This window comes from Arvicola amphibius, chromosome 4, assembly GCF_903992535.2.
Source record: "Arvicola amphibius chromosome 4, mArvAmp1.2, whole genome shotgun sequence".
Classification (NCBI taxonomy): domain Eukaryota; kingdom Metazoa; phylum Chordata; class Mammalia; order Rodentia; family Cricetidae; genus Arvicola; species Arvicola amphibius.
In genome coordinates this window covers 111570623-111640756 of record NC_052050.1, presented here as the reverse complement: position 1 = coordinate 111640756, position 70134 = coordinate 111570623, and the positions used below count along the sequence as shown (strand labels likewise).

At 44.9% G+C, this 70134-nt stretch overlaps 4 protein-coding genes across 4 annotated transcripts; 2 read left to right on the top strand and 2 right to left on the bottom strand.

The window, feature by feature from the left end:
* Positions 1–18022: 18022 nt before the first annotated feature.
* On the top strand, positions 18023–35661 carry Tmem192 (transmembrane protein 192). Its single transcript, XM_038328905.1, has 6 exons — positions 18023–18101; positions 25969–26115; positions 28243–28507; positions 31564–31698; positions 32935–33037; positions 35296–35661. The coding sequence occupies exons 1-6, from the start codon at positions 18075–18077 to the stop codon at positions 35417–35419; spliced, it is 801 nt and encodes a 266-aa protein (XP_038184833.1). The 5' UTR covers positions 18023–18074; the 3' UTR covers positions 35420–35661.
* A 7-nt stretch (positions 35662–35668) lies between these two features.
* On the bottom strand, positions 35669–43455 carry LOC119811594 (tripartite motif-containing protein 75-like). Its single transcript, XM_038325500.2, has 4 exons — positions 42051–43455; positions 38958–39055; positions 36464–36624; positions 35669–35828 (listed from the first exon to the last, which is right to left on the bottom strand). The coding sequence occupies exons 1-4, from the start codon at positions 43453–43455 to the stop codon at positions 35669–35671; spliced, it is 1824 nt and encodes a 607-aa protein (XP_038181428.2).
* A 5320-nt stretch (positions 43456–48775) lies between these two features.
* LOC119811593 (transmembrane protein 192-like) lies at positions 48776–55048 on the top strand. Its single transcript, XM_042054916.1, has 4 exons — positions 48776–48887; positions 50874–51089; positions 52325–52427; positions 54683–55048. The coding sequence occupies exons 1-4, from the start codon at positions 48776–48778 to the stop codon at positions 54804–54806; spliced, it is 555 nt and encodes a 184-aa protein (XP_041910850.1). The 3' UTR covers positions 54807–55048.
* Positions 55049–55055: 7 nt separating this feature from the next.
* On the bottom strand, positions 55056–63334 carry LOC119811592 (tripartite motif-containing protein 75-like). The gene is made up of 6 exons (XM_038325498.2): positions 63274–63334; positions 61933–62020; positions 60290–60431; positions 58389–59859; positions 57023–57077; positions 55056–55215 (listed from the first exon to the last, which is right to left on the bottom strand). Exons 1-6 carry the CDS (start codon positions 63332–63334, stop codon positions 55056–55058), a joined length of 1977 nt encoding a protein of 658 aa, XP_038181426.2.
* Positions 63335–70134: the final 6800 nt, after the last annotated feature.

Here is a 70134-nt window from a genome sequence, read left to right as displayed (position 1 = left end):
TCCTACAATCCTTCCTCCACCTCTTCCAGAGGATTCCCATAGCTCCGCCTAATGTTTGACTTTGGGTCTCTGCATCTGTTCCCCTCAGTTGATGAGTGAATCCTTTCTGATGATGATTATGCTGGGCAGCAATCTATGAGTATAGCAGAGTATCACTAAGAATTATTTTATTGACTTTTTTCAGGTCATGTTTGGTTTTACCTTAGGTCTCTGACTCTCACAGCAGGCGTCTGGCACCCCAGGCAGTGCTCAGGCATGGACTCCCTCTCACGGCAGGGGTCTCAAAAGTCGAACCAGTCATTGGTTAGTGACTCTCACAATTTCTGTGCCATCTGTGTATCCAGGACAAATCGTATGTCGAACATTTTGTGTCTGTGTTAGTGCCCTACTGCCTCCACTAGAAGACCTGTCTAGGTACAGAAGACGGCCACTTCAGGCTCAGTATCCCCCACTACTAGGAGGAGTCCTTGCTAGGGCCACTCTCGTGAATTCCTGGGAGTTTCCATTACACTACGTTTTCTACCTCAATCCTAAAATGCCCCCCAGTTCCAGTCATCTCTCTCAGTACTCTCCCTTCTCCAACCCCACCTGATCCCATTCTACCTGCCCAACTCCACCTGCAAAATTCTATTCTAGTTCCCGTTCCCAGAGAGATCCATGCCGACCCCTTGAGTCGTCCTTGTTACTTAGCCTCTCTGGGTCAGTGGATTATAGTATGTTTATCCTTTACTTTACAGCTAATATCCACTTAACAATGAGTACATACTATGTTTGTCTTTCTGGGTCTGAGTTACCTTACTCAGGATGATGTTTTTTTCTAGTTCCCTGCATTTACCTGTAAATTTCCTGATGTCATTGTTTTTAACAGATGAGTAATACTCCATTGTGTAAATGTACCACATTTTATTTATCCATTGTTCAGTTGAGGGGCATCTAGGTTGTTTCCAGTTTCTGGCTATTATAAATAAAGCTGAAATGAATGGAGTTGAGCAAGTGTCCTTGTGGTATGATTGAGCATCCTTTGGGTATATGCCCAAGAATGATATTGATGGGTTTTGAAGTAGATGGAGTCCCAGTTTTCTACAAACTTCCATATTCATTTCCAAAGTGGTTTTCCAAGTTTGCACTCTCACCAATAACTGAGAAGTGTTCCCCTTCCTCCATAGTCTGGCCAGCATGAACTGTCATTTGTGGTCTTGATCCGAGTCATTCTGACATGTGTAAGATGGAATCTCAGTGTTATTTTGATTTGTATTTATTTGCCTGATAGCTAAGGATGTTGAATATTTCTCTAAGTGTTTCTCAGCCATTTGAGATTCCTCTGTTGAGAATTCTCTCCTCAGATCTGTACCCCATTTTTAACTGGATTATTCCATTTGTTGATGTCTAGTTTTTTGAGTTCTTTATATATTTTGGATATTAGCCCTCTGTCAGATGTGGAATTGGTGAAAATCTTTCCCCATTCTGTGGGCTGCTGTTTTGTTTTATTGACTGTGTCTTACAGAAGCTTTTCAGTTTCCTGAGGTTCCATTTATTAACTGTCAGTCCTAGTGTTTACACTATCGGTGTTCTGTTCAGGAAGTTGTCTCCTGGTTCCATGCATCCAAGGCTTCTTTACTTTCTCTTCTATGAGGTTCAGTCTATCTAGTTTTATTTTGATGTCTTTGATCCACTTGGACTTGGCTTTTGTGCAGGGTGATAGATATGTATTGTGTTTCTCCGTCTTTCTTGGAATCATTGGCTACCGGTCCATCAGGGGGGAGGAAGTAGAAGCAAATGAATAGAGTTGGTCCGGCGACTTGAGGGTCAACAGAGACAGCTCTCTGGAGAGACAGCTTAAGTGTCATATCTAGAGAGGGAGATAAAACGGCTGGGAGTGGCTGGGTAATCACCTAATTTGCATTATCAAGTTCCTGGTATGTCTCAGTTACCGTATGGGCAGCAGAGGGAAAGCTTCTAGCAGGGAACTGTGCCAAGGGTCACACTAGAGATAAATTGGCTTAGGGACAACTATCAGATATGGTCAGGCCTCCAAACCTAGAGACATTCTCCAAATAAGGGTAGGAAGAGAGCAGAAAGTCTTCTCTGGGGAGGGAGTCATCCATGTTGCTGTGCTTGAAGAAAGCTGTCAGGCCATGGTAAGCTGTGACCTCTTACCAGCATGGCCTCCCAACATTCAATATCAAGTATCAAACTCCCTGTTTGCATTCTTCTACATGCCAACATCCAGTCAGACCAGCACCATTTGTTAAAGATGCTTTTTTTTTCCATTGTGTATTTCTGGCTTCTTGACCAAAACTCAGTTGTCCACAGATGTGTCAATTTATGTCTGGGTCATAGGTTTTATTCCATTGATCAACCTATCTGTTTTTGTCAATACCATGCTGTTTTTATTACTATAACCCTGTAGTAGAGTTTGAAGTCAGGGATGGTGAGTCCTCCAGAAGTCCCTATATTGTACAGGATTGTTTTTAGCTGTCCTGTGTTCTTTGTTTTCCCATATGAAGTTGAGTATTTTTCTTCCTAGGTCTGTAAAGAATTGTTTTGAAATTTTGATGGGGATTGCATTGAATCCATATGTTGCTTTTGGTCAGATGGCCATTTTTACTATGTTAATCCTGTCAATCAATGAGCATGAGAGCTCTTTCCAGAAATTACCTTCTTTAATTTCTTTCTCCAAGGATTTGAAGTTATTGTCAAACAGGTCCTTCACTTGCTTGGTTAGAGTTACACCAATATGCTTTATGTTTTATGCTATTTGTGGCTATTGTGAAGGGTGTTGTTTTCCTTTTTTTTCCTTAGCCCACTTGTCATTGGTATATATAAGGACTATTGATTTTCTTGAGTTAATTTTGTATTCAGTCACCTTAAGGAAGGTGTATATCAGTTGTTGGAGCTCCGTGGTTGGGGTCACTTATGTATACTCCATGTCATCTACAAGTAGTGATACTTTAACTTCTTCCTTTTCAATTTGTATCTACTTGATCTCCTTTAGTTGACATATTGCTCTAGCTAGAACTTCAAGTACTACATTGAATAGATATGGAGAAAGTGTACAGCTATGTCTTGTTCCTAATTTTAGTGTGTTTGCTTTGAGTTTCTCTCCATTTAATTTGATGTTGATTGTTGGCTTGCTGTAAATTGCCTTTATTATGTCTAGGCAGGTACCTTGTATCCATGATCTCTCCAAGACTTTTATTATGAAGGGGTGTTGGATTTTGCCAAAGTTTTTTTTAGTGTCTAATGAGATGACCACGTGGTTTTTTCTTTCAATTTGTTTATATGATGGATTACCTTGACAAGTTTTTGTAAGTTGAAACATCCCTGCATCTCTGAGATGAAGTTTGCTTGGTGATGGTGAATGATTTTTTTGATGTGTTCTTGGATTTGGTTTGACAATATTTTATTGAGTATTTTTTTATCAGCATTCATGGGGGAATTTGTTCTGCTTACTTTCTTTCTTTGTGTTGTTTGGGTATCAAGGTGACTGTGACTTCATAAAATGAATTTGTCAATGTTCCTTCTGATTCTATTTTGTGGAATAATTTGAGGAGTATTTGTATTAGTTCTTTTTTGAAAGTGTGATAGAATTCTGCACTAAAACTTTCTGACCCTGAACTTTTTTGGTTGGGAGACTTTTAATGACAGCCTCCGTTTCCTTAGGGGTTATAAGTTTATTTAAATTGTTTTCCTGATCTTGATTTAACTTTGATGTGTGGTATCTACCAATAAAATTGTCCATTTCTTTTAGATTTTCCAATTTTGTGGAGTACAGGTTTTTGAAATTTGACCTAATGATTCTTTGAATTTCTTCTGTGTTGGTATGTTTCCCCATTTCACGTCTGATTTTGTTAATTTGAATAGTCTCTCTCTGTTCTCTAGTTTGAATAAAGGTTTGCCTATCTTGTATATTTTCTCAAAGAATCAACTCTTTGTTTCATTGATTATTTGTATTGCTCTCTTAGTTACTGTGTTAATGATTTCATCCCTCAGTTTGATTATTTCCTACAGTCTACTCCTCTTGAGTGTTTGTTTTCAGGTGTGTTGTTAAGTCGCTAGTGTGAGATTTCTCCATATTCTTTATGAAGGCACTTAGTGCTGTGAACTTTCCTCTTAGCACTGTTTTCATAGAGTCCCATCAGTTTGAGCATGTTGTGCATTCATTTTCATTAAATTCTAGGAAGTCTTTAATTTCTTTCTTTATTTCTTCCTTGACCAGTGGTAATTCAACAGAGAGTTGTTTGGTTTCCATGAATGTGTTGGTTTTCTGTTGTTTCTGTTAAAATGCACCTTTAATCTGTGGTGGTCTGATAGGATACAGGGGATAGTTTTAATTTTCTTGTATCTATTGAGACTGGCATTGTAGCTGCATGTGTGGTCAGTTTTTGGAGAAAGTACAGTGAGGTGCTCAGAAGAAGGTGTTTTTTTGTGTTTCGGTGAAATGTTCTATAGATGTCTGTTAGGTACTTTACTTCTCTGTTAAGTTTCTGTTAGGATGACCTGTCTACTGGTGAGAGTGAGGTACTGAAGTCTCCCACTATTAATGTATGAGGTTTGATGTGTGATTTGGTAATGTTTCTTTTACAAATATAGGTTCCCTTGCATTTGGGAGCACAGATGTTACATGTTGAGAAGTCATCCTGGTGGATTTGGGCTTTGATGAGTATAAACTGTTCTTTCTCATCTCTTTGATTAATTTTGGTTGAAAGTCTATTTTGTTAGATATTAGAATAGCTACACAAGCTTGCTTCTTGGGTCCATTTGCTTGCAAAATCTTTTTCCAACACTCTACTCTGAGGTAATATCTATCTTTGATGTTGAAGTGTGTTTTCTGTATGCAGCAGAAGGCTGGGATCCTATTTTGAATCCATTCTGTTAACATGCGTCCTTTTATTGGCAAATTGAGCCCACTGATACTGAAAAATATTAGTGACCAATTATTGTTAATTCCTATTATTTTGTTGTTGAAGGTGTGCTGCTACTGATAGTGGTGGTGGTAGTGTATGTGTGTGTGTGTGTACACCTTGCTTTGTCTTTTTTGGTGTAAGATGAATTATTTTCTGTGTTCTCATGGGTGTAGTTAACCTCCTTAGGTTGCAGTTTTCCTTCTAGTAGCTTCTGTAAGTCTGGATTTGTAGATATTGTTTAAATTTGGCTTTGTCATGGAATATCTTGTTTTTCTCCTGCAGCTTTTAGTATTCCTTCTTTTTTCTAATGTTTTGTGCTTTGATTATTATGTAGCGAGGGGACTTTCTTTTCTGGTCCAATCTATTTGGTGTTCTGTAACTTCTTATACCTTTATAGCCATGTCCTTCTTAAGGTTGGGAAAATTTTTTTCAATGATTTTGTTAAAAATATTTTCTGGAGTCAAGTAGTGGCAGTGCACAACTTTAGCCCCAGCACTTGGGAGGCAGAGGCAGGTGGATCTCTGACTTTGAGGCCAGCCTGGTCTACAGAGCGGGCTCCAGAACAAGCTCCAAAGCTTTAGAGAAACCCTGTATCACAAAAACAAAACAAAAAATATTTCCTGAGACCTTGAGCTGGAATTCTCCTTCTTCTGCTCTTATTATTTTTGTTTGGTCTTTTTATGATGTTCCAGGCTTCCTGGATGTTTTGTGTTAGGAATGTTTTCGATTTAACATTTTCTTTGACTGGTGATCAATTTCTTCTATTGTATCTTCTATCCCTGAAATTCTCTCTTTCATCTCTTGTATTCTGTTGGTAAAGCTTACCTCTGTAGTGCCTGTTTGCTTACCCAGATTTTCCATCTCCAGGATTCCCTCAGTTTGTTTTCTTATTGCTTCTATTTCCAGTTTCAGGTCTTGAACAGTTTTATTCATTTCCTTCACTTGTTTGTTTTTCTTGGCTTTCTTTAGAGGATTTATTCATTTCCTCTTTAAGGACCTCTGTTATCTTCATAAAGTTGTTTTTAAGGTTGTTTTCTTGGGCCTCAGCTATGTTGGAATATTCCCGTGTTGCTGTACTAGGATAGCTGGGTTCTGATGGTGTCCAATGGCCCTGGCTGTTGTTGGTTATGTCCTTACATTGGTGTCTACACATCTGGGTTTAGGATGAATATAGGTCGAGGTGCTGATTTCTGAGTTTGCGTTTATTGAATGGGCATTTTGTTCCTTGGTTTCTGTTTTCTCTTTTGTCCTTTGGTCTTTGTGGTCTGTATTTCTGGTGGCCCAGTATGACCTCTGGTCTAACAGTGAGTCTCTGTGAGAGTTGGAGGCTGGACTTCTGGCAGCTAGTATGCCTTTTGGCTCAGCAGGTGGGGGTGTCTCTGTTCTTCTGACTGGCTTATCCTGCACCTGAGTCATGGACATCTGCCCATGTAGGAATGGGGGCATGGTAGCAGGTCCAGCCTACTTCTTTACCTTCCTATAACAGGATTAAGACAGCTTGAGACCAAGCCTCATAAAATCATTGCTCCATTTTTATTATGTAGGTATGTTCACATGTAAAGAGCAAAACATGAAACTCCTGAAAATTTGCAATTATTTGGATATATCAGTTGGAAAATGGGAAGAAAGGGCCAGTACTTCATTGAACCTGTTTTCCATTGCTTCTTATTCTTCTTAGATATTGTAGTCATGAGGAGCTGGAGTGGTGGCTCAGAGGTTCAGAGAACTTGTTGCTCTCTCAGAGGTCCTGGGTTGGATTCCCAGTACCCACAGGGTGGTTCAGCTATCAATAACTCCAGTCCCAAGAGATCCAGTGCACCCTCTGACGTCCATAAGTACCAAGCACAAACATGGTGCACCTACATATATGCAGGCAAAACACTCACACATAAAATAAACAGAATAAATCTAATGAAACATGTCATGATGGCACTGAATCGGCAGCATAGGACACAGATGGCTCTCCCAGACTTCTTGGGGGTGGGGCACAATCAAGTGGGAGCCTGCCGGATGACTCTGGCACCAAGGGTTCTGATACCATCACACAAAGCAGAACCTTATAGGCCGCGGACACAACAGAAAGAAAAGGCGACAGCTCCGTGCCATGCCTTGTGACTGGGGCAGGCAGTACTTAACCAAGTGCCACCCATGACCAAACCAAGAGCCCTGGTCCTGGGTGGTCAGGCACCATTGTAGTAAGGAAGCACAGGGTGGGGAGGTAGAAGAGAAGCAGAGGCAAGATTCTTCATGGGCTGAGGAGAGAGGAAGACCTAGAGAGTCGAGGGTGGTGAGGAGTGATCTGACGTGAATGACCAGCCGACCACCTGAGTCCAGAGTGATTTCTGTCCCTGGGCCCTAGAGCAGTGGAGGGCACCTGTGTTGATGTCAGTGGCTCCAGTCCCAGCTGAGAGCCATGAAAGGGCCTGTGATCTGGGCCACCAGCTTGGGCCATCAAAAGAATACATAGATGCGGGCCATCAAAAGACTACACAGATGCTCAGGTTCTGGCCTGCAACCCATGGCCATGAGGGTGTCCAAGGACAATGATCTGAGTGGCCTGTGCTGTCTGTCACCCCTGGCCATAGTGTCAGCTGGGCCAAGGCTGCTGCCAAAGGCCACGTCTGAGGCCGTAGTCCTATAGCATCCAGAGTCTGAGTAGATGTCTGGGGCCACCGAGGGCCCTGCAGATCATCAGGGTCTGGTCAGCCACCTCAGAACACACTGGTGTCCAAGGACCATGCCATTGCTGGAGCCCATACTGATCTGGTTGGCCTGTGCTACCCCTGAGCTGTGATGACATCTGGCCCAAGCTCTGACAAGGGCCATGTCTGGGTCCATAGTCCTGCTGCAGCTGGCGTCTGGGAGGATGTCCATAACCCACATTAACACAAGGGGTCATTGGAACCACACTGTGCCTAGCCACCTGTCCTTTACTGGCCCTGGGATAGCTGGACCTGCCTCTCGCAGGATATAGTAGCAGGAGAGCTGGTCCTGTCCCTCAGGAGAGCCTGAGAACAGGAAAACTGGCCCTGCTCCTTGCTGTACGTTGGATGAGCTAGAAGAGGCAGTGCTGAAGAGCTCGCCCTGTAGTGACGGTGAGGAAAAGCTGGTGGGCTGGCCAACCCAGCTACCACCACTCAGGCCCAGAAACAGGGCTGTGAGTTGGTCCACCCCATCGACAATCTGCTGGAGCTCGCGAAAGACCAGGTCCTGCTGACACAAAACAGCAGGCTCTCCATGGATATCCAAAAGGAGCCCCATTGAGAACACGTTGTTGCTAAGGTAGGAGTAACCAGAGGCCCCAGCCAGACCAATGACTCGTGACAATGAATAATTGTGGGAAGAGATGGACGAACTAAAGAGCAAACTGTGACTCATTGAGCCACACTGCAACCTCCAGGACCAGATTCTAATTAACCTTCCTCCTCCTCTTCTTCTTCATTTTGTTTGGCGGTTTGGTTTGGCTTTTTATTTTTCTTTTAAGATTGGCTCTGATTTGGGGGGAGGGTGCAATGGCAGGAGGGCCGATGTGAGGGGACAGGAAGATGAGTGGGATCAGGAGACACGATGTGAACTCCACAAAGAATCAATAATTTTTTTTTTTAAAAAAAAGCTATCTAAGATTTCTCTATAAAGGCAATATTGAAGAAAATATTCTAAAAGAATGTATGAATAAAACCAACCCTTCAACATCGCAACCTTATTCTGTTGTCTCAATCTTGCAATTTTGAAATAAACAGGAAGGGCTGACAAGATGGCTCAGCCGTTCAGAGAAGGTTCTGCTCTTCCAGATGGCCCAAGATTGCTCCCAGCCCACGTTGGGTGATTTACAGCTGCCTGTAACCCCAGCTCCAGGGGGTGTAATGCCCTCATTTGGCCTTTGGGCACCTGTGAGCACACATTGCATAGAAGTACATACCCATACACATTAATAAAAAATAATAAAATATTGCTAAAAAATCATTTCAGAAGGCTGAAAATACTTTCTTCCATCAGAAACAACTTCCTGTGTTCAAAAACACTGTACAGAAGAGAATGACAAGTGGCCACACACCCTCAGTCACAGCACTCAGGAGGCAGCAGGCAGATCTCTGTGAGCACAAACGCAGCCTAGTCTATATAATGAGCTCCAGTACAGCCAGGGCTATGTTGAGAGACCCTGTCTCAAAAGCAAACAAAATTTTGTCTGTGTCAAAATTAAACCCATTATTTTGCCTGGCATAGTGGCATACACCTGTAATTTTTACACCCGGGAGGCTGAAAGAGGAGCCTTGGCACAAGTTTGAGGCCAGTCTGCATCATACAATAAGGTTTTTTTTTCCAACTTGAGTTACATAGTGAGACTATGTCTCAGAAAAACAAAGCAGAGGGCTAGAGAGATGGGTAGTGGTTAAGAGCACTGGCTGCTCTTGCAGAGGATTGGGGTTTGGTACCCAGCATCCCTATGCTATACACAAATGGTCCAGAACTCCAGTTTGAGGAGACCCAAACTCCTCTTCTGATCTCCATGAGCACCAGGCAAACACACAGTGCATGGATATACATACAGACAAACCCACTCACATACATACAATTAAATAATTAAAAAATAAACTAATGGGCATGGTGATACACACCATTAGTCCCACACTAGGAAGGCAGAGGCAGGAGGATTTCTGTGAGTTTGAGGCCAACCTGGTCTACAGAGTGAGTTCCAAGACAACCCAGCCCTACCTGTCTCAATAAACAAACAAAAAGATTAAAAATAAATCAAATAGCAATTAAACTTTATACTTTATACAGTTCATATATGCTAATAACACCACAAAGTCTGGGAGGATAGCTCTGTCAATAAAGGGGCTAAACTGGATCCCCAGAACCCATGTAAAAATGTTGGATTATTTTGCTGGTATGCATGATAAATTCAATACTTGGGGACACAGAGACAGGAAGATCGTGGGCCTCGTGTGCCAGCCAGTCTAGACTAAATGGTAAGCATCAGTCCAATGGGACATCCTGCTTCAAGAGGAATAGACAGTATTTATGGAGATGCTACCCAAAGTTGTCCTCTGGGTACATACACACAGACAGACACACAGACAGAGAGAGGAGTAGGGGAGAGAGACATATACACACACTCATAGACATTAAAAATGAAGAAAAAGTCACCTTTCCTTTTGGTGTGATGAAACAGTATGACCAGGACAGTTTATAGGAGGAAGGGTTTCTATGGGGCTTACAGTGCCAGAGGGGTGGCAGCAAGCAGGCAGGCAAGACCTTGGAGCAGCTGCTGAGAGCTCCCATGCAGATCCACAAACAGGAGAGAGAGAGAGAGAGAGAGAGAGAGAGAGAGAGAGAGAGAGAGAGAGAGAGAGAGAGAGAGAGACAGAGAGAGAGAGACAGAGAGAGACAGAGACAGAGAGACAGACAGAGAGACAGAGAGAGAGAGACAGAGACAGACAGACAGACAGACAGAGGCAGAGAGAGGCAGAGAGAGACAGACAGAGAGAGGCAGAGAGCACGGAATAGTGCTAGTCTTCAGTAACCTCAGAGTGAGGAGGGTAGAGACACACCTCCTCCAACAAGGCCACACCCCAGCCCATCACCACACCTTTTTAGAGGCAGCGAAAAACCTAGGATGCGGCTTTCACAGGAACTTACACTTCGGTAGGGCTCTGAGTGATCAAAGTGTCTACCTTATCTAAGTCTGGCTTAAGCTTTTCTACATAATGAGTGTAATGCCCCTTACTTTATGGGCACTTGGTATTAGCGCGTACGCGATGAACATCGGTTCTCTTATAGGGTTCTTCTTGTTAAAGGGACAGTAAGAGACCTGGACTGTGTTTCCTCAAAGCCACAGTTAAAGTATTCTGCTTGTTCTCCCTGGCTCCAGACTTCTGCCCCCCTCACAGTAACACTACACAGATGTAGGGACTGCTATCTGGGCCAATGGTTGAAGTCTCCTCCTCTAAGGGGTGTGATGTACAGCTCACTATAGTGCACGGATTGGCCTGTAGCTTTTAGACTCAAATGATCCTCTTGCCTGGTGCCTGGGCTTTGGAGTCTTTGTTACTCTGTCCCATGGAACGCTAACATTTTTTTTTTTTTTTTTTTTTTTGTCTCCGGGTGTGGTAGTGAGGCTGCAGTTCCAGCATTTGGCAGGCAGAGAGGCAGGAGAATCACCCAAGTCTGAGGCCACCTTGGTTTACACAGAGAGTTCTACCACTCAGGGCTACATACAGAAAGATCAAATTAATTGAATTCTGTTGTTGGACTTTGGATCTATCTATCTATCTATCTATCTATCTATCTATCTATCTATCTATCTATCACCAAGTGTGACACTAAGTTCTTTTCGAAGCCTGGCTCGCTTTGCTTTCTTAGGAGTCACTCAGAATCCTCTTCAAATATACCACCAAAGGGAAGCATGAACATCCATCGCAAGGGCTCAGCCAGAAACCGAGATTTTGAGTTTATAGCTGACATGACTAAAGGGGAACAGCGCCTCTCAGTGGAAAGATTGGAAACTGCACCTCTAAACGTCTGCTGGCTTTGGGAAAATTTAGTACTGTCACCTCCCCAAAGCTTACCAGGTAGCTCTCAGTCCCAAAGGGCACAATGTAAATCACAGCTTTCCCGACTCCATTGCTTGAATGTAGGGAGCAGCTGCTGGTGGGGGGGCACAGCTCTCAGTAGGGGTTAATGTAAAGAGGTGGAGAAGCTGTATCGTCACAGGGTGTGGGAGATAGTTCAGCTGGGAAGGGTGCCAGTTCGGTCTGGCGACCCACATGGTGAAGGGCAAGAACGGATCCCAGAGGTTTCCTCTAATCTCCACATGTGCACCGTGATACACCTGTGACTCTTCCACTCCACCCCACCCGTGCGCCATAATAAAGAAAAATGTTTTGTTTTGTTTTTCTGTGTAGAATCCCTGGTTGTCCCAGAGCTTGCTTTGTAGACCAGGTTGGCTTTGAACTCACCTGCCTGTGTCTCCTGAGTACTGGGGCATTAAAGGCATGCGCCACCAGGCTGAGCAAGAAAATGTTTTTTGAAATACAAAGAGGAAGGAAAAGAGGAATGTGTGTGAGTACATGTGGGTGTGCACGCGTGTGCGCACCCACACACACACCCCCATGAAAGTAAAAGGGAACCAGGTGGGGAAAGTAAGGACACAGGAGAGGTAGGAGGAGAGCTAGTGGGAGGGTGCTATCTAATATGTTCCTTTTGTGCATGAAGATGTCATAATGAAACACTATTATACAATTAATATATAATAATAAAAAAGAGTTCCTCATCTGTAGAGAAGAAATACCCGGGGTTGGGAGGGTCTGGAGGGTTGATGACACACACCTGCAATCCCACAGCTTACTGGGGAAGTGGAGGCAGGAGAATCAGAAGTTCAATGCTTTTCTTGGCTACACAGTTGGAGTCCAACTTGAGCTACATGAGACCCTGTCTCAATAAATATATTATATATATATATAGAGAGAGAGAGTTAATATACATATATATGTACACACACACACACACACATATATAGATAACCTCTTTGGGGAAGGGTTAGGGCACCGAAGAACTGCTCAGACAAGAAAATGTGAGCTACACACCTTCACTGAGAACGAGGAGAAATGTTCCTTTGGGTTTTTAGCAAATGAGAGAAATATGGAGGAGAGAAAAGGGCAGAGCCAGTGAGACAGAAGCAAGAGAAGGCCCTGTGCTCCCTCCCCAGCCCCTCCGGAAATTCTGCAGAATTGACAAACATCTGGTATAGACTGGCTTCTTGCAGGAGAGCGGTGGCAGGAGGGAAATGTGGGTTACTTCTGAAAGCCTTTCCCCCAGATCTGTGTTCATCCTCTGTTGTGAGGTGGCTGGTGACAATGATGAGCCACAAGAACTCAGCAGTCTCGCCCATGAGCCTCAGCTTCTCAGCCTCCTTGGCTCTAGGTTGCATAACTGTAGGGCTGTGATGATTAATCTCGAGTGTCAACTTGATGGGATTTAGAATCACCATGGAAACAAACCTCTGGGGTTGTATAGTGAGAGCTTTTAGATAAGATTGAGAAAGAAAAACACACCATAAATATGGGCAGCACCATTTCATGGGCTGGAATCCTGAGCTGAATAAAAAGAGCAAAGGACCTGAGCACATCACTCACCCCCACAGAGATGAGCACCAGATGCATCCCTGTGACCTGAGCACCTGCTCCATCCCTGTGACCTGAGCACCTGCTCCATCCCTGTGACCTGAACACCAGGTGCATTCCTGTGACCTCAGCACCAGCTGCATCTCTGTGACCTGAGCACCTGCTCCATCCCTGTGACCTGAGCATCTGCTCCACCCACTGTGGTTTCTTACCCATTGTAACAGACTGTCTGTAACTCCTGCTGTCTGAGTATCCTGTTATACTGGACTTTACATATGAACCATGAGCCTTCCTTCTTTAAGTTACTATTGTTTGATAGTCTATCTGCAAAACAAGAGAAGTAACTGATACATTGACCAAAAGGTTGAGTCTCAGATCCCAGACAGGCGACTGTCCGAAAGCATAGAGGTGGGGCTGCAAGACAGGCGTGTGGGTGACCATCCCATCTCAAGGAAGGTGAACTGAAGCTTCGTTATGCCATTGGCTAAGGCAGTGCACTGAATTTAGCACTGGCAGCATCTGGACTTCTGCTAGGGAAATCATCTAATCATGGAGATTGAGCAGAGTGGTTTTTGCCTGCTCAGGATGATGCTGAACTTAATCAAAAGGCATTTATTAAGTACTTAATTGCGCTCAGTGCAGTGCCGGATGCCTAGGAAAAGCACTGCGTGCACCTGGCCCCTCCTCCCCAGCCATACATAATATGGAGAAGTGCAGAGACTGGGTGCCGGGGACAGGAAGGAAGCCAGCATTACATGAGTTCCTCAAGTGTAACAATCTTACGCAAAGAAAGAGATTTCTTTGTCAGTGTTGGAGATTGAAGCTGCTCTCCCTCAAGCTGTGAGGCACACATTAACACGTCAGCCCTCACCCTCCCTTTATAAAGATGATTTTATCTTTTACAGATAAGAAAGGTGCTGGATTGCAAATCCCAGCTGAGTTTGGTGATTCCAAGGTTCTTCGCTCACCCTTGCCTTGCCTGGAAGGAGGCAGATTGACAAGAAAACATGTACTCAGAATAACATGATTCCTTGAAACTGTGAGACATGGCTGATGAGATGGCTAGGCCAGAAAAAGCACTTGTCATCCAAGCCGATGACCTGAATTTTATCACTGGAACCCATGGTGGAAGAAGAAAAACCACTGTAAGTTGTTGTCTGACCCCCACACACCATGGATCGTGCATACACCCATGCGTTCACACATCCAATAATAACAAATATGAATTACAATAAACTAGACAATCAGCTAGCACAGTGGCTCATGCCTGTAGTCCCAGTGCTTGGGTGACAGAAATAGACACTGGAGAACAAGGTCGTCCTCCAAGTCAAGGTCAACTTGGATTTCATGAGACTCCGTTTGGAAAAGAAGAGAAATGGAAATAGAGAACAAGATAAAGAAAGAGAAAAATGCCACACAGTGATGTTGCATGCCAGGCAGGCAGATCTCTAAGTTTGAGGCCAGCCTGGTCTACAGGGCAAGGACAGCCAAGGCTACACAGCGAAACCCTGTTTCAAAAAATAAAAGCCAAAAATGAAAAGAAAAGAGAGAGGAAGGAAAGAAGGAAGAAAGGAAGGAAGGAAGGAAGGAAGGAAGGAAGGAAGGAAGGAAGGAAGGGAAGGATACAGAGAATGACGTGTGTCGCGGGCGGTTGTCCCTCAGCCTTTCCTGTTCTTTCACACGGAGAATATTCTCAACCTGCATGAGTGCCCTGCTCTGTCCCTTGCCACTTACTCCTCTCTGTTTGCCCTTCTCGTAGCTCTCTAACCATTCTTCTGCCTCCCAAGCACCCCACACCCGATCTTCCGGTAGTATCTAATGTCTGTAACTTTGCCCTCATTCCTCATTGAGCCCAGCCACTATTGATTGTAAGTTGACGGCTGGGCTGTGTGGTACAAGATGCACCCTTCAGTCATGAGAACAAGACATAACCACGATACTCTTAGTGACTGCAGGAAGCAATCATTACTGGGATCCAAGTCAAAAAGAAAAAGAAAAAAGTTAAAAGTTAGCATCTAAGCTGGAGGTGGTGGCCCAGGTCTGTAATCTTAGCTCTTGGAGATGTAAGTAGGAGGATCAGGAGGCCAAGGTCATCTCTGGCTACACATTGAATTGGAGGCTTGTTGTAAGGAGGTCCGTTGTTTGTTTTCTGGCTGCCCAGACTCCCAAAATAATCACACAGAAACCATTTTGTTTAAATCACTGCTTGGCCCATTATCTCTAACTTCTTATTGGCTAGCTTTTGCACCTTAATTTAACCAATTTCCATTATTTTATATTTTACCATGAGGTTCATGGCCTACCGGCAAGATTCTGACATGTCTGTCTCCAGTGGAGGCTCCATGGCTTTTCCTTGACTCTGCCGCCTTTCTCCCAGCATTCAGTTTAGTTTTCCCCACCTAGCTTTATTCTACCCTATTAGAGGCCTAAGACAGCATACAGAGAGGAATCCCACATCAGAGGCCAGCCTTAGCTACACAAGACTCTGCCTCTCCAAAAGCAAAAGAAAAAAGTCCAACAGCTAAACTACATCTCTGAATTTAAGCTTTCTGATTTTTCAAATGTATTTAGATTTTTATCTTTTTTGCTATTTTGTGGGGTAGGAGTACCCAAAGCATGGTCCTACGTGGAGTCAGAGGATAACATTGTGGAGTAGGTTCCCTCCTGCTACCCTTTACATGAGTTTTGGGAATTGAACTCAAGTCACCAGACCAGGCTAGCAAAGCAGGCACCTTTACCTGCTAAGACACTCTAGGGCCTAACTTTTTTTATTCTTACTCAATAAAGAAGAAAAGTCAAATATGGGTGGTAGTGGCGCACTCCTTTAGTACCTGCACTAGGTGCAGAGGCAGGTGGATCACTGTGAGTTTAAGGCCAGCCTAGTCTACAGAGTGATTGCGGACAGCCAGTGATACACAAAGAAACCCTGTCTTGAAAACAAGACAAAGCAAAACAAAGGAATAAATGCAAAGGAGAGAGAAAGATTCTTCAGGAGTGGAGGGATTGGTAAGTGACACATGTTCCTGTAAGTATGTAATCCTAAACTCATAGCATCACACACACATGCACTCATCACACACATATCACACACACACATACATTACACACACATCACATACACCAAACACACATATATCACACACACACATCACACATTACACACAAACATCACACACATATCACACACATCAAACACACATACATCACACACACTACACATATGCATCACATACACCACACATGCACATCACACACACACATATCACACACAGACACACACACATATCACATCACGGACATGAAACCAGAAATGGGACTTCTTGGAGGAAAGGCAGGAAATCAGTGGTAGGGTACAGGAGAAGGCATGGGTGCTGAATATGATCAGACACAGGTATGAAAATTAAACCTATCATTACATATAATTAAAAGACGCCAGTAGAAGCTTTTTTTAAAAAAAAGAATAAAGGCCAATTAAAACTGTATAGGAATAAGGGAAAATGCTTTGAGGTTTTCAGGGTTATTCCTTCCCAGTGGCTGCAGAGAGGCTTCCGAGGGACAGAAGGAAGCGACGAGCTTCGTCTAGCTGTTCCAGGACAGGAGAGCAGGCATTCTTTCCGATGGACAAGTCTAGTCATTGTCTTGAGGTCCAGAGTGCTCGGTGTCAGTGACACCTTTGTTCCCCCCATTCATCGTCACTCACAGTCCTTGAGGACTTTTCCCCACATCCCTGTTTATTTCTTCATGAGACAGTCTCAGGTAGCCCAGGTTTGCCTCAAACTCATCATAAAGCAAAGCATGCCTTGAACTCAATCCTCCTGCCTCCACTAAGTCTTAGGACTAAAGATGTGTACCACCACACCCGGCTCCCCAGTTTGGCTCCATATATCTAATGAAAACTCAAATGCACTAACCCAGAGGACCTGGCTTTGATTCCCAGCACCCACATGGTAATTCATGACTGTCTCTCACTGCAGCGCCAGAGGATCCAACGACCTCTTCTGGCCTCCCTGGACAACAGGCATGCACATAGTGCACAGATACACATGCAAGCAAAACACTCACACACATAAAAACAATTTTAAAAGAATACTTTGTATATAAAACAAAACTCATGGGGTTGATGTGTACACTAGTAATGTCAGGTGTCAATGGGTAAAGGCCAGAGGACCAGGAATTCAAGGCCGGTTTCAACGTACATCAAGTTCTAGGTCAGCATGAATAACATGAGACCTTGTTTTAATTAAAAACAAAATTCAGGCTGGCAAATGGCCCCTGCTACCAAGCCACATGGTAAAAGGAAAGAAGTGACAGAATCTTGGGCAAGGGTGGTGGCACACGTCTTTAATCAGAGCACTCAGGAGACAGAGACAGGAGAATCTCCGAGAGTTCAAGTCCAGCCTGGTCTACATAGTGAGTTCCAGGACAGCCAGAACTCTTTAGAGAGACCTTGTCTCAAAAAGAGAGAGGAGAAGGGGGCAACAGAAATAAAACCCCTAAAACACCTAACGTCTTTGCTCCTCTGTGGAGACATCTATCAAACGTGCTATAGAAACTGGAATCTTTATTCTAGTCCAGTCTGTCTACAGGTGGAGCTAGGATTTTACTGCATCTTTTTCCAAAGATAGAGCTATTGCTGCAAACAAAAAACTGTGCAACAGAAATAAGCTAATGTTTTAAAGAGAAGTGTTTGCCGAAAATGTTCAAACGGTCGCACTAGAAATTCGTCCTTCAATTAGCAAATCTCTGATAAACAGATGAAGCAACGGTTTAAGGACTATGCGCGTTCCCCCCCCCCCCCCCCCGCCCGGCAAGAATCGCCTGGGCTGGTACGCGGCCGCTTGGGGTGTCGTGCGGGAGGGCCACGCCCCTGGCTGCTGCTCGGCCGATCCTGGTAGGGGGCGTGGCCTTGGGCAGGAGGGGCGTGGCGGGCGCAGGAGTGGGTGTGTCCGGGGCGGGGGCGCGCAGGTCGGCGAAGGTGCGACGGTCCGGGGCCGCGGCGCCCGAGAGGTCAGGCTGGCGGGGCGCAGGCGTGCAACGGCGGGACATGGCGGCGGGCGGCAGGCTGGAGGACGTGAGTGAGGCGCCGAGCCCTGTCCCCGCCATCCTCGCTTCCTGTGCCGGGCTCAGGGGGCGGAGACTGCGGGCTGGGCGCTACCCCGAACCGCCGCGGCCTGGACCCGAGGGGACGCTGGGGGACGGGGTGACCTCCGGGCGGGGACGGCAGCCCGGACGCCTTTCCGGGTGGAAGTCGGAGGGACGCGGCAGGGTGGGCGCGAGGGTCCCCTCAGTCGGCGGCTCACGTGCGGCGCGCGTCGCTGGTTCCGGAACTGGGAGCTTCACGTGACGCGCGCTGGCCTGATAGGCCTTCCTGCGAGGGAGTGACAGGCCGAGCGCGGCTCGCCGTTCCCCCGGTGAGCCCGACTCCCGTGGGCCCTCTGCGGTGGCAGGAGAGGGCCGGGGAGCTGGAGTGGCTGCGGTGCGGGGGAGCCGAACTCCAGCATCCCTCGGGATGACCGGTAGCTCTCATCTCCCCCAAACCCAGATTGGAGAACAACAGTGTCACGTGCTGTTTTGAATGTAGGCATGGTAGGAACAGAAAGATGTTTTAATCTTAGATGCAGATTTAACTTTTTTTTAAGTATCCGGTGGCCCAGTTCATGGTGTAGCCAGTGTAGAATGATAATACAATTGCAAAAATCTTGTTTGAAAGCTTATTAAGACAGTGTGATTAAATGTTTATTTGAAACTGGGAGCCGGGAGATACTTTGGGAGGGAACACGCGCTTAAAAATCCCAGCCCTTGAGAAAGACAAGGCTGACATTATGTTAGCACACTGCCCTGAGCTAACAACTAATAAGAACATTACCGTAGTCTTAGTCCTAAAGTACATCAAGAAAAGCAAGGTTCCAGAAGTATCTATCAGAGCTTAGATTCTGTGTACTGGTTCCTGGAGTCATTTATTTTAGACTTGCTATGTAGCCCTAGCCGGCCTGGTCTCATTAGCCTAGCCTGTCCTCAAATTTGCCGAACTATTCCCTGACTTGACCTCTTTAGTGCTGGGATAACGGGTATACCCCATCACACCTAACTAAATTTTCTTGATGAAATAAATATGTGTTTAACATTAAGACTACAAAATAAATCTAGTTTTATTTCTTTTAAGTGAGAAAATGGAAAACTGATTAATACATAAAAACTTCAGAGGGCAGCTCAGAGTGTCTTCAGTGACAGGAGTCCTTTTCGAGTCTACACTGGGGTGACTGCAGCTGTCACCTTACCTAGTGTCCATCTTTCCTTTGCCTTTCTCGTGGAAAGCAGACTGGACAAAGCATCTTTTGTTCTCTGACTATTCTCAGACCAAGAGAGGGAGAGGAAGAATATTTAAAGATATTGCCACAGAGTTTTTGGTTTTTTACAGGTTCATACTATGTAACTCAGGCTCACAGTGATCCTTCTGCTGAGGCTTCCCATATGCTGGGATTATAAACAAGCATGGCCACGATACTTGGGTCCCAGTAAGGCTTAATGCAACATTGTCATCGGGTCCCCAAAGGAAGCAGTTACTGAAAAAACAAAAGTCAAGAAATAGTATCTGAGCTAAAACAATAGGTAGTAATTCACCTTGTGTAAGTAGTGGAAATGGGTTGGGCCTACTTGGTAGAGTTCTTACTTGCCTAGCTTGCTCACAGCCCTGAACTCAGTCCTTAGCACCACCACATAAGCCAGGCATGGCCCTACACATCTGTAAGCCCAGCTCTGAGGAGGTAAGGGCAGGAGAGTCATAAGTTCAAGGCCACCCTTGGCCTTAGAGAGTTGTAGGCCAAGATCGAGGAGATGAAGGAATAATTTGGGGTTATGAGGATGTAGCTCAGTGTCAGAGCATTTGCTTCACATGCAGGAGGTCCTAGGTTTGGGGAAAAAAATTTAAAAAGCAGACTTGTAAGAAGAAAGAAAAATATGGGACTAATGATAGTAGATGGAAAGTGACTCAGAAACAACACAGAAATAGCTGGAAATGGCAAAGAGAAAATCAGACTTTTCTACATGTCCAAAAGCTTGAAGTTGACCCAGCTCCACCGTCAGATGATGAGCTGGGACTGAGTTGGGGAGACCGTGATGGTTTGTTGTGGCAGGTGTGGTGGGGGAACAACTGGAACAGAGACGGCAGGGTTCCCTGGGCCTGAGGAAGAGGAGTGCTGACAGATAAGGCCAGGAGAGTAGAACCCGGCTCTTCCCTAGCACAGCTAGCCGGGTGAATTTGGGCTCCGTCCTGAGGGTAATGGGGAGACACAGGTTTGGGGAGGATAAGCTCTGGACAGCAGTGAGAAAAATTCCTGAGGCCAGGATACCGAAAGGTGCTTAAGAGAAATGCTAAGAGCCTGGGTTAAGACACAGTAGGATGGATGTTAGAAATACCAGACAGGCGATCTATAAAGAACAGGAATAACAAGAGTTAGTAGAAGGCTGGAATGTATCTCAAAGACAGAGCCCTGGTCTAACGTGGAAGGCTTAGTTCCATCCTCAGTGCCACAAAATAACTAGCTGGTTAAATAATAATCAAATCCCAGAGCCCAGGAGGTGAAGGTGGGAAGATCTTGAACTCAAAACTAGTCTTCAGTACATTTTGAGATCCTGTCTTGAGACCCAAAAATATGAGCCTATTTCTTCCTTGTCTGAAGGTCAGAGAGTTTGAAGTTGCTCAGTTGTTAACAATCAGGGCTACACATTCTGAATCAGGATGTGGTTACTTGGTTCTTTTGACATGAAGATGGGAGATCTATTCCATCCTGACAGATGGTCAGGACGTGCAAGTGTACTTCTGCTCCTTTTGTAATATGAGGTTTCCTGGGGAGTGACTGCCTCCATTTCTTCACTTTCTAAACAACAGAATGCTAATGATTTGATGTCTCAAAGTGTTAAAGCAATTAACTGTTCTCCGTCCTTTGTATCGTGTTAAAGCAGTCTTTTGTTGCTTTCTTCCCCTTTTGTATTAGGGTATAAAAGCATATGGAAAATTAACTGCAGACAATTTCAGTATTCACTGGAATGCCCTCCTGGTACTATTCTGTTTTTCTGTTTGATTATTTTTAAATGTGTATTCATATTCTTTACTAATATTTCTGATCCCCACATCCCTGCCCTGGCAAGAGGTGTTTTCATCTAGGCTGGTCTCTGACTCTGTCTCCAAAAAGGGGGAAAAAAAAGCTGATAGAGGCCAGACACAGTGGTACCTGTCTTTAGTCCCAGCATTGGGAGGCAGAAGGAGGTGGGTCTATGAGAGCTTAAAGCAAGTCTGGCTACCTAGTGAGTTTCAGACAAACAGGGTTACCTTGATTTTTTTTTTTAATATAATGACTCTGGGTGGTGGTGGCACATACCTGTAATCCCACCACTTCTATAGCAGAGGCAGGCAGATTTCTGAGTTTGAGGTCAGCCTGGTCTACAGAATGAGTTCTGGGACAGCCAGGGCTTCAAAGAGAAATCCTATTTCAAAGAACCAAAACTAAAACAAAATAAAGGCTCACTTATTGACTGCTCAGTCAGTGCCTGTTCTTAGTGCAGTACTAAATGGTTTCTGTGTAGTAATCCATTTAATTTTCCTACTCAAGATTGGGCACAGGTGCTATTATTAGTGCTTTTTTAATGAGGAGGAAACAGGCTGGAGAGGTTGCTTGTTGGTTAAAAATGCATGTAGTTTTGCAGAGGCACCAGGTTCAGTTCCCAACACCCACATCCCCTGTATCACCATGTTTTGTAACTCCAGCTCCAGGGATTCTGGTGCCTTCTGCTGACCTCATTTGCCACTCATATGTATGTGGTATGCATACAAACCTACACATGAAATGAAAAGTCAATCTCAAAAGGAAAGCAAAAAACCAAAGATGAGGAAACTGAGAGAGAGAGATGCGATGCAGCTCACCCACAGCCGACACGCATAGGACTTGAATTCTATCTCAGTTTAACTTTTAGCCCAGAGTCACAGCTCTTACCCCTCTAGTCAGCATTGGTCCTGCTTCCCTGTGTCCTTATTGCTTTTCCCCATGAGCTTGAGTTGTGAAAACCTTGATGGGGCAGCTGACCGATCCCTTGTCTGAGGGGCGTGACCCCTACGGGGCTCCAAATACCTTTAAAAGATCCGTGTTTGTTTGTTTTCCTGTGCTCCTCGCTGGAACCTTGGCTTTTGTAAGTTCCCTTTTCTTTCTTTTATTAAAGCTGAATATTATATATTAAAGCTAGTCTGGTTAATCATAATTGCCAATTGACCATACCCCTTCAAAAACCCACAAAGACAGATGTGGAACATATATTGATTCATGCACTAGTGTTTGCTGAGTATACCCCTAAGACAGACAAGCAAGAGGTGGGGAACTGGTAAATCCCATAGTCTGCCAGGAAAGGTAGATAAATAGGAAGGCCTTGGAAAAAATAACAAAGGAGAAGCAAAGACTGGTCATTATTGGATAGTATGACAGGGAAGCTACACATGAGGCTTTGGAAACCAAGACATGACATGCTCCAGATCTCAGGTGTCCAGGAAGGCTCTCTGGGGGAATTTCCCCATCGGAGCCTATAGGCGTGCTCAGAGGTGAGGGGCAAGTTGCCAAGGTTCCACGTCCTTCAGCTAGAGAACATGCTTGAGGAGAGTGTTGAGAACAGAAACAACCAGCATTGTAAGCCAGCCTGGTGATGCGTGCTTGCTATCCCATTACTCAGAGGCAAAGGCAAGATGCTCACCACAAGTCGAGTTGAAGCCAGCAAGTTCCTGGCCAGCCAGACCTCCCGAGAGAGACCCCCTCTCAAGAGACAGAATCATCAGAATTATACCACAGATTGTGGCAAATAAATTGGGAGCTTCCAAGTAATGTTAGTTGTACGATACAAAGGGTACCAAAGTGAGCAACACCCCAAATCTGGGTTATACTTTAGATTTCCACATTTAAATTTAGTTCTGCATATTGAACCCAGGAACTCACACATGCTAGGCAAGAGGTCTACTATTGAACTGTTTTCATCCCTCATATTCCTTTACTCTGTAAAATGAAGTGTGTGTGTGTGTGTGTGTGTGTTAATTTATTGTGTCTCTATGAGTATTTGGACTGTATGCTTGTATGTGTACCATGTACATGCCTGAGGAAGTCAGAGGAAAGTACTAGGTCCCCTGGAACTCAGGATCAGGGATTACACTTGGTTGTGACCTCCCATATGGGTGCTGGGAACCAAACTCAGGTCCTCTAGAAAAGCAACACGTGCTCTTAACTGCTGAGCTATGGCTCCACCCTTCTTTATTCTTCTTGAGACAGGATCTCACTAACTTGCCAGCCTTGAGCTCATTATGTAGTTCAGGCTAGCCTTCGATGGCCTCTGCTCCAAGTGCTGAGATTATAGCAGGGTCTACTAAGGGTTTGAGACTGAGATGTGCTTCGTTTGTGTGCAGAAGAAAACGGGAAGTGATGTGACTGCAGAAACAGCACCTTTAAACATGACTGACATTTTTAGGTTACCACAGGACTCAGCTTCTGTTCGCTGCTTCAGTGACTGACAGCTAGACGTTTTTGTGGAGACTGATTCCTACAACTGATGTCTCCTTAGGTTCCACTGGCTGATGATTCTGCTGGTACTTGGAATATTTCTGTTAAAATCAAAAGCTTGTTTTAGTCACTTTTGGGGGGATGGGGTGGTGCTGGGGACAGACCCCAGTGTCTCACACAGGCTAGGTGAACGCTGACCACTAAGTTCCCCCCCCCCTCCCCAGGTCAGGCTTTCTATAAGGCATTCTTCATAAGGCCAATTTCCAAAGTACTGTGGAATAGCAGGCAGTTTAATAGCATCTGTGGCCTAGCGTGGTGGTGTGTGCCTATATTTCCAGTGGGTAGAGGCAGGATAATCAGGAGTTCAAATCTACCTTCAGCCGCATAGTGAGTTTGAGGCCAGCCTATGTATGCAATGTATGACTTGATCACATCCACCCCTCATCCTCCCTATGATTTCACTCTTCCCCCTGCATGGTTCCCTTACCACCTTTATGTCCTCCTCCTTCTCCTCTCATTTTTTAATATAATTTTTATATTAAGATGAGCCTTTAATCTGCTGCCTGCCTGAACATGGGTGTGATACCATCTACTTGAGCATGGTCAATCTGGCAGCAGCCAAACTCCTGAAAAAAATTACTTTTCCTCCCTCAGCAGCCACCAATTGCTCCTTGGCTCGGGCAAGGCTTCCTAACTGTACATTTTGAAGGTTTAATGAAATTGGTTGAAACTGGACATGGTGGCATATACCTGTAACCTCAGTACTTGAAGTGTTTGGAGACAAGAGGATTGCCTTAGCACAGGAGTTTGAGACCAGCTTGAGCAAAACAGGGAGGAAACCTTATTGCAATTAAAACAAAAAAGTGGGTTGCTTAAATTACAGCATGTATTACTTTGTTCTTGAGTTATCGAGATAATGGAATAGTTGAGCATGGTGCTGTACATTCTTAATTCTGGATTCCAGAGGCAGAGGCACATGGATCTCTGAGCTTCAGGCTAGCCTGGTCTACATAATGAGTTTTAGGACATAGAGGGCTATACAGAGAGACCCTATCTCAAAAAAAAAAGGAAAGAAAAAAAGAAAAAAGAAAAAAATGAATAAACTACTTCTAAGTGTGGTGACACACCTTTAAATCCCAGCACTTGGGATGTAGAAGTAGGTGGATTTCTTTGAGTTAGAGGCCGTCTTGTCTATAGAGCAAGTTCATTCTAGCCAGGACTAAATAGGGAAACCCTGTCTTTAAAGAAAAAAAAAAGTTCTTCCATTACTTGGAAAGCATGAGTAGGAAGCCAATCTGGCCTACATTGTGAGTTCAGAGTCAGCATGGGGTATAGTAAGTGGAAGGCCCTGTCTCAAGCCAGGCTTGGTTGTACACAACTTTAGTGCCTACACTCAGGAGCCAGACACACCTCTGTGAAAGATTCTGTTTTATAAAAGTTTTACCAGCTGGGCAGTGGTGGCACACACCTTTAATTCCAGGCAGAGACAGGCAGATCTATGTGAGTTCAATATCAGCCTGGTCTACAGAGTAAGTTCTAGGACAGCCAGGGCTACACAGAGAAACCCTGTCTCCAAAAACAACAAACAAAAGAAACAAGACAAAATTTTGACAAGTCATAGGGAATTAACCTAAAGGTAGGTAATTTTTCAAAGTTGAGTTTAGGTGGGGTCTGTTCTGCCTCTGATGTGTACGGTATTTTCTCTTGTTGTGTGTGGTGCTAAGGCATAGGAGCCAGGACCTCATTCGTGTTGTGTGTTGTGGAAGATCTCCACTACTAAGCTATTCCCCAGAATCCAGGGGGGGGGGGTTGTTTTGTTTTTGCGGTGCTGGGAACCAAACCTATGGTGTTACATATGCAAGGTGAGCACTCAATTTCTGCACTATAGCCCCAGCTGATTTTGTTGTGCTCAGTATCCTAGGCTGCTACCAGCTTCACATTCTTGATTACTCTGTCTTACCCCAAATACTGAGATTACAGTTGTGTGACACAAACAATACAAAATCATCCAGGGTTAAAAAGTTCCAGGTGTGACGGCTCCTGCCTGGAACCCAGCATTCATGAGGCTAGGACAGGGGGACTGCCGTAAGTTGAAAGCTACCGTGTGCTACACAAAGCTTCTATGGCAGCATTTACAGTAGAAGATCTCAAATAACCTAAAATGTTCATTGAAAATAAGCTGTATCAGTTGTGTCTTAGAAACATGATCCAGAACCAGTCATGGTGTTTCATACCATTAATCCCAGTACTCAGGAGGCAGAGGTTCGAGGCCAGCATGATCTACTGAGTGAGTTCTAGGATAGCTAAGGCTAAACAGAAAAATTCTTTATTGTAAAAACAAAAGAAAGGAAAGAGAAATAGAAACATAGCCCAGAAAGTGTTGGCTGTAATGTGTGTGTTGCCTTACAGGGTTCCTTGGATGTCCTTCAAAGTATGGATGATGACCCCCTTCTGGACACCCAGCCTCTCGCACACCACTCCTTACATGCTCACTTTAGACCCAGATTCCATCCTCTTCCCACGGTCATCATAGCGAATCTTCTGTTGTTTATACATGTGAGTTCACTGCAGAGCTAGTGTTCCTAAATCACACGAGCGTGCAGGGGGAGAGATGGTCTAGTCATAAGATGCTTGAGGACTCGGGTTCATCTCCAAAAGCCATGTGAAAACCTGGGGGTGGAGAGCATTCTCGCAACAATGGGGAGGTGGAGAAAGGAGGAACCCTGAGGCTCTGTGGCCAGCCTAATCTGCTAGGAGGTGACCCCAGACTATCCTGAGAGACTTCATCTCCTGATCAAAACAACAAGGTAGACGTCTCCCAAAGAACAGCGCGTGCACTGTTCTCTGACCCCAGGTGCATGCACATGTGTGCACACATGTACAGTGTATGAGCTTTGTGGGGGCATTTGGGCTGCGTCTGTCAGTTTTTAAAATGTAAATATTTTCATACAGACGCAAAGAATTTACTGTAGAGATATTTGCACATGTGTAAGAGCATTCTTAGTGGCAGTGGGATTGTCACACTAAGAAATCACGAGATACCCGGTGTTTCTAGGACCACTGCTTTCTCCTCGTGCATTCCGGGCTAGCTGGTCCTTGAACAGAAACATCGACTGCCTATAACAGGGTGAAGGAGAGAAATTGTCCTCTGGTGTTTACATTCCTGCTTGAGCACAGTGCTCAAACACAAGATCAGTAAATTTATGAGTAAAGCCAGGCTTGGTGGCACACGCCTATAATTTCAAGCACATGGAAGGCAGAGGCAGGCAATCTCTGAGTTTAAGGCCAGCCTGAGCTACAAATCAAGTTCAGGCAGGTCAGAGCTGTATAGTGAGACCCTGTCTCAAAAAACAAACCTGTCGGTAATGTTGATAATTAGCAGGCAGAGGCCAGAAAATCAAAGTTAGAAGTCAATCTGGCCTTCATGGGAAGGCCATAGTATTTGCTAATTTTATATACTAGCTCATTCATTAGCACGTGTGCAGATCCATATTAATGTTAATTAATTGAATCTATATTTAATGCTCTGTCCCTCCCTTTCTAAGTTTCCTGTTCATCAGGCTACACTAGAAGTAGACTGCCCCAGAGACCGGCCCCAGGAGACTGGTGGGGTTCAGGAGAGCACATCCAGCCAGCTCTGCATTCACTGACTGCTCTCCCTGTCACCTCTGAGACCCCTGCTCCACAGCTTCTTCACCTTACAGGGTCGTGGCCTCTGTCCAGCGTCTGGGCCAGTCAGTGATAATGTCTTCAAGGTCTTGGACTTGCACATGGAATACTTTCTTTCCCTTAAATCAAGGTCTCAATTTGTAGAACTCTGAGGCCTACCTGCTTCTGCACATACTTTCATTAGTTGTTAACATTTTATTTAATCCTGTGGTGAGGGAGGAGGAGTGCAGATGTCCTTGGAGGCTAGAAGAGAGGTTCTGACCCCTGGGGCTTGGGTCAGAATCCTCAGTGGTGCAGGGGACTGAACCCTTGTTCTCTGCCAGAGCTGTTTGCACTCTTAGTGCTGAGTCAGCTCTCCAGTCCGTACCTGCTTTTGAGATGACAGGCACTTTAAAACCTGACATTTGATCTCCCTATATCGCCCAGGCTGACATCGAATTTTCCATCCTCCTTAGTGCTAGGGTGGCAAGCATGTGTCTCTGTGTGCAGCTTCCCCAGTTTTTCAGAATGCTTTCGGTAAAACATGTTTTCTTTTCGGTTTTTAAAGGCAGGGTTAATGTGAATCTCTGACTATTCTGTAACTCACTTTGTATGCCTGCCTAGCCTCAAACTCACAGATAGCCACCTGCCTCTGCCTCCCTGAGTGCTGAGATTAGAGGCGTGCAATCACCCACTGTAATAAGTTTTCTAATCATTTGTAGAGTAGGGTGGCATAAGTCTAGGACATGGCACGTGCTATTTCCTAATGCAGGCGTTTATGCTAATTTCTTTATTACATTGATGTGTGAGTGTGCACACTCATACCTGGTGTGCATGCAGGGATGTGTGCCACAGCACACAGAGAAGTCAGGAGAACACACAGGGCTCAGTTCTCTCCTTCCACCATGGAGATCCTGGGAGTCAAACTCAGGTTGTCAGTCTTGGTGACAAGTGCCTTTACCCCCTGAGTCCTCTCACTGGCCCTGATGGCGACCTACGTATTTAACGGGAATCCTACTGCTTTTCCTTCCACAGGTTGTGTTTGTTATTTTAGCATTTTTAACAGGGGTGCTGTGTTCGTTCCCTGATCCCAATGAAGACAAGTGCCCAGAAAACTACACCAACCCACTGAAAGTTCAGACAGTCATAATCCTTGGAAAAGTCATCCTGTGGATTCTGCATTTGCTTCTTGAACGCTACATTCAGTATCACCACAGCAAAGTCCGAAGTCGCGGCTATTCCCAGATCTACAGGTCTACGAGGCATCTCAAAAACCTGGCTCTCATGATCCATTCTTCTGGTAAGCCCTGCATCTCGCAGCTCCTCTTCGGCCTGAGTACCAAAGGCGATAAAAGAAAAACATGTGAAATTAGATTTTATAATCAAACACATTCTCTCTCTTTAAATTAACTTACTTATTAAACATGCATTGGTGTGAAGGTGTCAGATTCCCTGGGCCAGTACTTCCAGAATGGTGATTTGACTTGTGGGTGCTGGGAATTGATCCTGGTCCTCTGGAAGAATAGCCAGTGTTATTAGCCGCTGAACTACCTCTCCAGTCCCCAAATATATTCTCTTTTTGAGAGTGATCTATATTGTAGCTCCTATTCTGAATTTTTCTTTTGGTGGGAAGAATGATTGAAACCAAAACTTTGGGTATGCTCGGCAAGCTTCTGCCACTGAGCTGTGGCTCACCTACCTTTTGAAACTTTTTACAGTCTTTGTGGTCTTGCGATAGGATCTCACTTTGTCTTGTGTGGGATTTTTCAGCTTCTTTATGTAGGCATTTAGTGCTATGAACTTTTCTCTTAACACTGCTTTCATTGTGTCCCATAAATTTGGGTATGTTGTGTGTTCATTTTCATTTTTTTAAGGAAGTCTTTAATTTCTCCCTTTATTTCTTTTTTGACCCATTGATAAATCAAGTGAGCATTGTTTAATTTCGATGTGTTTGTGGGCTTTCTGGAATTAGTATTGCTGTTGAATTCTAGTTTTAAGCCATGGTGATCTGATAAGATACATGGGGTTATTCCATTTTTTTTGTATTTGTTGAGGTTTGTTTCATTACCGTGTATGTGGTCATTTTTGAGAAGAATACATGAGGTTCTGAGAAGAAGGTATATTCTTTTATGTTTGGATGGAATATTCTATAGATGTCTGTTAAGTCCATTTGAGTCATAACATCTCTTAGTTCCTTTATTTCTCTGTTAATCTTTTGTCTGACTGACCTGTCCAGTGGCGAGAGTGGAGTGTTGAAGTCTCCACTATTAGTGTGTGGAGTTTAATGGATGATTTAAGCTTTAGAAGTGTTTCTTTTATATATGAGGCTACCCTTGTATTTGGAGCATAGATGTTCAGTATTGAAATTTTTTCTGGATACATTTTTCCTGTGACTAATATGAAATGTTCTTCTTTGTCTCTTTTGGTTGATTTTAGTTTGAAGTCTATTTTGTTAGATATTAGGATAGCTATACCTGCTTGTTTCTTAGGTCCATTTGATTGGAATTTTTTTTTCCAACACTTTACTCTGAGACGATATCTGTCTTTGAGTTTGAGGTGTGTTTCTTGTATGCAGAAGGATGGATTCTGTTTTCGTATCCAATTGGCTAGACTGTGCCTTTTTATAGGTGAGTTGAGTCCATTTATATTAAGGGATGTTAATGACTAGTGATTGCTATCTCCTGTTAATTTAGTTTTCATTGTTGATGATGTTAATTTGTGAGTTTTTTCCTTTATTGGCATTTGCTGCTATGAGACCCTCAATTGTCTGTGCTTTTAGATGTAGCCAACTTCCTTGGGTTGGAGGTTTTTTTCTAGTATTTTGTGTAGGGCTGGGTTAGTGGCTAGGTATTTGTTAAATCTGTTTTTGTCATGGAATATCTTGTTTTGTCCTTCTATGGTGATTGAAAGTTTTGCTGGGTATAGTAGTCTGGGCTGGCATCCATGATCTCTTAATGTCTGCATAATGCTTGACTATGACCTTCTGGCTTTCATTGTCTCCAATGAAAAGTCAGGTGTAATTCTGATAGGTCTGGCTTCATATGTTACTTGGCCTTTTTCCTTTGAAGCTCTTAATATTTTTTTTATTCTGTATGTTTAGTGTTTTGATTATTATGTGTCAGGGGGACTTTTTTTCTTTTTCTTTTTTTTATTTAGTCTGTTTGGTGTTCTGTAAGCTTCTTGTATCTTCATAAGCATATCTTTCTTTAGGTTGGCAAAGTTTTCTATGATTTTGTTAAATATATTTTCTGTGCTTTTGAGTTGAATGTCTTCTTTTATACCTATTATTCTTAGGCTTGGTCTTTTCATGGTGTCCCATATTGCCTAAATATTTTGGGTTAAGCTTTCATTAGATTTAATGTTTTCTTTGGTCGATGAGTCTATTTCCTCTATTGTATCTTCAGCGCTTGAGATTCTTTCTTCCATCTCTTGTATTCTGCTGTTCATGCTTGCATTTTTGTTCCTGATTGTTTTCTCATGATTTCAATTTTATAATTCCCTCGGCTTGTGTTTTCTTTATTGTCTCTATTTCAGTTTTCAAGTCTTGAAAGTTTCTCTTTCATATGTTTAATTGCTTTTTCTTTGTTTTCTTTAAGGGATTTGCTGATGTCTTCCAATTTTTTTTGTTTTTTTTTTTTTCCTACATTTCTTTGAGGGAATTTCTCATTTCCTCTTTAAGAGTTTCAAACATTCTCCTGAAGTTATTTTTCAGGCTATTTTCTTCTGCTTCATCTATATTTAGTTGTTCATGTCTTGCTGTTGTAGAGTATTTAGGTTTTACTGGTGTCATATTGCTCTTTGTAGTGTTTCATGTATTCTTACCTTGTCTACTCATGTTTTCCTGTAATTGGTGTGGTTGGGGCTGTTTGTGATTCTGGTTATTAATCTACTAGGTGTCAGTAAATCTAAGGCTCAGATGGTTGTTCCTCATGGTACAGTCAGTGCCACAGTTCTAGTTACCCCATTGGTCACTTCTTGTTTCTGGAGGTTGCTCAGTGCTCGTGGACTTTGCTCTGCTCTTGTGGAGTTTGCTGTCTCAGGCCTTCTCTTGCCTAGGTTGTCAACTCAGACCTGTTCCTGTAAATGTCACTGGTCTGCATCTGTCTTGACCTTCAGGGTGTGTTACATATAACAACACAGTTCTTTCCTTTAGAAAGTCACAAGGGCTTTAGGATATTGTATAAGTACGTACATAAGTAAGCAAACAAATAAATAAATAATAAGGGCCTTAGGAAATTGGATCAGTAAGTACCTAAGTAAACAAATAAATAAATAAATTGTGGAGATCAAACCAAAAGGAATTTGCACTGAGAGGACTCCAGCATCCCATCCCTGCTGTTTCCCTTCCTTCCTCAGGCAACACAGCCCTCCTGCTCCTCCTGTGCATGCAGCATTCCTTCCCTGAGCCCAGCAGCCTGTACCTGGAGCTGATTCTGGCTGTCCTGGCCCTGGAGCTGATCTGCTCCCTGAGCTGTCTGCTGCTCTATGCAGGTGAGAGTGGAAGCCTCCGTCCTGTGACCTCTGCCTGCCTCTCCTGTCACTGCAGACACAGCTGTCACTATTTAGATAGCAGCCTTCAATCGCTGAGGACTCCTTCAGCTCCTCTGTCTTTGACATCTGACCACTTCCGGTCTGCTGTCCTTCAGAGTAAAAGAAGAGACAACAGCTCCCATTGAGTTCATTTTCTCCCCTCCTGTCAGTCACAGATGTTGGGAACTTTGAGCTGCAGAGGTGGCTCAGCAGTTGAGAACACAGACTGCTTCTAATCAGGTCAGGTGCTCACAACTGCCAGTAAAGCCATCCCAGGGGACCCGGTGCCTCTGTCTTCCAGAAAGCACAGGCACACAGCCTTATACCCACAATTTTAAAAGCTTTAAATAGGGAAGTATTTTAGTTTCCTGTAGTAAACCTTTTGCAGAAAACAAACAACAAACTTCTTTCCTGTAAGGTGGTGGTTCTTAGCTTTCCCAATGCTGTGACTCTTTAATACAGTGCCTCATGTTGTGCTGACCCTCAACATGAAATTACTTTTCTTACTGCTTCATAAGTGTAATTTTGCTACTGTTGTGAGTTGTAATGTAAATATCCAGGATATCTGATGGGTGATCCCGTGAAAGGTCATGACCCACACTTTGAGAACTAATGCTATAGGGTAACCAGTGTGACTCTGAACTTGTAGCCAAGTCTCTGCCTCTGCCTTCCAAGCTCTGGGATTATAGCTGAGTCAGCAAGTTAGGCCCTGCGTGTGTCTAAATTTGGCATCTTAATTAAAAAGAATGACCAGGCCTAATGGCACACACATTTAATCCCAATACTTGGACGCAGAGCCACATGGGTCTCTTGAGTTTCAGGCCAGCCTGGTCTACATAGTGAGACCCTGTGTCAAAAAAAATGAGTAGTCACTTCATGATGTGGTCGAGAGAATGGAATGACGTCATCCATCTAGGACAGTCAAGCTTGTGCCCCACGTGTTGTAGATGTCAGCTTAATGTTGTTGTTATCTTGTTACTAATGATAATCTCAATATTCCCTGAGACTAGCCCTTGCTTAGTAGACTTTGATATGTGTAACTGTGTTGATAAAACATCGTTTTAAAAAATATACTCATTATGCAATCTCTATATATTTTCTATTCAGAAAGAGTAACCACATAGTATTATTTGATAAATAAACATAGAAATGTCTTCAGAACTAGGTAATCTGATTAAAATAATTTTATTATTTCAGTGAAAATTAGGAGATTCAATAGATCCAAACCACAGCCTGATGTCCTTGAAGAAGAAAGAATGTATGCTCACCCCAGCAATATAGCCTCAGAGACTGGCTTCAGGTAAGGCTTGAAGAGGCAGCACAAATCAGAAAGCAGTAACTTTCCCTTCAGTCACCTGATGGTCCGTGTCTGTCATTCTGTCTACTTGGGATATCCTCAAGTGGGCATGGTGGATCCCTTGCTAGGACAATTTAGGAAGATCTTGACCCCAAATAATTTTTAGTAAGTTTTTATAAAGTCAGAGGCCCTACGTATGAGTGTCCCAGTGCATCCCTAGTGTCTCTCTCTCTCTCTCTCTCTCTCTCTCTCTCTCTCTCTCTCTCTCTCTCTCTCTCTCTCCCTCTCTCTCCCAGACAGACAGACACACACAAAGAAACATAGGAGACTCAGGTGGGAGGACCCCAAGTTTGAGGCCAGGAGATAGAATTTTATCTCAGAAAAAGAAGCATTTTTTACTATATAACATTACACATTACTGTAATATTTTTACAGTCATAGTAGTTTTTGTTTGGAAACAGGATCTCACTATGTAGTCCTGGCTGGCCTTGAACTCACAGAGATCCCTTTCCTTTATCCCTTAAGAGCACAGGCATGGAAACTTCTAGATCTACCATGCTTTAAGGAGCCTTCAGTCCTGAACAATCAGATTGTTTGCAATCTTTTTGTTATAAATAATATTCATTCAAGAACAAAACCCATATAAAATTCAAAACCAGCAAATATTGTTCCCATGAAAATGGAACTTAGTATATGAACTGTAATGGGTGACCTTAGCTTAGTTGTGAAAACTAATTGTAAGATGATCATGTAGGTTCTGAATGTGGATTTAACATAAAACTGTAATATCATTCACTGAATTGAGAGGATAGATATGTGGTGTGAATATGGAATGGGAAAAAGTAGGAACTAAATCCTGATCTTTGTCGTTTGTTTTCCTGGGGCTTGGGATCCTATCTCACTACAGGTTTGAGACTGGGCTCTTGCTTGTTGTATTGCTATGTAGCCCAGAGTAGACTTAGCTTCCTTAGTACTAGAACTCACTATGTAGAGCAGGCTGGACTGCAGTTCACAGAGATCCACCTACCTCTTGCTGTGTTCAGTGTAACCCAGGGTGTGAGTTCAAGAACAGCCAGAGTCACTTACAAGAGATCTTGTATGATTGTATATATGTATGTATCTGTGTATGTGTGTGTATGTATGACCTAGAAGTTGCTAGCTATACCAGGCTGGCCATGATGTCACAGAGATCTGCCTGCCTCTGCTTCCAGAGTGCTGGGATTAAAGGTGTGCACCAATTGTTGACTTTACGTGATTTTTTAAAAGTTCTTCCTTCTTTCCTTCCTTGCATCCTCCCTTTCTCTCTTCTCCTCTCCCCCTTCCTCTCTTCTTTCCTTCGTTTTTGGTTTTTGTAGGCAGTGTTTCTCTGTGTAGCCCTAGTTCTCCTGGACAGCTGCTTCAGAGCAGTGAATTAAAGACTGTGCTACCATCACCTGGCTCACTTCGTGGTGGCTTTAAATTGTAAAAACTTTTTTTGTTTATGTTTGTTTTCAAGAGAGTATTTCTCTGTGTATCCCTGGCTGTCCTCAAACTCGCTCTGTAGACCATTCTGACTTCAAACTCATAGAGATCCCTACCTGCCTCTGCCTCCCGAGTGCTGTGATTAAAAGTGTCTGCCACAACCACCCACTTTAAATTATAAAACTTTAAACAGCCGGGCGGTGGTGGCGCACACCTTTAATCCCAGCACTCGGGAGGCAGAGGCAGGCGGATCTCTGAGTTCGAGGCCAGCCTGGTCTACAAGAGCTAGTTCCAGGACAGGCTCTAGAAACTACAGGGAAACCCTGTCTCGAAAAACCAAAAAAAAAAAAAAAACTTTAAACAAAGCCGGACGGTGGTGGCACACGCCTTTAATCCCAGCACTCGGGAGGCAGAGGTAGGCAGATCTCTGTGAGTTCAAGACCAACCTGGTCTACAAGAGCTAGCTCCAGGACAGGTTCTAAAGCTGCAGAGAAATCCTGTCTCGAAAAACAAACAAACAAAAAAAACAAACAAAAAAAACTTTAAACAATTTTACAGGCCAAAAACTAGCCTAAAAATAAATAAAAATGAAGACAGTATGTACAAAACACATTGATTTTCAGAGCAGAAGTCACTAATTTTATTCCTCAAAGACTGGTCTTGCAATATTCCTGATGTGTGAACCTGAGGGAAAACTCTGGGCAGCTGTGGCTTACTGAGCACTGCTGAGGACTCAGTTGAAATGAAATAAAATCATGTTGATGAATCCGGGTAACCTGTTTCTATCCTGATTTCTGCAGGACTATTTCAAGCCTAGAAGAAATTGTTGAAAAGCAGGGAGACATAATCGTATATCTGAAGAGACACAACGCCCTGCTCAGTAAGCGGTTGTTGGACTTGGCCTCTCAGCCATCTAGGACATAGAGGCTCTGGGTATGACAGCTATCAAATCCTCAGTGACTCCAGACTGCCCGAAGTTACCTTCATGGTGTATGCTGGGAACATGAGCCCTGGGTGGTTACAAACATTTGGGAAACTTGAGAATATTTTGTATGGTTTGAAATAATTTAACTCCTTGACTTTTCTGGAATCTAAGCTGTAGTTGAAGAACTCTGGAATAATGTGGCTCTTTGTAAAGCAATTGTGCCATGACAGTCTGCTGTAAACAGTGTTTCAAACCAGTCCGTTCTTGCCACAGTCAGCTGCTGAGAGAAGACATCGTTCCTGGTGCTCCCTGTTTTCTTCTAGAGTCTCATGGGCATTTGGTATGAGTGAGGGCAGATCAGGTGAGGGAAAATCTGTTGTGGTTTGTTTGCTGGTTTGTTCTCCAGAGCTGGGGGCAAACCCAGTGCCTCACACAGAATGAGCAAACACTCTGCCTGTGAGTCAGTTGTACCAGGATTTCCTTCTGCTGCTCATGGTGAGTCACACCTGTAGTCCCAGCTCCTGAAAAGCTGAGGCAGGAGGATCACCACCAGCTCAGCCCACAGATGAGACCTTGCTCCAAAAGCACAGAGCACTTTCCTCAGTATAGGACCGATCTCACCAGGACATATGCAGTGCCCGTTCTGCAGTGTATTGTTGAGAAATACAGTGTGAAGAATCCTGGGGCAGCAGGAGACCCAGTGGAGAGGGGGTGACACCTGCTATGTGGGGAGAGCTACGACTGGCAAGAGATTTAGGAAATCATCTGTCATTTACTGTACCATTGCCCTTCTTCAGGGAGTTGCCATAGATCCCTCTGCTACACTTTGATTTACAGCAAGTTCAGTTAGTTGAGCATGGTGGCCCACAGCTGTCATCCTAGTACTTGGGAGGCAGACACAGGAAGTTCAAGACTAACCTGGTCCAAATAGTGAGTTTCAGGCCCGCCAGAGCTACAAAGAGACCCTTCTCCCCTTTGCTTTTCCCAAAACACAAATATATATATATATATAAAATAAGGGTGTCTTTGAGTTAAAATTTGACCACATAGTGGTAGTATGATGGTTCAGTTTGAAAAGTGCTTGTTCAATAAGGCTGATGACCTGATTTTGAGCCTGGGAACCAACCCATGGTGGAGGAGAAACCAACTCCTGAAATTTGTCTTCTGACCTTGAAACTTTCAACATGTTAATCTTGTATGTGCACTGACACATATCACACACATGTCACAGAATACTACATTTTTTCATTGTCTAAATAGGAAAAAGACACTTTTTGGTCTTGCATTGTAGCTCCAAATTGTGATGGGTTTAACATGTCAAGTCCATGTATGTATAGGTATTATCAAACAGATAATTCTTACGATGAAATGAAAATTTTTTATGTGGCATTGTTTCTGGTTTTATCCTAGAGCTCCTTTTAATCAATTGGTACCTTCGTGTGTCACCTTAGGAAGTCTTTGGATTTTGAGATAGGACCTAATGTGGCTGTCGCTGGCCTTGGATTCTCTTGCTTCCTCCCTCAGTTGCTGAGATCATGGATGTCAGGTCTCTATACCTAACGTAGACTTTTCACAGAGGGCGTTTGAGTGAGATCTTTGTTCTGAAGCCTGCTGTGTTTAGCCTAATACTCAACACTTTATTTGCAGAGCCAAACATAATTATATAGTGAAAAGACGGATACCACCTGACAGGCCAGGACTGTTCATTTGATCCTATGAACTCTTGCTTGTGGACAGTAAGTTCCTGTTTCCTTTAGATACAGCCATTGCTAGACAGTCTCAAGATTTTCCTCCCCCAAGATAAAAACACACATGTCTTCTGCTGGTAACACGGTTGGGTCTCCAAAAAGTAATAACATTCACATATTGAACTTACACAATTTCCAGGGGCTGGAAGGATGGCTCAGTAGGTAGGTGCACATATGGAGCTTGCAGAAGGTAGAGTTCAGTTTCCATACCCAGGTTGCCGTTTCTTTGAATATGAATGAAATTGGTTCCTATTCCAATCTGTGACCTTTCATGACTCTCTTGTGACATGCATCCCAAATCCTTTGTTCATCTTTCTCCTGGGATATTCTTGTGTGATGTTTTGGTTCTTGTTTCTTGAGGCAAAGTATCAGATAGCCCAGGCTGGCCTCAAAGCCTGTGTACCCAAGAATGATACGGAATTTCTGATCTTTGCACCTCCACCTGTAAGTGCTGGGTATATAGGCATCCCCTTCTTCAACCCCTTCATGGAACAGGAATTGAGCTCAGTGCTTCCTTCACACATGCTCCCAACTGAGCTTCACTTTCAGCCTCTTTATTCTTTCTTTTTTCTTTTTTTGGTAAATCTTTAACATGCTTATTTTTAATTTAATGTCTTTAATACAATTAGTGTTTAATTTTGTGCCTCTGCACAGAATAAAATTTCTTAATATATATATTCCTTATTTTATTAAATTTTAATTTAATAAACATTTTTATTTTAAATAGGTTTCAATTTTACTATGTTTGCATGTATGTTTTACCTGCTTATATGCCTGTGCAGTGTGTAGGCCTGGTGCCCATGGAGACCAAAAGAGAGCATCAGATCACTGAGAACTAGAATTACAGGTTGGGAGCCATCATTGAGTGCTGGGGATGAATCCCAGGTCCTTTGGAGAAGCATCAAGGCTCTAACCACTGAGCCATCACTCTGGCCTCAGGACACTGATTCTTATCTCAACTCTACTGCTCCAAACATTTATGTTTTACCCTGGCAGTCAGAGACCTTTCTTTATGTAAATTATTGTTATATGTCATGTGTATGGTATTTTGCCTGCATGTGTGTCTATGCAGCATGTGCTTATCTACTGCCTGAGACGGCCAGAAAGGGCATTTAATGCACTGGAACTGGAGATACCGAGGGTTGGGTCATCATGGCATTGCAAGGAATTGAACCTGGGTCCTTTAGAAAAGCAGCCAGTGCCTTTTAACCACCAAGTCAGCTGTCAGCCCCAGAGATCTAAACCACACATTAGGTCATGTTCCTGTACACATGATTCCTTGTCAGATAGAGGCCTGACAGAGAAGGGCCTTAGAAAATCAACTCCTCTTCCCTCTCCACAAGTTCTCCGGGTTCTCTGCTGGCTCTGCTTTGATCTCCTTTGTGTTCTCACTGTTTTCACCTCAGGGCCTGCGCACCTGTTTCTCCCTGTGCCAGCATGGTCAACTCTCACATATTCTTTCCTTCCTGTGTGTCGCTTACTGAGGAAGCCCCTCTAAAACTGCAGCCATGTATCATGAAGCGGTGGCCATGCCCATAATCCCAGCATTGGGAAGTGAAGGTAGGAGGGTCAAGTTCAGGGCTATCTTGGTTACACATGGAATTCAGTCAGCTGGGACTTCACGACACCTCATCCCTACTAATAACCAGCTGCAGCCTTGGTGTTGGTCCACAGCTCAGGGCAAGTGTTTGCCTAGAGCATTAAACCTTGAAGTTGGTCTCTACCCAGCACTGCCCAGTCAGCCTTCAGTCCAGACCACAGCCTCCTGGAAATGTTGGTGCATGCTCACCCTCCAGGCTGCGGCCGTCCCCAGGACCTGTGTCAGGTGGCTCACACTGCCTGCTCTACCTCCAGCTCCTGACAGGGAATCTGACAGCCGCTCCTGTCCTGGCACGTGCAGACACCTAAATACAGATATGCGTGCGTGCGCGAACGCGTGCGCACACACACACACAAACACACACACACACACACACGGAAATCAAAAGAAATCATTTATAACAAAAGAAATCCACAGGGAACTGGGCATAGTGTCTCAGTAATTCCAGTACCCAGGAAGCTAAAGGACTGCTGTGGATCTGAGGGAAACCCTGTCGCAAAAACATCCTACCAAATCATCTGCTAGCCCTGCCTGTTCCCATGCCTGTAATGTCAACATACAGCAAGTCCAGAGCTGGCATCCTGCTCTACTGTAGAGTGAGTCAGAGGACAGCTTGCAACAACAGAAGACGCTTCTAAATGCTAACTTAAAATGGGACTTTTTCACCTGTGCCCAGCTCCTGAGAGCTAAGTTGGAGACAGAGCCTTTGGAGCAAAAAAGAGCTAGAGACTAGGGCCTTAGGGGCAAAGAAAAAATGCAGAACACCTGTGTGCATGAGTATTGCTACTCATGGCCTCAGCAGGGGTGCTCTGTGGGCATTTACTGCATGAGGAATAGTACACATTTCTACATTATTTTTATGTGTGTGAGTGTTTTGCCTGCATCATATATGTTTATGTATCTACTTGGGAATGTCTAATCCCTACACTGGCCAGAAGGAGGCATCTTATTCCCTGGAACTAGAATAGATTCCTGGAACTCAAAGTTTAGGGAGAGAACCATTCCCAGCAAGTTCTCCTGTGGCCGTTACTTGACTGTCATGGCACAGGGCCACCAGTAAACACACACATAAATGTAATTTTAATGAAAGGAAGTTGACTTCTGGACCCGAGCGACAGCTCAGTTGGTAGACAGCCTGCTTGCCTAGTAAACATGAGGCCCTGGGCTCTCTCCACAGTGCCTACAGCTCAGGATGGTAGCACAGGCCTATAATCCTAGCACTCAGGAGATGGGACCAGGAAGTGCAAAAATCCACTACCACCCCTAACCCCCCAAAGCAAGAAAACAGATTCTCCTAATTCTGCCTCCTAAGGACAGAAATGAGCCATGAGCCACCAAGCTGGACATTGAAGAATTAAGTAGAGGGGGATGGAGAGAGAGCTCAACGGTAAGGAGCACATGGGCTGCTCCCCTGAGGTGCTGAGTTCAATTCCCATCACCCTCATGGTGGCTGACAACCATCTATAGTTGGATCTGTTTTTTTCTGGCATGAAGGCATACATGCAGATAGAGAACTCATATACATAGACATAATAAAGGAATACATATTTAAATAAAAGAATGAAGTAGCCGGGCGGTGATGACGCACGCCTTTAATCCCAGCACTTGGGAGGCAGAGGCAGGCGGATCTCTGTGAGTTCGAGACCAGCCTGGTCTACAAGAGCTAGCTCCAAGACAGGCTCTAAAGCTGCAGAGAAACCCTGTCTCGAAAAACAAAGAAAAAGAAAAAAAAGAATGAAGTAAAAACTATGAGAAGAGTAATAGCAACAAGCCCCGAGGATAGAGTCATTTTCATTTTATTAAAACTTCATGGATAAAATCAGTACATTCATGGGAACCTTGTCACATTTCAACCTGTAGTTTTCAACCATCAGGTGACAACGACCTTTTCAACAGTTTGTCTCCCCTTCTGGTGACAACATCTCAGATTCTCTCACCCAGCATTTTCCTCCTCTCCCTTCTTTCCCTCCTCTACCATGAACCAATCAGGGGCTGAAAAGGCTCACAGGGTAAAAGTGCTTCCCTTTGCAAACCTGATGACCTCACTGCTAAATGCAATCCCAGGCCATGTGATAGAGGAAGAGAAGTGACCTCCACACCCTCAACTATAGTCAGTTAGCATGTCTGTCTGTCTCTGTCACATATACAAACACACAAATTTTTAAAATATATAGATACACAGAGGCATTAGCCTGCAGTGCCAGCTACTGGGGAATGGGTGTGAAGGGCGAGAATAACAAACTCAAGGGTAGCCTGGACACACTGACAAGACAACAACAAGGTAAAGCAGGGTCGATGCTGTGAGGTCAGTGTGGAGAACATGCACAGAAGCTCAAGGCCCTGGACCTAATCCCTAGTGCTGGATCTGAAGGACGAGGGAAGGGGGAAATGGGGAAAGGAGGGAAGAATGGAGCCAGGGCAAGGGAGGGAGAGACGGAGGTTAACATTGATGATCTGATTACTAAAACAAAAACTCGGGAAGGTTTAAAGCTTTTAGAATTCTGCAACTGTTAATCCAGTTGCTTATGAATATTTCAGGAGTTTCTGAGATTCTGAGGAAACTGGGGTATCTTCAAGAACAAATTTGAAAAGCTGGGCATTTGTGACTCAGGATAGCCGAGCACGAATCCAAAGTCAGCCTCTGCTTTGTACCAAGATTAAGGCCATCCTAGACTGCATAAGACCCTCTCAGATATAAAATAAATATACTCTTAAAACTCCCATCACATTCTGAGGTGCGATTGGCCTGTGATACAGGGCTGTGATTCGAGCCACCTGGATGTGCTGAGCCAGGAGGGACAGCAGAGTTAATTAAGGCTAGCCTGGATGACTCCCCAGGACAGTCTCTAAGATGACAAAGATGTGTGTGGCTCTGTGGTCCATCATTTGCTAGGCATGGGATTTAATAACAAAACTTCAGATGTGAGACACAGAAATTAAAAAATACACCTGTTGCCCGATGGGTTGATCCATGGCTGTAACCCAGAGCACAGGAAGCTGAGATAGGCATGCTGACAGGGGTCGGCCTGGACAGCCTAGCAAGTTCCAGACCAAACTGGGCAACACGGGAAGAACTTGCCTTGAAAAAAGATAAATGAATAAAAGAGAATGTGGGTACAGCACTCACACCCATAATGCTATCAATGATGTATAGTTTGGAGGAGCACAAATTCAGAGTCGTCCTCAGCTGTACAACCCTAGGGACCACCTGGGATGGGAGCAAGGGAGTATGGAGTCTGAACTAAATGTCAGAGTTAAGACCACCTGTGGATTTTTGCTCACCATCTGAGGCAGAGCACAGCCTAAGTGGTTCTGAATGAAGTTTCAGGTGGAAATAAGGGCAAACGGGCTCAGTGAAAGTGTCCCTGAAAGTGTAGATGTGAGATTTCTCAGGCATGCTGTAGAAGGAGACCTCTCCCAGCTCATAGTCCAGGAAAACGCCAATGGTTCTGGGTGTTGTGACCTTCAGCTTAGAGTTTGGGTCAGCAGCTCCTGAGACCACAAAGCAGTCACCCTGCCAGAGGATCCTCCAGCATTCCAGAGGGGCAGAGGAGGACCATCTTGCTCCAGGGGGCAGATTGGCTTGGCAGATACCAATAGCCCACTCGGGCTTCTTTCCCACCTTCACCTCCCAGTAATGTCTCCCGGAATTAAAATTTGGAATCCCCAACACAACACGACTCCTGGTAAACCTTTTTGAAGATCGTGGAAGACCTTGTCTTTTCTTTAACAATGTGACACATTTTCTATCCTCAGACACAAGCAGGTTTGGATGGGCTGTTTCTGGGTCTAGAGTTACCTGAACTGTAAATTGCTGTATCAGTTTCTGCAGAGCTGAATACTGAGGAGGAAAGTTGTAGGCTTCTCTTCCTATCTGAGCTGGGACAATGTCGGGGCTGCAAAGACTCTCAGATTTCTGGTAGAAGTCCTTGACTGTCGACAGCATTTCTACATCCGAGAGCTTCCTGTTCTTCTCCGCATTGCTCCTGAGACTGCTGGCTGTGGAAATATAGTGTTCTAATGCTGCTATGTTTTCACTAAGTTTCTGCTTGAGATCCCTCTCCTCTTGCTTTAACCTGGAGAAAGCTTTCTGCTGTTCTCCATCTAAAAACCGGCTGAGCCTCTCAAATTCAGATGTCAGTTCTTGCTTCTGGGCTTCTGTCTTCTTTCTCAAGGCCTTGATTCTTTCACTTTGAAGGTCTTTTAAGTCTTGAATCTCTATTATGTTCCTCTTGATGGACTTAATAAAACCGCAAAACTTTTCGCTGTTCTGAGAGGCAGCCTCTGCAACGGGGGTCACCTGATGGCTGCTGTGGCTCCCAGGCCCGATGCACTGGTCACACAGCAGCTGCAGGTCCTCCTCACAGAAGAAGGTCAGAACCTGGTTGTGCTGCTCACATCGAGTGCTGGTCTCCTGACTGTTGTTCCTGTTCGTCTCGCTGTGGTGCTGCTGGGCCATTTCAACCATGCTCCCAAGCTGGACATTGGATGTGAGATTCCTCACTTGGCATGGCTGTCGACAGACAGGACAGGAGAACCCACCTTGTGGATCTTCACTGAAGGACGTGAGGCAGGTATGACAGAAGTTGTGTCCGCATTCTGTGGTGACAGGGTCTTGCAGGTCATCATGACAGATGTTACATTTGGTCTCTGCCTGGAGTTTGGTCAAGTTCGATGCCTGTGACATCAGGCTGGGAATAAAGGTCTGGACCTGGGTGGGCTTACTTCTGACCCTTGGCTCTGGGGTGCCCTGCAGGGACAAGCTGACTCAATTGTCCTGCAGTTTTCACAGTCCCTCCTTGAAACAGCTGTCGCCCAACCGTTGTGGCCTGGGTTACCCTATAGTGGTGGAAGCCTTGAATCCTTTCAAGGATTTAGAGGTTTTAGCCTCTAATTCCAGCTTCCAACGAGGTCCTTACCATGGGCTTGCAGCCCGTAACAGCTCAAGTGGACAGCTGCTCTTCTGGACTCCGGCAGCTCACAGTTGCTTTGAATAAAAAGAAATTCCTTTAAAATAATAAAAGTAACACTAGGTTACTTCAGATGGTCCCAGGTCCCACTCAATACCTGGCTCCCTTTAAACTCTGACTGATGTCACACATCCCAGTCATTCCCAAGCCTAGAACAGTGAGCCCTGCCTCCTCTGCCCACGTGGCCACACAGCCCACGTGTTCACCAGTCCCCTCCAACCTGTGGGAAGGGCAGAGCCCTGGGTGTAGACAGACAAGAAACAAGAGGTGTCACAGCCTTGATGAAGTATCCTGTAACCCATGATCCTCTCTGCTCCTCACCTCCCAAGTGCTGACATGATAGGGCTGAGACCCTAGGAGTCCTGATGGAATCACACCCAGGGCCTCAAGCAGGCTAAGCAGGTGCTCTACACACTGAGCTATGTCCCTAGGCCATGATATTTGTTGCTTTGCTTGTTGTTATTGTTTTGATATGATTATGTTTGCTTGTTTTCTTTTTTCATGAGAAGTTTTCACTAGTAGCTCAGCTGGACTGAAATTCACGACGTAGGCCACACTGACCTCCAATTCACAGATATTCACCAACCTCTGCCTCCAGGTGCTGGACATAAAGGCTGTGTTCCATTTGGATCTTTTAATACAGTCTCTACAATAGCAGGGTGGCCTGGGACTCCCCTCGGCACATTCAGCCTGGGCTTGCCTTGCAATGGAAGCAATGCTGTTTGTCTCAGCCTCCTAAATGCAGGGATTACATCCAAGTAGCACAGGGTAGGCCGGTTGTTTTATGTGACATCTAGGAAGCAGCTACATCCCAACCACCAGCCAAACTCTTGGAATCAGGTAAATAAGGACAATCTTGCGCTAAACTTTCTCCTCTCTCTGCCTTCTTAAAAGAAATCATGCCACATTTGGTTTTCATTTTTATTATGTGCCACAGAAGACCTTAGGAAGTAAAAACCCAGAACCCAGATAACCTTAGTATGCAAACAAATGAAATAAAAGTAAACCCTGCAGGGTGATGAGACACACCTTTAATGTTAGGTAACAGTGGAGACAAACTCATCCTGTTCAAGGTCCTCTTCCAAAATACAGAGGAATCTGAGGTCAGTCTGTCTCAAAACACAAACTGCTCAAGGGGAAAAGATGCTTGCTGTCATGCCTGATGACCTGAGTTTGTCCCCAGGGACCACATTTTGTCCTGTGACCAACACACACCCTAGTACAAGGGCACACTTAAACATGCTTGGTCAATAAATGTTATTAAAAAATTTATAGCCGGGCGGTGGTGGCGCACGCCTTTAATCCCAGCACTCGGGCAGTAGAGGCAGGCGGATCTCTGAGTTCGAGGCCAGCCTGGTCTACAAGAGCTAGTTCCAGGACAGGCTCTAAAAAAGCTGCAGAGAAACCCTGTCTCGAAAAACCAAAAAAAAAAAAAAAAAAAAAAAAAAAAAAAGAAGAAGAAAGAAAAAAAATTATGAAACTGAACAAGCAAGCCTACAAAATTTTCAGTGTTCACTCTTTTTTTTTCTTCTTGTATATAGGTTTTCATTAAGCCTTGTTTGCTTGCCTAAAACTTACAATGCAGACCAGGTTGGCCTTTGCCTTCACAGCGCTGCTTAGTAAAGATAAGTCACCTGGGCTGGAGGGAAGGTTTAATAGTCTAAGAGCATTAGCTGCTCATCCAGAGGACCCGGCTTCAGTTCCCACGACCCATATGGCAGCTCACAACTGTCTGCAACTCTACTCCTAGGCGATCCAAGACCATCAAACAGATATATAAGGAAGTGACATACCGATGCACATAAAAAGTAAAATGAAATCTTCAAAAAATTTTAAAGTATATGTCCCATGCCCATCCTGAGGGTTCACTATTAAACTATTACTACGTCGACAATAATGCTTTATGAGGAGGGAATTGCAAGGGTAACCATGGCGAATTACTGAAGTTGAGGCCAACCTCGACTGCTTGAGACGCTGTCCCCCAAAGCAAAAAGTGATGGTGCACAAATGTACTATTGGGACTTCAGAGGCAGAAGCAGGAGGATGGAAGCAAGTTCAACCTAGTGTTCACATAGAGTTCCTGACCAGTCAGGCCTACATAGGAGACCTTGTCCCCAACACCAAACAACAAAAGACGTAATGCATGAAAAAAGCTTCAGAACTTAATGAAGTCTCTTCAATCCCTAGGACCCACAAATGAAAAAAAAAATGACTCTCACAGTTGCTCTCTGATTTCCATATGTCAGCAAGCATGTAGAACAGGATCCTGGGGATGTAGTCAGTGGTAGAGACTTGGCCTAGCATATACAAAACTCTGGGCTCCATCCTGGCACCTCAGCAAATCATCCTCTATGAGGAGACAGAATCCCTCTATGTTGTCCTGGTCTCCTCAACTCCCTGGGTAGACCAGGCTTGTCTGCATGCTGGGATTACTGCATGTGGCACCTAGTCAGCTTGATCTATTATTTTACAATCCCTAGAAGAGTCTGGGGAGGACTTCCTCCCCACACAGAAGCACTAACAGCAGATAGCAGGTACACTGCTTTAGCTGCAGGGGTTAAATCCTGCAGGACCTGGCTCCAGCAGCTGCTTTCTGTTCTCCCCCAGTTCTGGGTTCCCTTTTAATCCAGTTAAGGTGGAACCATCACTGTGCCTGCTAGTTTTCTGTCAACAGAACTCAAGCAACTCAACTCAGCCCACTGTGGGCAGTGCCATCCCTGGACAACTGTTCCTGGAGTCTGTATGCAAGCAGGCTGAGTAAGCCATGAGGTGGTCGATAAGTAGCACCCCTCCATGACCTCTGCATCACCTCCTGCCTCCGGGTTCTGGCTATCTGAATTCCTGTCCTGACCCCTTTAATGATGAATTGTGAAATGGAAGTATAAGCCAAATCAGCCATTTCCTCAGCAGGTTGATTTTAGTCATCGTGTTTATCACAGCAACAGACACCCTAAGATAATCAGACACTCACTGAAAAACCAATACAAAACAAGCAGAACCATAGATCTGTTACTTCGCCAAGGGTCCAAACAGTAGCAGTCCATCCCGTCTCTTAGTCGGATTCATGAGTAGTCAGTTCAAGGCCTGACTTCTGCTAGGCACTAGTTCAACTTTTCTTAACCTGGCAGGGTTACCATGGTAACACATCCCCGAAATGCCAGCACTTGGGATGCTGAGGCAGCAGGATCATAAGCTTGAACACAGCATGTCCATATACCAAAAGATATTCTGAAAAGTACGTGGTTGGATTCAGATTTGTTGAATTTGACTTGGGTAAATTCTGATTTTGGCGTCCTATGGTTTGTGTGACCTTGGACAAGCTGCTAACTTCTACAGCCTTAGTCTGCCCTTTGGAGGTGACCAGAACAGTTATACCCGGGATCACTCAAACACTGCAGACATTTGCACCACATCAATAAACAGTATGTTAGGACTCTGATCTACCCCAACGGGGTTTGAACAGAGATCTCCCGGCTTTGAAGACAAATTAGGCCTGTCTGTAATATCCTTGAAGAGGGCTGGAGTCTCAAACACAGCAACCCCCAAGTGAGGTTGCCAAGCACACTCAGTAGTCCTTCTAGACTCCCCAGGGATGTCCTTTAAGCATTGTGGTGCCAAAAGCCACAATGATCATCCTAAGATTTAAATAGCCTGGTCTGTTCAGATTGCCTCGGGAGGCAGATCTCCCCCTTGACACGGAGGAATCTCAGGAAAGCCCAGTTCTTACTCCACCCTGCCTCCAACTCCTGCTTCATCTCAGCCCCTGCTTACTTTGAGCAGTTGGCTCTGGGCAGTCCTCTGGGCAGCTGAAGCTTTGCCCTGGGCATCCACACACATTTGTGTACGAGATGCAGACGGGGACTCCACCCAGACAAAAGCAGTGTTTCCTGGGACTGGGAGGATTTGGAGGCAGGAAAGAGAGGTGTTGGTGAGATTTCTTCTAAGAGCTCTTGTAGCTCAGTCTAACCTAGAAGTTATGTTCTTCTAGCCCCAACTGGGATTACAGGCAGGTTCATTCAATGCCAGGAATCAAAACGTGGGCTTCTTCTATATAGGGACACGCTGCTAGTCAAACCCTTCACCAAAGGAGCTACCTCCCTACTCCCCTCTAAGAAATGGAAGGCAGCATGTGTTTAATCCAGCTGAGGGATTCCTGAGTCCCAGGACATCCAGAGCTACACAGACAAACCTATGTTGAGGTAGAGGTGGGGTGTAGTGTACATGCTAAAGCCAGGCATGGTGGCCTACACATTTAAACCCAGCCCTCGGGAGGCAGAGTCGGGAGGATCTCTGTGAGTTCAAGGCTCTGGGCCATCTTGGGACCCTCTCTCAAAACAAACAAGAAATATAAGTATTCATAGTAAAACCAGGAATTGAGAGCTGCTTTTGTGGAGGGGCCTGGATCCTCCCTGAGAGCACAAATAGGCAAATGAAGAAAGGCAGCTGCCTTCTCTGTCTTTGTTTGGTATCTGTTTGTCCCATTTTGGGGAGGCTCAGAGCATAAATACACATCTTTGGCCTAAACTTGTAGTGAGCTTGGATTCCAGGAACAACAAAACCTCCCAGGACAGAAGCCCCTCCCCTACACACAGCAGATGAGGTAATTACCTTCCATGATAAGGCTGCGCCCTGGAGTTTGAGGGATCACCTTCCAGGATCCAGATTTGATTCTCTCCACAGCGGCAATGAGGAGGGCCTGAGACCACATCACAGAATCAAAGCTGAGCTTGACCAGTAAGAGAAACTTTGACCAGGGCCAATTAATAAGGATCGCCTGTGCCCCACCCTAATTTTGTCTGTACTTAAACCTGGAGCACACACCAGTAGCCCAGGGCTCCCTGCATGAGGAGGAAGCATTTTGACAACTCAGTTGCATGCTCAGGCCCACGTAATTGAGTTAATTTATTGAATCTCATAGCAGGAGTGGCAGGAGTCTACAGGTGCATCCAGTCCAGGAAGTAGTCAGGGAGACTGAGGCTGTCGATCTCACTCAACTATTTCACACCGTCCTCTGGGTCTGTTGCAGGCACAGGCATCATGGCTCATGGATGGGGATGCGTGTCAGGGGACAAAGTTTTTGAAATTGGTTCTCTCCTTGTACCTTCACCTGGAGTCCTGATATCAAACTCAGGTCTTCTGGCTTGGACTGGCATGGCCAGCATCTTCTCCTGCTAAACCCTCACTGGCCCATTATTATCCTCTAAAAGAGTCCCTATGTTTCAGAGCTGTACTTTGAAATATCTCTGAGCAGAAGCTGGCCAGGAACTACTAGATTGACCTGGGACTGAGTCTTCCTGCCTCAGCCTCTGAATACTGGGGTTGAAGGCATGAGCCACCACACTCGGGTGTACACCCTTCCTTTTTTCATTTAAGATTGCTTATGTATGTGCATGTGTGTCATGTGTCTGCCTCATGATCGTTGGAGTTAAAGGCAGTGTTGAGCTGCCCTGTGGGGAAATGAACCGGGTAGTCTGAAGTGTTTCAACCATTCAGCCGCAGCTATAGATTCCATGTCTCCTTACCGCAGAATATGAAAGTGCTCCTACAGGTCCCTCCTGTCCCCATCACAATCCCAGCCTTCTGAGTGTCGAGAATCCCAAGTCTGCGCCACCAAGCCCAGCGCGGCCAACCTTAAACATGGTTTGTAGTAACTCATCAGGAATGTTTTGTTCAAGGATCACTGGGCACTAGTACCCCCTTCAGTTACTGTGTCAAAAAAAAATCAATAAACCACCATGAAATAAACTTATTACATTGGGAAGAATTTAGTTTATTCTAAATAGTTAACACCTGAGCCTAGACCCCTGGTCCCTATTAAGAAATGTTACCCATATGAATTCTTCTGTTTCTCTGATACATGTGTAGACATGTAGATACATGGCTTCCCAGGAACAATTCCAGCATTTGTGTCCTGTGGGGCTACATGGCCTCTCCTCAACTCTGCCCTTCTTTCTTCCAGCAATCAGTTTAGTTTTCCTCGGCTAGCTCTGTTTTCCTATAGCTCTGCTAAAGGCCCAAATCAGTTCCTTAATTAAGGAATGATATTCATAGCATACAGAGCGAATCCCACATCAGAAAGAGATAGAGAGACAGACAGAGAGAGAGAGAGAGAGAGAGAGAGAGAGAGAGAGAGAGAGAGAGGAATGAAAGAAAGGAAGGATGGAAGGAAGAAAGAAAGAAAGAAAGAAAGAAAGAAAGAAAGAAAGAAAGAAAGAAAGAAAGAAAGAAAGAAAGAAAAAAGAAAAAAATAAAAGGACACAGGACTGAGAAAGTCTTGGCTATAATGTGTGTGTTGCCTTACAGGGTTCCTTGGATGTCCTTCAAAGTATGGATGATGACCCCCTTCTGGACACCCAGCCTCTCGCACACCACTCCTTACATGCTCACTTTAGACCCAGATTCCATCCTCTTCCCACGGTCATCATAGTGAATCTTCTGTTGTTTATACATGTGAGTTTACTGCAGAGCTAGTGTTCCTAAATCACACGAGCGTGCAGGGGGAGAGATGGTCTAGTCATAAGATGCTTGAGGACCCGGGTTCATCTCCAAAAGCCATGTGAAAACCTGGGGGTGGAGGAGCACTCTCGCAACAATGGGGAGGTGGAGAAAGGAGGAACCCTGAGGCTCTGTGGCCAGCCTAATCTGCTAGGAGGTGACCCCAGACCATCCTGAGAGACTCCATCTCCTGATCAAAACAACAAGGTAGACGTCTCCCAAAGAACAGCACGTGCACTGTTCTCTGACCCCAGGTGCATGCACATGTATGCACACACGTACAGTGTATGAGCTCTGCGGGGACATTTGGGCTGCGTCTGTCAGTTTTTAAAATGTAAATATTTTCATACAGACTCAAAGAATTTAGTGTAGAGAGGTTTGCACATGTGTAAGAGCATTCTTAGTGGCAGTGGGATTGTAACACTAAGAAATCACGAGGTACCCGGTGTTCCTTGGACCACTGCTTTCTCCTCGTGCATTCCGGGCTAGCTGGTCCATGAACAGAAACATTGACTGCCTATAAAAGGGTAGAAGGAGGGAAATTGTCCTCTGGTGTTTACATTCCTGCTTGAGCACAGTGCTCAAACACAAGATCAGTAAATCTATGAGTAAAGCCAGGCTTGGTGGCACGCGCCTATAGTTTCAGCTCTTGGAAGGCAGAGGCAGGCAATATCCAACTGGAGACAGCCTCCCATCCCTGCTGTTTCCCTTCCTTCCTCAGGCAACACAGCCCTCCTGCTCCTCCTGTGCATGCAGCATTCCTTCCCTGAGCCCAGCAGCCTGTACCTGGAGCTGATTCTGGCTGTCCTGGCCCTGGAGCTGATCTGCTCCCTGAGCTGTCTGCTGCTCTATGCAGGTGAGAGTGGAAGCCTCCGTCCTGTGACCTCTGCCTGCCTCTCCTGTCACTGCAGACACAGCTGTCACTATTTAGATAGCAGCCTTCAATCGCTGAGGACTCCTTCAGCTCCTCTGTCTTTGACATCTGACCACTTCCGGTCTGCTGTCCTTCAGAGTAAAAGAAGAGACAACAGCTCCCATTGAGTTCATTTTCTCCCCTCCTGTCAGTCACAGATGTTGGGAACTTTGAGCTGCAGAGGTGGCTCAGCAGTTGAGAACACAGACTGCTTCTAATCAGGTCAGGTGCTCACAACTGCCAGTAAAGCCATCCCAGGGGACCCGGTGCCTCTGTCTTCCAGAAAGCACAGGCACACAGCCTTATACCCACAATTTTAAAAGCTTTAAATAGGGAAGTATTTTAGTTTCCTGTAGTAAACCTTTTGCAGAAAACAAACAACAAACTTCTTTCCTGTAAGGTGGTGGTTCTTAGCTTTCCCAATGCTGTGACTCTTTAATACAGTGCCTCATGTTGTGCTGACCCTCAACATGAAATTACTTTTCTTACTGCTTCATAAGTGTAATTTTGCTACTGTTGTGAGTTGTAATGTAAATATCCAGGATATCTGATGGGTGATCCCGTGAAAGGTCATGACCCACACTTTGAGAACTAATGCTATAGGGTAACCAGTGTGACTCTGAACTTGTAGCCAAGTCTCTGCCTCTGCCTTCCAAGCTCTGGGATTATAGCTGAGTCAGCAAGTTAGGCCCTGCGTGTGTCTAAATTTGGCATCTTAATTAAAAAGAATGACCAGGCCTAACGGCACACACATTTAATCCCAATACTTGGACGCAGAGCCACATGGGTCTCTTGAGTTTCAGGCCAGCCTGGTCTACATAGTGAGACCCTGTGTCAAAAAAATGAGTAGTCACTTCATGATGTGGTCGAGAGAATGGAATGACGTCATCCATCTAGGACAGTCAAGCTTGTGCCCCACGTGTTGTAGATGTCAGCTTAATGTTGTTGTTATCTTGTTACTAATGATAATCTCAATATTCCCTGAGACTAGCCCTTGCTTAGTAGACTTTGATATGTGTAACTGTGTTGATAAAACATCGTTTTAAAAAATATACTCGTTATGCAATCTCTATATATTTTCTATTCAGAAAGAGTAACCACATAGTATTATTTGATAAATAAACATAGAAATGTCTTCAGAACTAGGTAATCTGATTAAAATAATTTTATTATTTCAGTGAAAATTAGGAGATTCAATAGATCCAAACCACAGCCTGATGTCCTTGAAGAAGAAAGAATGTATGCTCACCCCAGCAATATAGCCTCAGAGACTGGCTTCAGGTAAGGCTTGAAGAGGCAGCACAAATCAGAAAGCAGTAACTTTCCCTTCAGTCACCTGATGGTCCGTGTCTGTCATTCTGTCTACTTGGGATATCCTCAAGTGGGCATGGTGGATCCCTTGCTAGGACAATTTAGGAAGATCTTGACCCCAAATAATTTTTAGTAAGTTTTTATAAAGTCAGAGGCCCTACGTATGAGTGTCCCAGTGCATCCCTAGTATCTCTCTCTCTCTCTCTCTCTCTCTCTCTCTCTCTCTCTCTTTCTCTCTCTCTCTCTCTCTCTCTGTCTGTCAGACAGACACACACAAAGAGACATAGGAGACTCAGGTGGGAGGACCCCAAGTTTGAGACCAGGAGACAGAATTTTATCTCAGAAAAAGAAGCATTTTTTACTATATAACATTACACATTACTGTAATATTTTTACAGTCATAGTAGTTTTTGTTTGGAAACAGGATCTCACTATGTAGTCCTGGCTGGCCTTGAACTCACAGAGATCCCTTTCCTTTATCCCTTAAGAGCACAGGCATGGAAACTTCTAGATCTACCATGCTTTAAGGAGCCTTCAGTCCTGAACAATCAGATTGTTTGCAATCTTTTTGTTATAAATAATATTCATTCAAGAACAAAACCCATATAAAATTCAAAACCAGCAAATATTGTTCCCATGAAAATGGAACTTAGTATATGAACTGTAATGGGTGACCTTAGCTTAGTTGTGAAAACTAATTGTAAGATGATCATGTAGGTTCTGAATGTGGATTTAACATAAAACTGTAATATCATTCACTGAATTGAGAGGATAGATATGTGGTGTGAATATGGAATGGGAAAAAGTAGGAACTAAATCCTGATCTTTGTCGTTTGTTTTCCTGGGGCTTGGGATCCTATCTCACTACAGGTTTGAGACTGGGCTCTTGCTTGTTGTATTGCTATGTAGCCCAGGGTAGACTTAGCTTCCTTAGTACTAGAACTCACTATGTAGAGCAGGCTGGACTGCAGCTCACAGAGATCCACCTACCTCTTGCTGTGTTCAGTGTAACCCAGGGTGTGAGTTCAAGAACAGCCAGAGTCACTTACAAGAGATCTTGTATGATTGTATATATGTATGTATCTGTGTATGTGTGTGTATGTATGACCTAGAAGTTGCTAGCTATACCAGGCTGGCCATGATGTCACAGAGATCTGCCTGCCTCTGCTTCCAGAGTGCTGGGATTAAAGGTGTGCACCAATTGTTGACTTTACGTGATTTTTTAAAAGTTCTTCCTTCTTTCCTTCCTTGCATCCTCCCTTTCTCTCTTCTCCTCTCCCCCTTCCTCTCTTCTTTCCTTCGTTTTTGGTTTTTGTAGGCAGTGTTTCTCTGTGTAGCCCTAGTTCTCCTGGACAGCTGCTTCAGAGCAGTGAATTAAAGACTGTGCTACCATCACCTGGCTCACTTCGTGGTGGCTTTAAATTGTAAAAACTTTTTTTGTTTATGTTTGTTTTCAAGAGAGTATTTCTCTGTGTATCCCTGGCTGTCCTCAAACTCGCTCTGTAGACCATTCTGACTTCAAACTCATAGAGATCCCTACCTGCCTCTGCCTCCCGAGTGCTGTGATTAAAAGTGTCTGCCACAACCACCCACTTTAAATTATAAAACTTTAAACAGCCGGGCGGTGGTGGCGCACACCTTTAATCCCAGCACTCGGGAGGCAGAGGCAGGCGGATCTCTGAGTTCGAGGCCAGCCTGGTCTACAAGAGCTAGTTCCAGGACAGGCTCTAGAAACTACAGGGAAACCCTGTCTCGAAAAACCAAAAAAAAAAAAAAAAACTTTAAACAAAGCCGGACGGTGGTGGCACACGCCTTTAATCCCAGCACTCGGGAGGCAGAGGTAGGCAGATCTCTGTGAGTTCAAGACCAACCTGGTCTACAAGAGCTAGCTCCAGGACAGGTTCTAAAGCTGCAGAGAAACCCTGTCTCGAAAAACAAACAAACAAAAAAAACAAACAAAAAAAACTTTAAACAATTTTACAGGCCAAAAACTAGCCTAAAAATAAATAAAAATGAAGACAGTATGTACAAAACACATTGATTTTCAGAGCAGAAGTCACTAATTTTATTCCTCAAAGACTGGTCTTGCAATATTCCTGATGTGTGAACCTGAGGGAAAACTCTGGGCAGCTGTGGCTTACTGAGCACTGCTGAGGACTCAGTTGAAATGAAATAAAATCATGTTGATGAATCCGGGTAACCTGTTTCTATCCTGATTTCTGCAGGACTATTTCAAGCCTAGAAGAAATTGTTGAAAAGCAGGGAGACATAATCGTATATCTGAAGAGACACAACGCCCTGCTCAGTAAGCGGTTGTTGGACTTGGCCTCTCAGCCATCTAGGACATAGAGGCTCTGGGTATGACAGCTATCAAATCCTCAGTGACTCCAGACTGCCCGAAGTTACCTTCATGGTGTATGCTGGGAACATGAGCCCTGGGTGGTTACAAACATTTGGGAAACTTGAGAATATTTTGTATGGTTTGAAATAATTTAACTCCTTGACTTTTCTGGAATCTAAGCTGTAGTTGAAGAACTCTGGAATAATGTGGCTCTTTGTAAAGCAATTGTGCCATGACAGTCTGCTGTAAACAGTGTTTCAAACCAGTCCGTTCTTGCCACAGTCAGCTGCTGAGAGAAGACATCGTTCCTGGTGCTCCCTGTTTTCTTCTAGAGTCTCATGGGCATTTGGTATGAGTGAGGGCAGATCAGGTGAGGGAAAATCTGTTGTGGTTTGTTTGCTGGTTTGTTCTCCAGAGCTGGGGGCAAACCCAGTGCCTCACACAGAATGAGCAAACACCCTGCCTGTGAGTCAGTTGTACCAGGATTTCCTTCTGCTGCTCATGGTGAGTCACACCTGTAGTCCCAGCTCCTGAAAAGCTGAGGCAGGAGGATCACCACCAGCTCAGCCCACAGATGAGACGTTGCTCCAAAAGCACAGAGCACTTTCCTCAGTATAGGACTGATCTCACCAGGACATATGCAATGCCCGTTCTGCAGTGTATTGTTGAGAAATACAGTGTGAAGGATCCTGGGGCAGCGGGAGACCCAGTGGAGAGGGGGTGACACCTGCTATGTGGGGAGAGCTACGACTGGCAAGAGATTTAGGAAATCATCTGTCATTTCCTGTACCATTGCCCTACTTCAGGGAGTTGCCATAGATCCCTCTGCTACACTTTGATTTACAGCAAGTTCAGTTAGTTGAGCATGGTGGCCCACAGCTGTCATCCTAGTACTTGGGAGGCAGACACAGGAAGTTCAAGACTAACCTGGTCCAAAAAGTGAGTTTCAGGCCCGCCAAAGCTACAAAGTCATCCTTTTCTCTCTTTCCCAAATCCTCTGCAGGCCAGCCTGTTCCCAGGTCTGTAATGTCAAAGTGTGGAGAGTCCAGAGCTTGCATCCTCCTCCACTGTAGAGTGAGTCAGAGGACAGCTTGCAACAACAGAAGACGCTACTGGATACTAACTTAAAATGGGACTTTTTCACCTGTGCCCAGCTCCTGACAGCTAAGCTGGAGACAGAGCCTTTGGAGCAAAGAGCTAGAGACTTGGGCTTTAGAGGCAAAGAAAAAGTGCAGGACACCCATGTGCATGAGTATTGCTACTCATGGCCTCAGCAGGGTGCTCTGCGGGCATTTACTGCATGAGAAATAGTACACATTTCTACATTATTTTTATGTGTGTGAGTGTTTTGCCTGCATCATGTATATGTATGTATCTAATCCCTACAGTGGCCAGCAGGGGGCATCTTATTCCCTGGAACTAGAATAGATTCCTGGAACTCAAAGTTTAGGGAGAGAACCATTCCCAGCAAGTTCTCCTGTGTCCTTCACTTGACTGTCATGGCACAGGGCCACCAGTAAACACACACATAAATGTAATTTTAATGAAAGGAAGTTGACTTCTGGACCCGAGCGACAGCTCAGTTGGTAGACAGCCTGCTTGCCTAGTAAGCATGAGGCCCTGGGCTCTCTCCACAGTGCCTACAGCTCAGGATGGTAGCACAGGCCTATAATCCTAGCACTCAGGAGATGGGACCAGGAAGTGCAAAAATCCACTACCACCCCTAACCCCCCAAAGCAAGAAAACAGATTCTCCTAATTCTGCCTCCTAAGGACAGAAATGAGCCATGAGCTACCAAGCCTGGACATTGAAGAATTAAGTAGAGGGGGATGGAGAGACAGCTCAACGGTAAGGAGCACATGGGCTGCTCCCCTGAGGTGCTGAGTTCAATTCCCATCACCCTCATGGTGGCTGACAACTATCTATAGTGGCATCTGATTTTTTCTGGCATGAAGGCATACATGCAGATAGAGAACTTATATACATGGAAACAATAAAGGAATATTTATTTAAATAAGAGAATGAAGTAAAAACTACGAGAAGAGTAATAAGTATAAACCCCGAGGATGGAGACATTTTCATTTTATTAAAATTTAATGGATAAAATCAGTACATTCATGGGAACCTTGTCATATTTCAACCTGTACTGTTCAACCATCAGGTGACAACGACCTTTTCAACAGTTTGTCTCCCCTTCTGGTGACAACATCTCAGATTCTCTCACCCAGCATTTTCCTCCTCTCCCTTCTTTCCCTCCTCTACCATGAACCAATCAGGGCCTGAAAAGGCTCACAGGGTAAAAGGGCTTCCCTTTGCAAACCTGATGACCTCAGTGCTAAATGCAATCCCAGGCCATGTGATAGAGGAAGAGAAGTGACCTCCACACCCTCAACTATAGTCAGTCTGTCTGTCTGCCTCTCTGTGTCTACCTTCTGTGTGTGTCTGTCATATATACAAACACACAAATTTTTAAAATATATAGATACACAGAGGCATTAGCCTGCAGTGCCAGCTACTGGGGAATGGGTGTGAAGGGCGAGAATAACAAACTCAAGGGTAGCCTGGACACACTGACAAGACAACAACAAGGTAAAGCAGGGTCGATGCTGTGAGGTCAGTGTGGAGAACATGCACAGAAGCTCAAGGCCCTGGACCTAATCCCTAGTGCTGGATCTGAAGGACGAGGGAAGGGGGAAATGGGGAAAGGAGGGAAGAATGGAGCCAGGGCAAGGGAGGGAGAGACGGAGGTTAACATTGATGATCTGATTACTAAAACAAAAACTCGGGAAGGTTTAAAGCTTTTAGAATTCTGCAACTGTTAATCCAGTTGCTTATGAATATTTCAGGAGTTTCTGAGATTCTGAGGAAACTGGGGTATCTTCAAGAACAAATTTGAAAAGCTGGGCATTTGTGACTCAGGATAGCCGAGCACGAATCCAAAGTCAGCCTCTGCTTTGTACCAGGTTTAAGACCATCCTAGACTGCATAAGACCCTCTCAGATATAAAATAAATATACTCTTAAAACTCCCATCACATTCTGAGGTGCGATTGGCCTGTGATACAGGGCTGTGATTCGAGCAACCTGGATGTGCTGAGTCAGGAGGGACAGCAGAGTTAATTAAGGCTAGCCTGGATGACTCCCCAGGACAGTCTCTAAGATAACAAGTATGTGTGTGGCTCTGTGGTCCATCATTTGCTAGGCATGGGATTTAATAACAAAACTTCAGATGTGAGACACAGAAATTAAAAAATACACCTGTTGCCCGATGGGTTGATCCATGGCTGTAACCCAGAGCACAGGAAGCTGAGATAGGCATGCTGACAGGGGTCGGCCTGGACAGCCTAGCAAGTTCCAGACCAAACTGGGCAACATGGGAAGAACTTGCCTTGAAAAAAGATAAATGAATAAAAGAGAATGTGGGCACATTCCTCACACCCATAACGCTAGCCATAAGGTGTAGTCTGGAGGAGCACAAATTCAGAGTCGTCCTCAGCTGTACAACCCTAGGGACCACCTGGGATGGGAGCAAGGGAGTATGGAGTCTGAACTAAATGTCAGAGTTAAGACCACATGTGGATTTTTGCTCACCATCTGAGGCAGAGCACAGCCTAAGTGGTTCTGAATGAAGTTTCAGGTAGAAATAAGGGCAAACGGGCTCAGTGAAAGTGTCCCTGAAAGTGTAGATGTGAGATTTCTCAGGCATGCTGTAGAAGGAGACCTCTCCCAACTCATAGTCCAGGAAAATGCCAATGGTTCTGGGTGTTGTGACCTTCAGCTTAGAGTTTGGGTCAGCAGCTCCTGAGACCACAAAGCAGTCACCCTGCCAGAGGATCCTCCAGCATTCCAGAGGGGCAGAAAAGGACTGCCTCGCCCCAGGGGACAGATTGGCTTTGCAGATACCAATAGCCCACTCGGACTTCTTTCCCACCTTCACCTCCCAGTAATGTCTCCCAGAATTAAAATTTGGAATCCCCAACACAACAGGGCTATCGGTAAACCTTTTTGAAGAACCCGGAGGATCTTGTTTTTTCATTAACAATGTGACACATTTTCTATCCTCAGACACAAGCAGGTTTGGATGGGCTGTTTCTGGGTCTAGAGTTACCTGAACTGTAAATTGCTGTATCAGTTTCTGCAGAGCTGAATACTGAGGAGGGAAGTTGTAGGCTTCTCTTTCTATCTGAGCCGGGACAATGTCGGGGCTGCAAAGACTCTCAGATCTCTGGTAGAAGTCCTTGACTGTCGACAGCATTTCTACATCTGAGTGTGCTCTGCCTGCCACCACGTGGCCAAAGAGACCCCTGACTGTGGAAACATGGTTCTCCAATGCTGCTATGTTTTCACTAAGCTTCTGCTTGAGATCCCTCTCCTCATCCCGTAGCCTGGAGAAAGCTGCCTGCTGTTCCCCATGTAAAAACTGGCTGAGTTGCTGAAATTCAGCTGTCAGTTCTTTCCTCTGGGCTTCTGCCTGATGCCTTAACTTCCAGGTTTTTTTTATTTGAAGGGTGTTTAACTCTTGAACCTCTTTTAGTTTCCCCTGGAGGGATATGATCATTCCGTGAAGCTCTGTCCTGTGATGAGAGGCAGCCTCTGCAACGGGGGTCACCTGATGGCTGCTGTGGCCCCCAGACCCGATGCACTGGTCACACAGCAGCTGCAGGTCCTCCTCACAGAAGAAGGTCAGAACTTGGTCGTGCTGCTCACATCGAGTACTGGTCTCCTGACTGTTGTTGCTCTTGCTTGTCAAGTTATACAGCTCCTGGGCCATTTCAACCATTACCCCAAGCTGGATATTGTTTGAGAGATTCTTCATGTTGCATGGCTGTCGACAGACCGGGCAGGGGAACCATTCTTGCCATTGTGCACAGAAGGATGTGAGGCAGGTATGACAGAAGTTGTGTCCGCATTCTGTGGTGACTGGGTCTTGCAGGTCATCCAGACAGATGTTACATTTGGTCTCTGCCTGGAGTTTGGTCAAGTTCAATGCCTGTGACATCAGACTGGGGATAAAGGTCTGGACCTGGGTGGGCTTTCTGCTGACACTTGGCTCTGGGGTGCCCTGCAGGAACAAGCTGACTCAATTGTCCTGCAGTTTTCACAGTCCCCCCTTGAAACAGCTGTTGCCCCACTGTTGTTACCCGGGTTACCCTATAGTGGTAGAAGCCTTGAATCCTTTATGGTTTTAGCCTCTAATTCCAGTTTCCAACGAGGTCCTTACCATGGGCTTGCAGCCTGTGATAGCTCAAGTGGACAGCTGCTCTTCTGGACTCCGGCAGCTCACAGTTGCTTTGAGTAAAAAGAAATTCCTTTAAAATAATAAAAGTAACACTAGGTTACTTCAGATGGTCCCAGGTCCCACTCAATACCTGGCTCCCTTTAAACTCTGACTGATGTCACACATCCCAGTCATTCCCAAGCCTGGAACACTGAGCCCTGCCTCCTCTGCCCACGTGGCCACACAGCCCACGTGTTCACCAGTCCCCTCCAACCTGTGGGAAGGGCAGAGCCCTGGGTGTAGACAGACAAGAAACAAGAGGTGTCACAGCCTTGATGAAGTATCCTGTAACCCATGATCCTCTCTGCTTCTCACCTCCCAAGTGCTGACATGATAGGGCTGAGACCCTAGGAGTCCTGATGGAATCACACCCAGGGCCTCAAGCAGGCTAAGCAGGTGCTCTACACACTGAGCTATGTCCCTAGGCCATGATATTTGTTGCTTTGCTTGTTGTTATTGTTTTGATATGATTTTGTTTGCTTGTTTTCTATTTTCATGAGAAGTTTTCACTAGTAGCTCAGCTGGACTGAAATTCACGACGTAGGCCACACTGACCTCCAGTTCACAGAGATTCACCAACCCCTGCCGCCAGGTGCTGGACATAAAGGCTTGTGTTCTGTTTGGATCTTTTAATACAGTCTCTACAATAGCAGGGTGGCCTGGGACTCCCCTCGGCACATTCAGCCTGGGCTTGCCTTGCAATGGAAGCAATGCTGTTTGTCTCAGCCTCCTAAATGCAGGGATTACATCCAAGTAGCACAGGGTAGGCCGGTTGTTTTATGTGACATCTAGGAAGCAGCTACATCCCAACCACCAGCCAAACTCTTGGAATCAGGTAAATAAGGACAATCTTGCGCTAAACTTTCTCCTCTCTCTGCCTTCTTAAAAGAAATCATGCCACATTTGGTTTTCATTTTTATTATGTGCCACAGAAGACCTTAGGAAGTAAAAACCCAGAACCCAGATAACCTTAGTATGCAAACAAATGAAATAAAAGTAAACCCTGCAGGGTGATGAGACACACCTTTAATGTTAGGTAACAGTGGAGACAAACTCATCCTGTTCAAGGTCCTCTTCCAAAATACAGAGGAATCTGAGGTCAGTCTGTCTCAAAACACAAACTGCTCAAGGGGAAAAGGTGCTTGCTGTCATGCCTGATGACCTGAGTTTGTCCCCAGGGACCACATTTTGTCCTGTGACCAACACACACCCTAGTACAAGGGCACACTTAAACATGCTTGGTAAATAAATATTAAAAATTTATGAAACTGAACAAGCATGCCTACAAAAATTTTCAGTGTTCACTCTGTTTTGTTTTGTTTTTTTTTCTTTAGACAGGTTCTCATTAAGCCTTGCTTGCTTGCTTGAATCTTACAATTCAGACCAGGAAGGCCTCTGCCTCCAAAAAAAAAAAAAAAAAACCAAAAATCATAAAACCTCTTTGTGTTTAAATCTGTTACTTTGCTAAACTATCCAAACAGTAGCTAAAGCCAGGCATGGTGGCCCACACATTTAAACCCAGCCCCCGGGAGGCAGAGATAGGAGAATCTCTGTGAATTCAAGGCTATGGGCCATCTTGAGACCCTCTGTCAAAACAAACAAGAAATATAGGTGTTCATAGTAAAACCAGGAATTGGGAGCTGCTTTTGTGGAGGGGTCTGGATCCTCCCTGAGAGGCAAATGAAGAAAGGCGGCTGCCTTCTCTGTCTTTGCTTTGCATCTTTGTCCCATTTGGGGGCGGCTCAGAGCATAAATACACATCTTTGGCCTAAACTTGTAGTGAGCTTGGATCCCAGGAACAACAAAACCTCCCAGGACAGAAGCCCCTCCCCTACACACAGCAGATGAGGTAATTACCTTCCATGATGAGGTTGCACCCTGAAGTCTGAGGGATCGCCTTCCAGGATCCAGATTTGATTCTCTCCACAGCAACAGTGATGAGGACCTGGACCACATCACACAACCAAAGCTGAAGTTGACCACTAAGAGAAAGTTCGACCAGGGACAATTAATAAGGATCGCCTGTGCCCCACCCTAATTTTGTCTGTACTTAAACCTGGAGCACACACTAGTAGCCCAGGGCTCCCTGCAGGATGAGCCAGCATTTTGACAACTCAGTTGCATGCTCAGGCCCACGTAATTGAGTTAATTTATTGAATCTCCTAGCAGAGATATACCACTGAAATCTGGATTCTTCTGCCTCCACCTTGTAGGAGCTGGAATTAAACCCTAAGCTGCCACCCCTGGCTTCTGTCTCCATCCCTGTTCTTCCGTTTTCCTGGTCTCTTTCAGTTGTAAATGTGGATACTTAGTGGGCCTAGCCTGCTGGACCTACCTAGGTCAGGTGTTTCTTCTGAAACCTAGGTGGCATCAGCTGAACGTTTTTTCCTAGCTAGGCTAGTTCCTAACAGTCAGACTGTTTGCTCCTGTGTGCTAGGTGTGCCTTGCTCGCTCCTGTAGCAAACATCTCCAGCTTCGTGATTCCAGAAACAAAATCAAGTTTTGGGTCCAGTTCATGGAACTCAAGATGGCAGCTGCTCCCTAGAGCAGGACTGGCTTCTCTAGCACAGCTCCTTAGCTGTTAGGCACCTGCCCTTGGCCTCATTCCTTAATTCTAAAGTCCCCTGGGTCCCTCCACACTGTACCTCATACAAGGACATCTGGGTTGCCTGACTAACTCCTTTAACTCCTTGCCCCTCCTCAGAATCGTTATTGTCATGGGATGTGTCAATGTAGGGAGTGTACTTGGCTTTTTAGGTTCCACTGAGGCACAGGCAGGACACAGATCACTAGCCCAGAACACACCTTATGAAGGAAGGAGAACGTACCAGGTAGAGACAGGAAGAACTATCTGTCTTCCAGAGAGGCTGAGTGGCAGCTGGCAGGTGTAGGTAGCATTGACATTGTGGAGAGATCCAAAATTTTCCCAGGGTGCTTTTAGTTTTAGCCATTTCCCTAGTGTCAGAGAGCTCTCTGTGTTGTGGCTGTGTTAAAGGCACTGGGGGACAGTAAGTTACGTTGTGACGGGAGTCTACAGGTGCATCCAGTCCAGGAAGTAGCCAGGGAGACTGAGGCTGTCGATCTCACTCCACTATTTCACACCGTCCTCTGGCTCTGTCGCATGCACAGGCATCATGGCTCATGGATGGGGATGCGTGTCAGGGGACAATGTTTTTGAAATTGGTTCTCTCCTTGTACCTTCACCTGGAGTCCTGAGCTCAAACTGAGGTCCTCTGTCTTGGACTGGCATGGCCGGCATCTTCTGCTCAGATCTCACTGGCCCATTATCATCCTCTAAAAGAGTCCCTATGTTTCAGAGCTGTACTTTAAATTATCTCTGAGCAGAAGTTGGCCAGGAACTATTTTATCTATTTAGACTGGATTGACTTTGGCCTCAGTCTTCCTTCATCAGCCTCCCAGTTCTTGGGATTGAAGGCGTGAGCCACCAGAGGCAAGTGTACACCCTTCCTTCTTTTGTTTAAGATTGCTTATGTATGTGCATGTGTGTCACGTGTCTGCCACTTGATCATTGGTGTTAAAGGCAGTGTTGAGCTGCCATGTGGGGCACCCAACCAGGTCATCTGAAGTTCTTTAACCATTCAGCCACAGCCCCAGATTCCATGTCTCCTTACTACAGAATATGAAAGTGCCCCTACAGGTCCCCTTGTCCCCATCACAATCCCAGCCTTCTGAGTGTCGAGAATCACAAGTTTGAGCCCCCAAGCCCAGTGTGGCCAACCTTTAACATGGTTTGTAGTAAGTCATCAGGAATGCTTTGTTCTAGGATCACTGGGTACCAGCACCCCCTTCAGTTACTGTGTTTAAAAAAAAATCAATAACCTACCACAAAATAAACTTCATTACATTGGGAAGAATTCAGTTTATTCTAAATATTTAACACCTGAGCCCAGACACCTGGTCCCTATTAAGAAAGCCTACCCAAATGAATTCTTCTGTTACTTTGATACATGTGTAGATACCCTCTGTACCCATGGGTTCCGAGTTCATAGATCTAACCAACTTCAGATATAAAATATTTGGAGAAAGCTAGGCTTGATGGAGGTTTATGCCTTAGAATCTCTGTGCTCTGGTCAAGTCTCAATCCTGCCAGAGGCCCAGGCCAGTGTGGAAAGCAACCTCCAAAGCAGAAAGGCTCAAACAAAGACTTGAGGCCTTAAAGGCCCCTGCTCCGGTCATGCACTGTACTGGGAGGCCTGCTGGGTTTCCTTGTCATTGTGTTGTTTTTGTTACTACAGGTCATATTAATGTTTTAGAAGGCTGTCAAAAATGTGATGGGAATCTTTCATTTATGTCGCCTGACTTTGAATTCCCGCCTGAGATTCCTGCTTGCTGGGATTAGAAGCGCTAGCTTCATGCCAGCTTCACTCTGTCATTTTATATTAGAGCCTCCTGCACCCACAGCTGTGGGTACTGGGGGGAGGTCCTGCACTCACTTCCGTGGAAGCCCTGTGGATCACTGTATAGAGATCCAGTTCACAGTCTCCAGTGTCTTTCGCGATTCTTGGTGGAGCAGCAGACTAGTAACTCCCATACCTTGTAGCTAACAGAAATGACTGCTCTCCTGCCTTTTACATCAATCCACGTCGAGTGGGATTTCCTCTCACGTCACCAACCCTGGTTAGTTCTAGCACATTCCTTTCCAAACTTCCTCGTTTCCTTTGAAATCATTCTACACAGAAATCGGTGCCATGAAGCACACTTGCAATTCCAGCTTTCAGGGACAGGGGAATCCTTAATTCAAGGCTAGATGAAGCTCTGCTCGAATAAAATAAAAATAAAACACAAGTAGTCTAGAAGGCTCAGTGAGTAAAACTGTTCATCAAAGTCTGATGGTGGATGTCTGATCCCAGGAACCCACATAAAGGGAAGGAAAGAAAACTCGACCAGGCTGGCTTTGAACTCCTGATAACTCAGACCAGGTGGCTTGAGGGTATGCCACCAATGGTCACAAATAAACATTAGGTAGGCCAGGGGAATCTAATTGAAGGATAAGCAGAAGCTAGGCATATTCTGAAATTTTCTGTGGATTTAAGTTTATTTTGCCTAGTTATTTAAATAAATAATTTTATAGAAAGAAGTATGATGTCTCAATGTCTTTAGCTAACAGATCAATTCTGAGACACAAGGCTAAAAATCCACAATCTCTCTCTCTCCATCTCTCTCTCTCTCTCTCTCTCTCTCTCTCTCTCTCTCTCTCTCTCTCTCTTTCTTCACTTTTTTAAAAACTTTCTTGCTGTGTATCCTATTTGAGTCTAGTCATCCAAGTCTTCCTGCCTCCCTCTGGAGTGCTAGGATTGCAGCGATGTGTCACTGTGGCTGGCCTGACAGTGGATGTACAGGACAATATCCTGCACAGCTGGTACTAAGCAGTGAGAGCTGAGCCTGGGTTGTGATGATGACTGGTGGCGGGACTGATTTTGGAGAAAAATCATTCTCTCCCTCTCTCTTTGGGGTAGACGGGTCTCATGTCTTCCAGGCACCTAGAACTTGGTATGTACTTCAGGGTGAACTTGAGCTTCTGTTCCTCCTACTTCATCTGCCTATTGCTGAGATTATAGGCCTGCACCATCTCCTCTGTTTAGGGAGCACTAGAGACAAACCAAGTGTTTCTTGAATGCTAGATGACCTGCATCCCCAGCACCTGACAAATTCATCTACATTTATTTCAGACCCCCAAGCCACAAGATTTCCCTCCCACCCTCAGGTCTCTTGACATCAACTGGAGACCTCTAATTTAATTCACTTCTGACCCGACCTAGGGACAGATCCCACAAAGAGAACAGACACAGAAGAGCCCAGCTAGGGATATTCATTGTATATAGCCACACGTCTCATGCTGACCAGCCAGGCACAAGTCAGCTGTGGGTTTGGTTCCGTTCTAGTGTAGAGCTTGTAGGAGACTCGCGTGGGTTAGGTGAGCGGCAGTGAAGCTGCCTCCGCTCCTGAGTCACTTTCTGTCCACTTCCCAGTTCACCATACGGGTCCCTGGCCCTAGCACAGATGTTTACACACTGATCAGTGTCTCTTAACTCTGTCAGCCAGGCTGACCTGGAACTCAACCTCAGCCTCCCTAGTGGCAGGGTTAGAAGCCTGTGCTGTGACAGGCTGCTTTCCATCCTGTGTTTGATCCTCAGACATGAACCCTGTTTCCCTTAAAAACTTCAACAATAGGCAGTCTTGTCTGTGGTGAATGACTAGGAGGCCGTGACAGGGAAAGCTGATGTTTTGTCTTCTGTCCCAGATGGTGGCTGTGTTAGTTTTTCCTGAGGTGACGTCTTCAACTGATGCGTCTTCAACCCAGACGGCCCCCAGAATTCACCTCCCCCAAGTCTTGCTTGGAGAACCAATGAGTTGGACAAAGCACAGGTAACCCTAGGCAGCTACACCATCAGAGAGTCGTCATGCCAGCAGTGGTGAATCATGGGTAGACACTTGAAGTGCAGTAGAGACTTGTGGGTTCACGGAGGTTCCCATGGAAGTTTTAATGTGACTTCGTGGGTCCCCGCCCTCACCAAGAGAGGAAGTCAGTGGACTGAGTCTCATGATGGTCGCCTGGAAGTTACCCTAGCTACTTTTTTCTCACACAGCAATAGTCGCATCGTGCCTAAAGGCGACTTTCGCAGTACTGCATGCTGTGGTGTGGTGTGTTCACAAATTGAGCTATAAAAAAATACGTGGCGTGCTTTAAAATTTTTCCCAATTTACCCAAGTCTGTGAGTATGCGCACGAGTGGCGTGGGTGCCTTCAGAGTCCGAAGTTTGTCCTCTGTGATCTCTACATGCACAACGTGGAACAGATGTGCTCTCATACCACACACGTGTGTCCAGCTTGGTCTACATGAAATCCTGCATCAAATAATCATCAAGACACAGGTTTGGGTGGAGGCTGGGAGGGAACAAGCTACCCATCATTGCGCATGTCATCTGATAACTTGGGCATCAGAGGCAGGAGGATCATCACATAGTCAAGGCCAGCCTGGCCCTGAAAGCAAATCCAGGCTTGCTACAGTTGTAACTCTGGGAAGACCTGGTCTAAGAAAAAAGTCTATTATGTGAGTGCATTAATTTATGTTTTGAAACACAGGAATATTTTATTATAGTCTAAAAGAAAAGCTTTGGAGGCAGGTGTTGTGCAAATCAGAGGTGCCTGCCTGGAGGAGGCCTATGGAGAAAGGAAAAGCCACACCCTGAAGCTCATGTTGAGGGCAGATTCATGGCTGGCAAGTAGCCAGCTGATGGGGAGGGAGGTTTTAGAGAAGGCATTAGGAAGCCCCAGTCGACCCAAACTGCTAAGGGAAGCATGCTTACCACGTAGAAGTAACTGAAGTTGTGCTTTTCTGGATAATTCAGAAAATTGGACAGACTTGTAATCTTTTGCCTGTATGCAGTATTTAATCTATGAAGAGGATCTGAGCTTTAATAAAGATATTTTAAGGGGCTGGAGAGATGGCTCAGAGGTTAAGAGCACTGACTGCTCTTCCAGAGGTCCTGAGTTCAATTCCCAGCAACCACATGGTGGCTCACAGCCATCTATAATGAGATCTGGTGCCCTCTTCTGGCATGCAAGCATACATGGAAGGAATGTTGTATATAACAAATAAATCTTTTTTTAAAAAAAGATATTTTGAAGGACCAAAGAGATGGTTCAGAGGTTAACAGTGCTTGCTGCTCTTCCAAGAGGACTTGAGTTTGGCTCCCAGCATCTTTGTCTGTTGGCTCATAACCACCTATAATTACAACTGCAAAGGATCTGACCCACAGACTCCTTCTAGCTCTATACACACACCACATGTGCATACATGCACCTAGAGTGTAAAAAGGAACCCGAGGACACAAAGAGCCTGGGCACAGTCTTCTTGAGGCAGTCAGATAACATAAGACATGCCAAGTGTGGGTCTGGGTTCAGGAAGTGAGGACTGCCCATATAAATTTCTGTGTTCAGACAGGATCTTCTGTGTAGCCCAAGCTGTGCTGGAACTTGCAGCAACACCCCCTCCCCCGCTTTTTTCTGTGTTCTGAGTGTTGGAATGTGATGTGGAGCACCATGTCCTACCCATCTGCTTCCACAAATACATCTTTTTCCTTCCTTCCTTCCTTCCTTCCTTCCTTCCTTCCTTCCTCCCTCCCTCCCTCCCTCCCTCCCTCCCTCCCTCCCTGGTTTTTCAAGACTGGGTTTCACTGTGTAGCTCTGGTTGTCCTGGAACTTGCTTTGTAGACCATGCTAGCCTCAAATTCAGAGATCTGCCTGCCTCTGCCTCCCAAGTGCTGGGATTAAAGGCATGCACCACCCTCAGCCCAGCACAAATACATTTCTTAATTTCACCTATGAAGTAAATATGGAAGAAAAATGAGAACCTCACATGTTTATCACTTTTTTAAAACATACTTTTATTTAGTTTTTGAGGCAGGGTCTCACTAGGTAGCTCTGGCTATCCTGAAATTCCCTATATAAATTGTCCTCTGAAGTCAGAAATCCACTTGCCTCTGCTTCCCAGATGCTGTCATGTTGGTCTTTTTTTTTTTAATAAACATTTCCCCCATCAAAGTCTTACATACATATGGAAACATGAAAAATTCATTTGACAACAGCTAATTTATCATGGGAGCTCTAAGTCTGTGGTTACCACCAATATTCAAAAGGAACAGGAAATAGCAGCACTTTCTGCCACGCTTCAGTCTCAAACTATAGGATCAAAACATTTATCCCAACAATTACAAAGGTTTTCTGAAGACTGTGTCTGACATAGCCCAAGATGGCAAGGAACTGGCTGTGTCTGAGAACGGTCTTCAACTTTGGATCCTCCAGTCTCCACCTCCTTGAGTCTGGGAGTATAGGTTTTTATTTTATTGTATGAATTGTATTTTATAGGATGTTATTATATTGTCCAGATTGTTCTATAACTCACAATCCTCTGGCCTAAGCTTCTTGAAGCACTGAATTATGGGCCTACACCACCACAGGCTAACCATGTTTAAGAGATGGCTCGGTTGATAAAGAGCTTGCCTCGAAAGCATAAGGACTGGAGTTCAATCCCAAGAACACATATAAAAATGCCAAGTATTCACGCACAAGTATTTTGTTATCCTAATGCTGAGAAGGGAGAGACAGGATACCTGGGACTCAGTCTAGTCTAATTGTGCATGTAACTCCAGACCAGTAAGAGGCCCTGCCTCAAAGGAGGTGAACAGAATCCCGAGGCTGACAGCTGATGTTGTCCTCTGGCCTCAACATGCACGTACATACAGGTGCACATCCCCTCCCCCCACACACAATAAAAATGTATGCCAGAGAACAGACTATGGGGGAAGAAGAGGCCTTGAATGAATGAGTTAAGGCAAGAAAACAGTGATTCGAGTGACAGATGCTGATGCCCCATTTGGGAGACAAACTGAGGCTGCAGCGGCTTGACCTGTGTGGATGGAGGTTGAACTCATTGAAACAATCACTGTACATCAAGCCGGGGAAGTGTGAATGCATGTCTGAAGGATTAGCGGTTGAGAAGGTGGATTAGAAACAAGAGCTAGGGTGTAGCTCAGGGCTAGAATGCTTGACTACTTTATGCCCTGGGTCTAATCTGCAGTATGAGAGTAGGAAATAAGAGGTCAGTTTTCTTAGGCTAGATGGCATCCCAGCGCACAGGATGCTCAGAAGACCACAGCAAGTTGGTCAAACTGGTTACAGAGGGAGATCCTATCTCAAAAATAAAAGGCTAGGAAGGTGGTTCAGAGGGGTCACCAAGTTAATACTTGCCATCAAATCTGATGACCTGCATTTGATATCTACAGCTATTTTGGGAGTAGAGCGCAAACTGCCATAAATGAGTTCTCTGACCACCACGAATGTGCTGTGAAGCTCTCCAGCCTCCAATGCACAAGTCATTGTACAACCAAAACAGCTCTAGTGTGTGCACGCCTTTTCTTCGGGAGACTAGGAGGCAAAGGCAGGAGAACCAGGTCAAGGTCCTCGCCAACTATTAGTAACTTAGATGCCAGTGTCTTAGCTGTATGGAATCTATCAAGAACAGAGAAAATGTGACTG

What these genes read in the sequence shown, in the direction of transcription:
- Tmem192 (XM_038328905.1), top strand. Translation starts at nt 18,075, where the DNA reads ATGGCGGCGGGCGGCAGGCTGGAGGAC. An exon ending in TCTCATGATCCATTCTTCTG is followed by an intron (nt 28,508 to 31,563) that starts GTAAGCCCTGCA and finishes TTCCTTCCTCAG; the next exon opens with GCAACACAGCCCTCCTGCTC. An exon ending in GCCTCAGAGACTGGCTTCAG is followed by an intron (nt 33,038 to 35,295) that starts GTAAGGCTTGAA and finishes TGATTTCTGCAG; the next exon opens with GACTATTTCAAGCCTAGAAG.
- LOC119811594 (XM_038325500.2), bottom strand. Translation starts at nt 43,455, where the DNA reads ATGTCACAGGCATCGAACTTGACCAAACTCCAGGCAGAGACCAAATGT. An exon ending in GGACGGCCGCAGCCTGGAGG is followed by an intron (nt 36,625 to 38,957) that starts GTGAGCATGCAC and finishes GATATGTGTCAG; the next exon opens with TGCACATACAAGATTAACAT. An exon ending in CATCATACTACCACTATGTG is followed by an intron (nt 35,829 to 36,463) that starts GTCAAATTTTAA and finishes GTTTGCCCCCAG; the next exon opens with CTCTGGAGAACAAACCAGCA.
- LOC119811593 (XM_042054916.1), top strand. Translation starts at nt 48,776, where the DNA reads ATGGCTCATGGATGGGGATGCGTGTCAGGGGACAAAGTTTTTGAAATT. An exon ending in CTGTCTGCTGCTCTATGCAG is followed by an intron (nt 51,090 to 52,324) that starts GTGAGAGTGGAA and finishes TTATTATTTCAG; the next exon opens with TGAAAATTAGGAGATTCAAT. An exon ending in GCCTCAGAGACTGGCTTCAG is followed by an intron (nt 52,428 to 54,682) that starts GTAAGGCTTGAA and finishes TGATTTCTGCAG; the next exon opens with GACTATTTCAAGCCTAGAAG.
- LOC119811592 (XM_038325498.2), bottom strand. Translation starts at nt 63,334, where the DNA reads ATGCCGGCCATGCCAGTCCAAGACAGAGGACCTCAGTTTGAGCTCAGG. An exon ending in GCTCAGGACTCCAGGTGAAG is followed by an intron (nt 62,021 to 63,273) that starts GTACAAGGAGAG and finishes GATGTGGTCCAG; the next exon opens with GTCCTCATCACTGTTGCTGT. An exon ending in GGAGAGGAGGAAAATGCTGG is followed by an intron (nt 55,216 to 57,022) that starts GTGAGAGAATCT and finishes GTTTGCCCCCAG; the next exon opens with CTCTGGAGAACAAACCAGCA.